Source organism: Centroberyx affinis, unplaced genomic scaffold (genome assembly GCF_046629955.1).
Source record: "Centroberyx affinis isolate AG114_WGS23_722 - 3 ecotype Tasmania unplaced genomic scaffold, CSIRO-AGI_Caff_v1 ptg002859l_1, whole genome shotgun sequence".
In the NCBI taxonomy this organism is placed as follows: domain Eukaryota; kingdom Metazoa; phylum Chordata; class Actinopteri; order Beryciformes; family Berycidae; genus Centroberyx; species Centroberyx affinis.
In genome coordinates this window covers 1-67,458 of record NW_027280994.1, presented here as the reverse complement: position 1 = coordinate 67,458, position 67,458 = coordinate 1, and the positions used below count along the sequence as shown (strand labels likewise).

The following is a 67,458-nucleotide window of genomic DNA, read 5'->3' as shown; positions in this document are numbered from 1 at the left end:
ACCAAAATTCAATAGGTTAAGCCAGTGGTTCCTAAAGTGAGGTCAGGGGACCAATAGAGGTCCTTGAGATGATTCCAGGGGTCCCTAGCAAAATGAGGAATAGTTACATTTCACAATCATTCTCTTCATGGACAAACACAGTGAGATTATGTATCAGGGTGGCTGTTTTATTCATAGGTTTCTCGCTTCCCACTGTTACCACCCCACCTACACTATATGGCAGTTATGTAATTCTGTGCCAAAGCTTATCTAACAGCAAACAAAAGATCAGATGGGGTTCCTTAGGGGGGTAAATCTCATCAAACGTGGGGACCGTGTGGTCTCGTACCTGATCGTATCTGCTGTATATACTGTATATGTGGGGGGAAAAGGTTTGGGATTCACCCCTGGGGCAAGGCTACCCAGCGCGCGGGCACGTCAGTTGCGCGCGCGCCCGGTGACGAGTGCAGATTCCCTTCTTCTCACAGCAGCAGGCAGGCAGGCGGGCGGGCGGCAGCGGATCGAGGATACGGAATGACTCCCGTGCCACCGCCACCACAGCGGTGTCGCACCCGAGTGTAGTTTCTTTTAACCTCGACAAAAAAAAATCTACCTCAACAAAAAAAAAAACACATAACGAAACAGAGCCTCTGTCTGCCTGAGCGGTTTTTTTTTTGTGTGGAGTGCGATGCTGGAAAGAAAATGTTTCCTCGTCGAGAAGCTCAGCGCTGTGCAGCATAGAGAGAGCAGCGGAGTGGAGAAGCGCGGTGTTGCACAGTTACAGGTAGGCTGTTGTGAAGGGAATTGTCCATAACTATCACGTACTGTACAGACCATAATACCTCGACTAGTATTTTAGGTGCTTTCAACGTCCTTAATGTAGACTCTTGACGCTTGCATTTGAAAGTTTGATAAGCAAATGAACACTGAAGTTGAAACAAAGGACAATACGTGTGTGTGTGTGTGTGTGTGTGTGTGTGTATCTGCTGCAAGAAGCTGACTGGTTGATCTGTCAGGCCTGCAGGGCACAGTACACCAGTGGCCTGCTAGGTACAAACTTTTCCAGGTGGCTACAGGACTGGCAATGTGTATTGAATTGCACCCCAGGATAATGATTATGAAATGAATCTGTGTTTACCTGTCAAGATGATTTCTGTCATTCTCCCTGAAAAGAAAAATCATTGTAATATCCACATATGGGACTCACAGTGTGTCCATGGCACCCAATATTGACTTAATAGTGAGGCAATAGTACTGTGGTATTTTTTTTATCTCCTTTAAAGTCACTATAATGTTCCTTTATACACAGGGACTTAATGCTTTGCTGTGGTATTTGTATAGTATCTTTCTACAATCTATTATAGGATTAGTGTAGTTTTGTAAGGGTTTCCCCCATCCACATTAGGTTACCATGACTTCTTTTGATCTTGATTTCATTACAATTTGAATTTGCAGCATTCACTGAAAGACCCTATAGTGACCCTCTATTGGTACTGGAGCCTACTGCTACTGTCTATTGCAGAGGAGGTAAATTTGACAGGGATTGTGCTCTAAGCAGAATGGGATATAATTCACAGTAAGGCTTTGGCTATCATCCTAGGAATCTCCCTTTTTGACAGACGAGCCGCTTGTTGATTAAATGTTTGGGTCTCTGTTGTGTACAACTTCATCGGCCTGCTGTTCAGCCTGCTCTCTGCCCCTCATCTGTTCTGTGATGAGTCCGACTCCGAAGGTTGCAGGACAAAGATTGAGCTATGACACTGATTCAGTGTGAGATGAAATAAAGTTAATCTCACTCTGGTAGATTTCAAGCAGATTATAGGATCATATGATCACCTCCCCCACACACACACACACACATACACACCCTCCCCAAGAAGTGAAGCAGTGACAAAGCTCCAGTAAAGATGGTTGTTATCTAAGTTCTCAGTCTGGTATCTGCAGTGTGGCTCGCTCAGACAACAGCACACCAAATCCTGCATGGTGGAGAGGCGATGCCGTCGCCCGAGGCAGATTGGACGATGAGTCAAAGCTGCTGGTCAAAGGTTCCTCCAAGGTTTTCATTTCCTCCTCTTGCTGCCTCATCCTCAGTCTGGAGGAGCATCAAGTCACGATGGACGGGAGAGGTTGTCATAGCAACCGCAGGCCTTTCTCCACTGCGTCTCTGGCTGGTATTGACTGCATTCCAGCGCTCAGAATGAGAGCATGAAACCAACTTTCCCTCATTGCCACTTGGGTCTGTCTCTTTCTCTGGGGAGGACTGTGTGTCCTGTTCTTTATTTGTGCTATTCTTTATCTGCATTAAATTCATGGCACGTTAAAGGTGCAGTTAGTAAGATTTTTACTGTTCCATAGCACAAAATGACCAGAATTTATTGGCAGGAGTTTGATAGGGTTCTGATCAATACCAATAACTCAACAATTATTTTGTCAGGTGCTGAGATTTGTGGCTTTCGAAACTCCTTCTTTCTAGCCCGTAGTCTGTTTATGAACAAACACACACACACACACACACACACACACACATACACCTACGGCCATTTGCTCAAAGATGGAGGACGGTGCTGCAAGCGAGTGACCGGCATCCCAAGACATTTTGTTCTCAAGCCAGTAAAGACAATGACAAAGCGGCATCATTATTATGGTATTTTTCACTGTGATATATTACCTCTTCACTAGACGTTCCTGTTGGATCTCTGCTCTAATTGGCTATCTTACCCATCTCTATTGTGAAAATGTGGCTTTGTTATTTAATTACAGGACGGCATAAGATGTGCCAGAAGCCTGTGGATGTTGTTGCAATTCCTTGGTCAGCTGTAGAGGTCGATAAGAGTCATAGATTACTTAATGTAGGGCTGGGCGATAATTCAATATTATCGTTTATCGTCTTTCAGTGGAATCATATCGTGATGATATGAAGATATTTTAATATCGTGACACATTTCTGCTGTCTAAATTGATGATGACAAGCAAATTTTACTTAAAAACTCTCATAAAATGAGGTATGGTAGGAATATTATTTGAATATTTCTGTTTTGTTCATACCTACCTACCTAACATTACCTAACATTACCATTCGGTTCAATGAGATGAACATTAATTTGGTTATTTAATGTAATGTAACGTAATTATGCATACATGAACCATATCGTGATATATATTGATATCGAGAAAAATCCTTATGATTATCATGATATTGATTTCAACCATATCACCCAGCCCTAACTTAATGCCCCTTTAACGGCAACATTAGTATTGCTGTCTGTCTTTAAGCCTGTGTGGGTGAGTCTGTATTGTCGTATCCCAGGCACAGCACCAATACAGACAAAGGTGGCATCAGCCAAATGGCAGTTTTTATGTTCCCTCTCCTTCTCCTTGCCAAACTTCCCTTGGCCTCTTATATGTGATAAAGTAGCTGAGTCTCTAGCCTACTTACTATATCTATGGGGTCTATCCATCTACGTCTTATAATGAAGCAAACTTGCCTTAGACCAATGTGTTGTGTGTAGGCAGCAGCTCCTCACGTCATCATATACTTGCTAATACAGGTTTCATAAACACCATGCACGATTGCGTAGGCTGCCCTATTTTTCTTGAAAATGCCATGTAGGCCATCAGACATCAGGGCTAGATCTATGCTACTCCAGTCTCTTGACATCAGAACCACATCTCTCCTGTTAAGTGTTACAGTTAGATGTCTCTTCTCTTTTGTACGTGCATCAAAAATAGATTTATTCTAAATGCCTCAGACATGACTGACGGAGAAGTAGTGGAAAGATTATTCCTGCCTGATTTACAGTACCTGTGTGCAATAGTGATTCCAAGATTTCTAACAAAAGACCGGTTACTGCTGTGAAAATTGTGGTTGTCTGTTTTTTTTTTCATCATTCTGTTTTCCCGGCCTAATATGCTCCCCAAATTTTCAGTATATGCTACCCATCTTTCTCTACCATGGACAGTAACCCATTCAGAGTAAGATCACTTCATAAAATATTGACTTATTTACTACAGTAGCAGCTTCTCCTCAACACCTTGTCTTTTGATAGCTCAAAATAGACTAGGCTATTGAGGCCATTACCAAAATAGTCTACTTTTCAGGTATTGTAGTTTTCATAATACCAAAGGGGTGCTGTAAGGACATTCACTTGTTCGCATGTTGCTTTCAACTCTTCTCCCCCAAGGTCTTAGAGATGGAAACAAAAGCCCATGACTTCTTGACTGGGCAGGCAGCTGTGAGTGCACACAGTTAAAACTCCTCTGCAATGTGAAGTACAACATGTTCCTACATTTGAAAAGACTCATTCCCCATTCGGTACAGTCAGCAAGGTCAGGTATTGTACTGTGTGTGTGTGTGTGTGTGTGTGTAGGCTACTATATAACATTTTATCATGGAGTGAACGCAGCAGCTAGGAATCTGTCGGCTCCATTTGCACAGCATAGTCAAAACATTGGAATGGAGGTTTTAGATTCTTTTACTTCTCTGTTTCTGATAATGGAGGGACTACACTTTAATAATAATTACCTTATCTTGATTATGCGGTACAACCTTGGTATTGTCTTGTTCTGTGTACTTCAGATATACTGGGAGGCACTAATTACAGTATTCAATTTGTAATTTGTACTACTAATACTTCTACAGTAATTACAAGTACTCCATTATTTGCTGACACACTTGTGCTCATTCAGTGACGTCTTTCCCAAGTGACACCTAGAAAATTGAATTTGATGCGACCCTTCTCAACAGTACATTAATTTTCCCTCTATGTAATGTACTGGGTATCCTCTGGCAAGGTTATGGTGCCTATGAGAGAGAGGAGACATAAGATGTGGATAGAGTAGAGTCTGATTTGGCCGGTGCGTCTGCCCGGTCACATTCTGCTGAGTCAGGAGGCTTTGTGGAAGTCAGTCAGCAGCAGCACTCTGTGTGGCGACGGGCCAATGGGCCTGGTGGGGAAATGCTACTACAGCAATGGTCGGCCTGATGAATCAACTCTTTACCCCAAACATTTCTATGTTGATTAGGGGATCTGCTGAAGGAGGAGGTAAAACTGCCTCGCTAATTGACTGCAGGGATTTTTAGCACTGAGTTTGGAGCTCGGAAGTGTGAGAAGAATCCTGTTTTTGTTTTGTTTTTTTTGTTTTTTGCCCCCACATGGCCCAAATTCATTGTTATCACAAAGCATCTACATATCTCTGGAGCCTAGTTATGGGAAGATTGCAGAGGAACATTTCAAGGAGTCTAATTTCACTTTATCAGGGCATTCCTTCTGCTTGTTTACAGTACATAAAGACAGCAGTAGTAGTAATGCACTCAGGTCCCCCTTACATAGCGTATGGGTAGAGTGTCCTGATAGGGGCTGTCAAAACAACACTAACGTTCCCATGGATGGGATCGGCTCTAACTTCCATATACACGTCATGTGGAAAAAACAATCACTCAAAATCAGAATTTCTATATATTATCTAGGGCTGGGTAATAATTCAGTATTATCATTTATTGTCTTTCATTGGAAACATAATGTGATTTTGATATATTGTGACATGCAATTCTGCTGTCTAAACTGATGATAACATGCAGGTTTTATTTAAAAACTGACAAAATGGGGTATGAAAAATTTTAAGGAATATTATTTGGAAATTCCAGTTTTGTTTGACATCACACCTAACATTACCATTCAGTTCAATAGGATGAATATTAATGATTACATGATATTGATTTCAACCATGTCACCCAGCCATAATGTTATCCCTGTCATCTTGAAGAGTTTGGTCAAGGTTTGCACACAAGTTTTTTCCCAAAGCTAGAAACAAGTGGGGCAAGACTCCAATTTATCTTGTTGATCAGCGTCACTTTCCGGAGCTGCTCCACTGCTGCTCCACCTTACTGTAATATTTCCCCCAGGGGGTTATGGGTACAATTTTGGTTAAAAACTGTCAGTGCTACATTAAAATGAAGCTCATTTGCTGGTGAAAGCTGAAACATGTTAGGAATTTACAATATCAGCCTCGCATGCATTATCAGTGGAACACCTCCCCAGTGTTGTAGCATGATGTCATCGAAGATTACAGTCTGGGCTCTGTGGATTTTAGCCTTGAGAGAGACGCTTGCTGCTGCAGCCTCAAGTGGGTTAATGTCTGGCGGCTTCATTGCATTGGACTCTTTCTCCCATCCGCCTCCTCTCCACTCCACCCACCCACCTTCCCTCGCTCTCTCCTTCCCTCCCACTCTCTTTCTCTACAGTGGGCTGTTGCGGTAAGGCAGCATCATGGAGGCTGGATGTGTGGTTACCGCGGTGATTGAGAATGCTGCCTCAGGACCCGAGGGAGAACCAGGAAGTGGTGACGTCCTTGAGGGGTGAGTTGCTCCCGCTGCGCTCGTGTCAGCTGATCAGAATTCTGCACAGACCGTATAGATGTGTACCAAGAGGAGTGTATGTGTGTGTGTGTGTATGTGTGTGTGGGTGGGTGTTCGTATATATATGCATTCACGCGTTCTCATGTACATATGTGTGCGTGTGCCTGCGTGTGTGCGTTTGTGTGCGAAAGAGAACATGCATGTATTTAAGTAGGCACAGTGCAATGGTGAGAGTAAGGCTAAAGCGTGGCCCTGTTCTGTGTGTGTGTGTGTGTGTGTGTGTGTGTGTGAGAGAGAGAGAAAGAAAGAGAGAGAGACTGGGGTTGTCAGTGGAAGAATAAAAAGGTACTGTCATCGTAAAGATCTAGATCAGGTCAGAAGCTTACTGGAGTCCTTATAGATTCACATTATGTCTCTCTAATTAGATCTTCTGTAAATGTGGATCACACACAGCTTGTTGTGTGTCAGTGTTCTCCGCCTCATGTCCTGATCTCGTTGGTCTGAATCACCGCATCACGGCATGGAGTGAGTGACAAATCTGAGGCTGTCTCCCTTGTCTTTGTTGCTCATAAAAGTTGAGCTGAATGGACCTCACCCTCCACTCCCCAATACATTGACTCACATTTCAGCTGAAGGTTTTGTGAAGCACTCCCTTGTGAGTGGATTGCCTTTATGGCTCTCTGAATAGAAAAGCTTTGCTATCCAGAACACACACACAAAAGCCACCAAGGCATTGCTTTGACCCTACCAAGTGTGAGATGCTACCATTTTTCAGACTAATTATCTTGAGGATGAGTTTACTGTGTTTAGTCCCACAGATATCTGGTTGGAACTAGATGATGATTTGTTTGGGTTTGTTTTATTTTTAGCATCACCACCTGAATATTAAGGATCCAAACGCCACAACCCGAGTACAATATGTTTTCTGGGCCATGCTGGTGCAATGTCATGATTTGAGCCCCAGCAACGTATGGTGAATTAATATCTCTCACTTGCTCCCTCTGGTGTATTTGAAAACAATTACAAGTCTCATTTGAAAAGCTCAGACTACATGGACACTTAAACTCCATGACAGTTTTCTCTTATGTCCTTTATTTCTCCCTGACTGTCTGTCTCTCTCTCTGCAGAGCCGGGTTACTATCTACTGACCTGGACAAAGACGATGCCTTACCTGAAGCTATCAGCTATAATCCTTCATCAGAGAAACAGCCACAGGAGACATCTACTGCCATGGTACACACACACACACACACACACACAGTGTTGACTCTCTTATTCATATATCAGACCCCTAAGTTTGTATCATAAGTGTCCATTGCTGCACAACAGCTGTTTTATGGTGATTGATCTCTAAGTACTGTTGACTGTTAATAGCTGCTGTGAGAGTGTTATCATTCGGCAGGTTAGTGACTGACTGACACTTATTGATTTGTTTGGCAGATGAGGAGTGATGAGGTCACTGAGCACCCGCCTGAGCCCCTCCTGCGCTCCTGCGTCAGCACGGCGAGCATGAAGGTCAAGAACATGAAGAAGTAGGTGCTCCCCATGACAGTGTTGCTACTATTATAGGCTGTAAACCAGGGCTCTTATCCAGGGCAGTAAAATGAGGACCTGTAAAAAGATGGGCGTGGCAAAGACAGACGAGTCAGCCTGCTGCATCTCTAATCCTGTTCTCTCACATGTAGGCCTAATATCTTTCTCTCTCTCTCTCTCTCTCTCTTCCTCTCTCACTGTCTCAATCTCCCTCTCTTCTCTCTCTTTCCCTTTGCTTTCTCTCTCTCTCTCTCTCCCTCTCTCGCTGTCTCAATCTCCCTCTCTTCTCTCTCTTCCCCTTTGCTTTTCTCTCCATCAAAGTGTGAGCCTGTGGAATACTGATGAGGTGCTGTTGTACTGTATTTTCAGGCTGACGTTCCCCAGAGGTCACTTTCCCAGGTTGGCAGAGTGTGCCCATTTCCACTATGAGAATGTTGACTTTGGCACTGTTCAGGTGAGCGCTGAAATACTTACACTGCATGACTACGAGTCATTTCTGTAGCAGGGAGCTATGTTTAGTAATTGTGTCTTTGGCTCAAGTTCAGTGGCCATTTTGGGGAATTGCAAATGCATTATTCTGGAAATGCAGTCGCATTACTGTCCTTGTTTGTCTTTCCTGGACTAACAAGGACAGAAAAGTCAGATTTGAGCCAATTCTGTCCATGTGTCATGTGTCAAACATCAGTTTTTACAATATTATTGTATCCTCCAGTGCATAGATCATTGTGTCAGCACCATTATGAATTACAATTGTCTCATTCATTTTGAATGAGTCATCATCTAATCAGTATGCTAATCTACTGACTTATATTGATGCCACACTCATCTGTTCACTGTAAACCTGTGATCCTGTCTATTAGTTAAATTTATGCAGATGATGTCAACCAGTGAGTAAATGGGAGAGAGTAGTTTCCTTGGTAGCTGACTGTCTTCACTGGCAAGTGAAGTTTGATTTTGCCATTTGCAGCGTCCTCATTTGACCTTCTTTCCTTGCTTCTAGCAGGCTCTGACTGAGGCAGTTCACTGTCCCAGAGGGCGGAGGAGAAATAGTTTAAGAGTTTCATTCTAAAATGAGATTGAAAAATGTAAAACCTCCTCTGACAAAATAATTGCGGTGATGAGAATAAAACTCACTATTATCTCTATATTATTATCTCTTGCAAACTTTGCTTACAAAATGTTAATATTTTAGAGGATAGAATTGCTATTTTCAAAATATTGTGAATGAATGAACTTCAGCTAAATTTGTGTTTAAAAAAAAAAGATATATAGCATTTTGGAATTAAAAATCTTCATATACACTTGTCAACATAGAGAAGAGGTACAAAATCTGCAAAGATCTAATTTGAAGCTCCAGTGGTCACCTGTGGGACTTGAAGGAGGACGCCGATGGAGCCAAATCTCTGGCCACAGTTGTTATGGATTCATTGATCCTTCCCAGCCAACAGGGGATTTGAAGGTGTAGCAGTTTGAGTATAAGTAAGAGTTTGTTTGCTGCAGTGATAATGAGAAGCAATGAAGCAGAGGCGGTTACTCAGTCATTTGTGGAAGTGGCCGTTAGCCGCCTGGTTACCCTCGCTGCAGTTCAGTTTGCCTGCCAGCAGAGTGCAGCAGTCTCTTCCTCCATGCTCAGAAGCTGCAAATGGAGCTTGACACAAAAGAGTACATGTGCACTATATGCATGCTGAGGGGCTGCGTCCCTACAATATAGTGTTAATGGACTACATTGTAGCAGACTTGAATCCCAGGATGCACTCTGCTCTTCCATGGCTGCCAAGGCTTTGATGGCTCCATCAGTGGAGTGGTGGGGAGTGAAGCAGCACAGCAGTCTCAGTGACCTTGACAGGCTCCACAGGGAGAAGATGAGCTGAGCGGAGCTAGGAAAGAGATATCCTGTCTGGGGAGACCAGGACCATGCTTCCCCCTGACACTCAATGCTATACATACACACTCGTCTACACACATACACACACACAAACACACAGTGAGCAGTTGCGATTGTCATATTATATAGATTTTTTTACCACTATTGGATGTTGTTGTTTATTCTTACTACTGTATGTTATTGTTTATTTTGTTGACTTAATCCTGAGAGGAAGCTGGCTGACAGATGAGACTCTTTGTTCCTGTGGTAGCTCCCATGATGCATTTCCCTGTCTCCGTATTCGCAGAATGTGGCGTCAGAGAAGGAGAGTATAGATCAGGTCTCATGTATCCTCGTCGCAAAATAGCACAAGGACAGCAGACTGCCTCTCCCTCTCACAGACACACACACACACACACACACACACACACACACACAAACACACACACACGACTGATTCCACTCTGGATTAGCTCCATTCTCGCCTTGAGAATGGGATGAATGAGGATTGTTTTGAAATGAAGAAGGGTCGTCTATCTCCTGCAGCTTTGCCTGTGTATGATGGATGAGCGCGTGCGTCTGTGTGCACCGGTTGAGCCCATTTACTGCCAAGCCCCTTTGTCACCAGAGAAGGGTAAAGAGAGGGAGGGCAAGATGGAGAGTGGGAGGGAGAGATGGAGGCAGAGTGCAAGAGAAGAGGGAGGAGGGGGGAAGAGGCTGAGAGAGAGAGGGAGGCAGCAAGGGGTGTAAGAAACAGTGGGAAGCATCCTCTTTTCATATTTTCTGCTCTGAATGGAGCAGTGCGCACATGATCCAATACACTGCGAACAAGCGTTTTACGTAAGGCGGCTGGGGACGGGCGAACAGGCGAGCAAGCAGCGTCATTTTATTTTAACTCTTCTGAAGCCAGCGGCGAATCTCACGCTGCCCTTGGTCTTAACTTGGCTTGTTGGAAACGCTTATTGAGATCCAGGACTGCAGTCGCACACCATGAGAGAGACGCTTCCTGCTGCTGGCCCTCTGTGGGTGGATATCTTAGATGCTTTAGCGGCAGGTAACTTGAATGTGTGGATGCTTATGTATTCATTTGAGCTTTTGGTGCCAGATGTTCTTGAATAAATAATGTCTGCAGGTATGTTTCTGTCCGAGGATTGGGTCTGAACTGTGGGAGTTTGTTTCCGTTTGGGTGGACTGTCACAGGTATGAGCATCATGAAGTTAGAGATGCTCATGCCTTACACGGGAACTTTGATTGGATTTACCCAGCATGCTTAACTTTTTCTGAGCCAGTCTAGTGTTTCGTTGCATCCAGAGAAACTCTTTGCGTATCTATAATTCTTCACCATGTCATTATTGCATGATCCAGGTTCCCATCAACCCCCTTGGCTGCATGACTCCATCAGTATTACTTGATTCAGTTGTTGGATTGCGGTTACTATTTCAAACGAATCCTAGTAGTAATAAATCGGCATCCACATGTAAGAGTTCTTCCATCATGACTTATTCACGGACAATTTCTGGAGGCATTTTTTGTTAGGCTGGTTTGCTGTTGAGCAGTGATGCTTAACTAGGTCGCTGTGTGTTGTGTAACAGTGTATCTAGATGAGCTGCTAACAGTTATAAATAACCAAAACTTCCCTTGGCTTCCAGGCCTTTGAAGTCTCTCCTATGCCTATCAATGTATTCCCAAACTCCTATGAGGCTTTGATCTTCTCCGTAATGGGGCATATAGAATATTGGGAAGGACGACAGGAAGGAAGAAGAAATTTGTGCTAAATCTACACCGCCTCCAGGGGCTGACATGTTAGCAGCTTATGTATTATACATTTTATATTGCAGGATTTATGGTGAGAGGGTTTTAAGCTCACCAGTGCTGGGGGTCGAGGAAATCTACACGTTCCCCAATAGGCTCCATCATGAGGTCTTATTCTGCCAAATTCAAAGACAATTTGTCAGAATTGCTGAACAAGATTTATTTTTTAAGAAACATTCCTTTTATTGTATTTTAAAAAATGCGCACCACCATGTTATTTCAGAGATTATTTTCTTGGGTTCATTGTTCATCGTTGCTTGAGTCTGAAAGGTTGCTATACTCAACTTGCATACGCCACTGAGTGTGAAAGTGGTTTTACTATTTCATGGAAAAATGGGGTTTGTACATCATGTTCTTCTTGTATACTAGGTCACATACAGAGTGGTTGTTGTATTATACTCATCCATTATTTAGAATATGGTTCCTCTCAATTTTAAAGTGTCTCTCTGTCTCGCTCTCTCTCTCTGTTTTTCTCTCTAGTTGGCCTTTACAGAAGGACAAGGTGAGGGACAGAAGGCTGGTCTTGACTCCAAAGAGCTCGTCTTTCTGGTCCAGATCACTTGCCAGGTACCAGTACTTTAGACAAAGGACTTATTTATAACGACATGGAAACATACTGGAAATTTGTGGAAGAGGAACATTTAAACGAAGGACATCTAACAGACTAGATGCTATGCTATCACAAGTTGCTCAATGATGCGTCTCTTAAGGCTTACTCTAGTTTCTCCTGTTTTGTTCTGGATTAGACTCGAAGCTGGCTGGTGACGAGATCCTATGAAGACTTCCGGGTGCTGGACAAACACCTGCACTTGTGCATCTATGACCGACGCTTCTCCCAGCTCTATGAGCTGCCACGATACGACACATTAAAGGAAACTGTTGAGGTACCGTAGAATTACAGTTCCACTATCTGTCATCTGTCAGAGAAATTGCTTACAGTTTAAAAGTGATGCTATCATAAGCACTGGGGATTTATCTGGTAAACAGATGAGCCTGTTCTGCTGTATTCTGTATGGAAAGTGAGTTTTCAGATGTTACCAAATCTTGACAAAGTTTTTCTCACTTCAGTCAGTAACCAAGATGTTGGCAGCGTACCTGTCCCGCTTCTCGGCCATTGCTGACAACAAGATCAACTGTGGTCCAGTACTGACATGGATGGAGGTAGATTTCTTGATTCATGCTTACTGACAGTTCTACGCTCTCTTGGATCCCATTAAGTCAATTCAATATTTACTATTAATTCAATACTGAACTCATTAGATACGTAATTATTCTCTTTCCCAGATTGACAACAAGGGGAACCACCTGCTGGTGGTCTGAGGAAGCCTCAATCAATGTCCCTGCCATCGCTGCTGCCCACGTCACCAAGCGCTACACCGCCCAGGCCACAGATGAGCTGACCTTTGAGGTAACTACTGTGCTGTAAGAGATCTGAGAAACATAGTCTCAGTTTTGGGGTAATTTAATAATTTTAGGGTCAGTTGCCTGCTCTCTTCTTCTTTTTGAGCAGGAAATTGTTTCTCTGGATATTGTTTTTTCTAATTTAATCAAAATGCCTTTTTTATGTTTTTTTATGCTCACCCATGATCTATCTTTAAACACCCCACCATTATACATGTATACTTATCATACTCTCTGTGTTCCAGGTGGGGGACATTGTGTCAGTCATCGACATGCCTCCTAAAGAAGACACTGGCTGGTGGAGAGGCAAACATGGCTTTCAGGTAAAACAGCTCCTATGCTGCATTCACATTGTGGCAGTGTGCGGGTAGACGGCAAACCAGATGTGCATTGTTTTCAATAGGAAAACAATGGTGAACTCCACTGGCGGAAAGTGCCGCCGATTTGTCTCCTCTTCCAACGAAAATAAAAGAGTGATTAAGCAAAACTTTTCTTGCTCTAACAGACATTTTGGAGTCTGAAAAAATGAAAGATGTACTGCCAAAGTTGTGTGTGCCTGAGCCATTTGATTTCACTGCTTGGCTTCCTAATTGTTTATGTTGGGATTCATAGATAATTCATTATAATTCCTGAAAAGATATATCTGTTGGGCATTATAATAGATTATATGAACTTGAATATAATAGTGAAAGTGAGCAGTCACAATTTTATTGTATCAATGCTGATTGAATGGACGAATCTCATTTTTAAAAATCACCATGGCAACAAGAAGCCGGTTGACCGACAACCCACGATGCTGACCGTTATGGCTTTTTAAAATATATTTTTTCAGGTCACAATAAGAACGCAGCATAATCAGTTGTGGGACTTAAACAGCTCAGTGCCTTCATGCTTATTGACCTAATTCTGCACCTGACAACAGTTTAATGCACTGTATGCTTTATTAGTCTTTTGATTTTAACAACTTACAATGCATTACCATCCTTCTCTCCCCTTTACTTTGCTTCTGCTCATCACCCTCTCTCTGCTTGCAGGTTGGTTTCTTCCCCTGTGACTGTGTTGAGCTGATAAATGACAAGATTCCCCCCAGTGTTCAAAGCTCTGTGCCAAAGCCAGGTACTGTTCTCTTTTGTATGAGTACCGCTGTCCTGCTCTTTATGCTTTATTTAAGACTCGCTTGTGGGGATACAAAAGTAATTGATTTAAAGTGGCTGTTAAGTGTGAGTGTGTGTGTGTGTGTGTGTGTGTGTGTTTTTGTCCTTTCTCCATCAGTGTGTAAGAAGCATGGGAAGCTGGTTACGTTCCTGAGGTCGTTCATGAAGTCCCGGCCCCCTCCGCAGAAGCTGCGGCAGCGCGGCATACTCAAAGAGAGAGTGTTTGGCTGCGACCTGGGAGAATACCTCCACAACTCAGGACACGAAGGTAAGTGATGCTGCAGTGGCCTCTCCTATTTCTTACCTCTCAGATTTCCTATAGTATAATGCTTTACCTGCAAGGAGTTCATACTGAATTGTTTTGTTTTTTCAAATTGTATTACCCAGTGAATCCACTGCCTGTATAGTGGATTTGTAATACATCACTGTAACGTTTGATGTGGACTGAGTCAGTGGTGCGAGTTATCACTTTTATGCTTGCCTGCATGCTTCTACATCTAGATCTCTCTAGATTTACTAAGAGTCTGTTGGATTTTTATTAGGTCCTTGTAGGTGTAGGTGTCTGAAATGCCTTTGGCACAATAGTATCTTTGTAGGCCATCAGCTGGCCTACAAAGGTTACTATTGTACCTATTGTGCATTATTGTGCACTATTGTGCCAGGTTACTTTTAACTTTAATATGGTTGGACCTGTGGCAGTAATGTATCGCTTTGCTATTCAAAACAATCACAAACTTCCAACACTTGTTAGACTCTCATCAAATCTTCTCACATAATATTTACATAGGGCTGGGCGATGTGGACAAAATCAAATATCACAATATTTTTGACCAAATACCTCAATATCGATATTGCGACAACATTGTAGAGATGACTATTGGTGCTTTCACAAAATATTTACACAATGAGAATTTTGATAAATAATCATCAGTAATGTGGATATAATGACTAAGTTGGTAAAGGCAAATAATAGAACAGCTAGAACAGTCTGGTAAGTTCACAAAATTACATCACTTTACTGTAATGCAGCCTTTAAAACCAGGAAAAGACAACACTTATGCCATATCACGATAATACGATATCCAAAATCTAAGACGATATCTAATCTCATATCACGATATCGATATAATATCGATATATTGCCCAGCCCTATATTTACAGTTATTAAAGTACTTTATAATTAAGATTGACCCACACAACTACTCATGCACCTTGACTAGCATACATCCAAACACTGTTTATTAAATGAATCATTACATTTCAATGGCAGTATAATAAATGAAATTATCAATACATTTTATTGTTCTCTATGCACAGCCTACACTACAGTATCATCAGTCGTTTTCTGAGACTGTAAACAAATGACTTGTAACATCTTTCTGGTCCGAACTCTTTGTCCTCTTGACAGGTGGTGTTGCTAAAAGATTAGAGGTGTTATCTGTAGGACTGTCATAGAAACACTTGTTACATTATTATATTATTTGCCAAGACGCTGATAGCTGGCAAGCATGTAACTACCACTAAGCTAGTTTTCACTTGTTTTATAGAAACCTAATGATGCAGCCCCCTCTCATGTTTCATGTCTCATGTCTTCTAGTTCCCCAGGTTGTCAGGAGCTGTGCCGAATTCATAGAGAAGCATGGGGTTGTGGATGGAATCTACAGACTGTCTGGGATCTCCTCCAACATCCAGAAACTGAGGTTTGTGGCTCTTTTTCTTGAAAATGAGTTGGTAATGGTGACCAAAATAATGGTTTTGAGTCCCATCACATATGACACATTCTGAATGTGTCATATATGTCATGTCCTCACACAAAACTCCAATATCCCTGTATCTTCTTCTCTGTGTCTCTGTCTAGGCACGAGTTTGACTCTGAACAGGTCCCAGACCTCAGCAAAGATATGTTCAGACAGGATATCCACTCAGTGGGCTCCCTCTGCAAACTGTACTTCAGAGAGCTGCCCAACCCCCTGCTCACCTACCAGCTCTATGACAGATTCTCAGTAAGAACCAGAAGAATTGGGGCATGGACTTGGGATGGGGATAAGTAAGGGGATGGGAATGGGCATAGGGGTCAGGAAAAAAGCCACAGAGGGCACATTTCCAATTGATCAAAGGACTGAAGAAACAGTTTTGTGGTTTTCAGTTAATTTTGAAGTGCTACTGTTCTCAAAATGGGGTCAGTGCATTATGCTGAGCTTTCTAGGAAGAGGAGGGGATATGCATGCTAAAACAGAATTGGGGATTAAGCCAGCCAACACACTAGCAGTGCTCTGAAAATAAAAGGAAAAAGAGAGTGGGAATGTCAAGGAGAAGCAACTCCCTCTGCTCCGATTATCCGCCTCTCAGTGATGTGCGCTTTATCCTCTGTCTTCACAGGAGGCTGTGTCTGCAGCCACAGATGAGGAGAGGCTGGTCAAAATCCACAACGTCATCCAGCAGCTGCCTCCTCCACATTACAGGTCAAGTTGGAAGCTCACTGTTGCATCCTAGTGGCCAGAACTGGAATTGTTTGCCTTTAGAAAATGATGCACTGCATCAGAGCATCTCAAGCTGCCTTTCCACGCAGCATTTATACTAGGAAAAAGGTTCTTCTGATGCTGATTTGGTCTGATTATGCTTTCAAAAAAGCCTTTCCTGAGCTATGAAACTTTTAAATTAATCCCAATGTGTTGCCCGTAAAAATGTACTGATAACCATTGAGTGCAGCACAACAAGTGGCAATAAAAGATCATCATGGGGAACTGATCATGTTGAAACACCCCTGCTCTATATAGGCTTTATAACAGGGTTGATGAAAAGAGAGACTGATACTGTATGTTGTGTGTATTGAACTCACTAGTAGTCTGATTCCATCTGCTGGTAAAAGAGAGGATAACAGCGCTAGAAGAGCTATTGGATGAGATGGCAGATTCACTGGAGAAATCTGTCTAAATGGGAATATTTTGAAACTGACAGGTGAAAGTCATATTCCGCATTTGTACTGTCTTCACCCACAGGACTCTGGAGTTCCTCATGAGGCATCTCACCCGCCTGGCCACTTTCAGCCCCATCACTAACATGCACACTAAAAACCTGGCCATCGTCTGGGCACCCAACCTCCTCAGGTGACTCTTGAACTATCAACACTGCCATTAGCCATGTATGGCTGGACGCCAACTGTAAAATTAGCACATTACCAACAGTTCTGTTTCCTTTTAGTCCTTTTCTGACAGTGAACTGGGGCATCTCCCAGTGGTCCTGAGCAGTGAAATAGGTCATGCTGTACTGTGACTGTGTTTCAGGTCCAGACAGATTGAGTCGGCCTGTTTTAGTGGCACAGCGGCGTTCATGGAAGTGCGTATCCAGTCGGTGGTGGTGGAGTTCATCCTCAACAACACTGAGGCTCTCTTCAGCACGAAACTCAATGCCATCATACGGGAGAGCACAGGTAGGTCATCACTCTACCTCAGCAGAGGAAGGAACAGAAAAGGGTGACAAAGATGACATATGGAAGGACATGCAGTATCTCTTCTGAGATTATTTGTGTGTGCATGCCATAGGTAACTCATAGATAACTCTAACTCTACCTTTAGGTAACAACACCTTATCCAGACCCAAGTCACTGCTGGTCTGCTCCCCCTCCACAAAGCTACTGTCTTTGGAGGAGGCCCAGGCTCGTACTCAAGCCCAGCTGAACTCCCCAGTCACCACCCCCTGCCTCTCCCACAGCGAGTACATCGAGGTCGGTGAGGGACCAGGAGCTCTACTTGGCAAGTTCCATACAGTCATCGAGCTCCCACTGGAGAGGTAGTTTTATGGACCACCGGAGCAATGATCTGTGTTATTATTTGTGTAAAGAGAAAGCTGTTAACCCTTTTGCTTTACGAGCATTGCTAAACATGCCATTTGCCATTTGTTGGTGTTCAGCCATAATGCGTTGTGCTGTATCTCATCACTCACTTTGCTTTTTGTCATTTTCTTTTACTTCTGCCTGTGTACTTTGGTTGGACAAAATGACAAGTGATGGAGATGGTTTTGTTTCTGTGTTGTGGCAGCAAGCGGGCTCCTGCTAAGGCTAAGAAGTCTCCCGTGGGGAACTGGCTCTCCTTTTTCCACCTGGGCAAATCCCATTCTGTGTCCAAACGTAAGCTGAAACGTCACCCCAGCGAGCCCAACGAGATAAAGAGCATCGCACTGCCAGGTCAGCTCACTGGTGCCTTACAGTCAGTCAGAAGACTTGAAGCTCCAGTATCAAAATGGCTTTTAGCTCTACTTTGTAATGAACTTTGAAGGTGTCAATTTCTTCATCTCATCTTGACTGTTCAGTGTGTTAAAATGTGCTTTTAAAAAAAGGTGGTAAGGATTTCTTCTAAGAGATTTAATTGCTCTGAAACCATATGCAGGTGGGAGAGGAGATAGTGGTACATTGCGCTCCACCAAAAGCGAGGAATCTCTCACCTCTTTGCACAATGTGGAAGGTAATTATTTATTACCTTAGATAATAGGTAATTATTTATTATGTTACCAAGATAGTTAACACATAATAGATAATAGATAATTATTTTAGATTTTACATAAACCTGTGTTACAGTGCATAGGACTCCCGGTGGTTTATCTTTGTTTTTCTGAGAGTTGAAGGCTCAGGCTTTCTTTGCACGTTAACTCTGTTTTCTTCCATCCCAGGGGAACCCCAAAATTACTGCCACCCTAGACCTCGTTCCACTAGTGAGGCCATTTCTGCCATCTGTAGGGATGACCTACGCAACGCCAGAAGTAAAGATGACCACAATATGCACCTACTGAACGAGAGCCATAATGGTGCTGATCGTGTCTTTTCACCTCCACATCAGGAAGACGATCTTGACCTTTACCCCCCAGCTCCAGGCATGTCCACCTTGGACTTTGACCCCATGTCTTTTCAGTGCAGCCCACCCTCAGCGCTGCCAAGACTGCAACACAACAGGGAGAGCAGAAAATGGAGAAAGAACGCAGCGGGCTCCAGTGAATCAGAACCCATCTCCTCTCCGAACAAATTCATCTGCAGTTCTCAGTCTCGAGATATGAGCCCGGTTTGCGGTAGAGGTGGGAAGAAGTTTACCAAACCGCTCTCCCCTAAACTCAGGAAGAAGTCCTTTAAGACCCTCCCTATGGCTGAAGCAGATGTTCAGACCGCATCTGCCTTCGCACCACGCAGCTTTTTTGACCCACAGGGGGCAGCATCCGCCTCTCCTCCACCTGTCCCCTCCTCGTCTCCCCCGGTGGAGAAGTGTGAAGCTCCGGTGACAGATGGGAAGGAGCCCAGAGCTTCCTACCAACCCTGCAGCCCGCTCAGCACAGTAAGCCAGGCATCAGCACTTACGGACCTCAGTCAGTCTGCACAGAACCTGCCTGATCCAGGTCAGTAATATATCACTAACATAACAGTTCATGCACACTCAGCCTGAATATATTCTATATTTATTCACCTAACTACTACTACTACTACGACTACTATTAATGCTTATTCTAATAATAATAATAATAATAATAATAATAACAATAATAATAATCTATTCTGTAGTTTCTTATCAAAGCTTCTGTGTCTTGTCCCATCATGTCTTACCATAGCTTTGTTTGTCCTGTCATACTGTAGCGTTGTTTGTCTTATCCCCCCCCAGGAGCAGATAGACTTATGAGTTCAGTGTCTGTTCTCCCTCCTCACCCTCCCTTGACGAGTGCTGCGCGCAAGTTGGCTCTGGCCCTGGCTGAATCTGCCCAGAAGGCCAGCGACGGCTCCCAGAGGAGACACACCCACACCCATGTCCCCTCGTACCCTCTCCAGAGACAGGAACCTCCTCACGCCCAGGACAGACCCCCTCGGCCCTCTGTCCTCGAGCTCCAAGCGTACCCCCAGGAGTACTGTGGCCCTCATGTCTCCCCCGTTTCCCAGTGGCCACCCTCGGCTCGCACCCCTATCGAGAGCCATTGTTGCCCCCACCCTGTTCATTTCCTACCCGCGCACCTCAGCTCAGAGCCGCTGCAGGGCACCGGTGGACAAGAAACCATGAGTAACTTCACGCCTAATGTCAGCCCACTGGGGTCTGGAAGCTTAGACGAAGGTAGTGCGGAGGTGAAGGACCACAGAGAGGGAAAGGAGCAACCACTAAGAGATGTGAGGCCTGATGAAACAGAGGCAGAACCCACCTATCACAGTATCGGGGTCTCAACACCGACTCAGCCGGTCCGCTCTGTCCAGAGCCCGTCAACTTCTCCTATCTATGTTAACACTGACTCTATTAATGTCTTCAACTTCCGAACTGTTTTGGCTGAGACCTCCATGCCTGCCTCAATAGAGGAGGTCCTTCCACGCCCCTTGCAGCCACCCTCGACCCACCACTACAGCCCAGAGGAGGAGAGACCTCTGGGGATGGCGGAGGATGTCTACAGTAATCATCATCATAGGCCTAATCTAGCAGGACGGATGCCTGCACCTCACTGCCCTCGGCCCGATGCTCTGCCCCTTCACCTTTCGGGGCCAAAAAGCATGTACAAGCATTCCTCTGACAGTCGCTACAGCACTTTAGGCTTAAAGCACCCTTTGTCACCTCAATACAGACGTTGCCCCAGAGATGAGCACCTTATCAGTGACCGCCACAGGCAGCAAGGCCAATGGCAGAGGTCAGATGAGAGAATAGTTGGGCACCCAGCCATCCGGAGGGCTCGCTCCTTCCACGCCCCACAGATTAGTCACTATGAACTAGCAGAGACAGAGGTCCTACCTCCTGACACCATGTTTTATGTCCAGCAGCCACCCACCCAGGAGGCACCTTATCAGTGGCTGGTTCAGTCTGGCCTCCAGCCTGTTCGGCCATACTATGAGAACGGACGTGCTGAGTACCGTTACAGCCCCTACTCAGATATAAGCCCAGTAGACAGCTCTCACTATTATGTGGACCCCTACCGGCCGAGCGGTATCCGACACAGTCAGTCCTATACCATGCGTTCCACAAGGGATAGTGGGAAGTCTGATTACTACAACTACCCTCCGTACCATGTCCCCCCTGCCAACAGGGAGCTCTACATAGAGAGCAGGGACACCGTTGTTTACGAGGCTAGAGATGCAGAACTTTTTGAAAGAGTTGTCTATCAACCAGTCAAGCAAGAGAATAGATACAGGCATAAAGCTACCAGTCCAGCTGTGTCTCCCTATGAGAGTCCCATTTCACCGACGGACTCAAGAAGTAGAGAGATAATGCACACAAGGAGCAGGTCAGACCCAGGAAATGCCTGCCTTCTCTCCATCGACAGGGCGGACGGCCATCACGAGGTCGTAGCTACATCCCCGACCTCCCCAGGGCCCCAGCAGGCAGAGCCTGAGGTCACCAGGCGACTGGGTGGCCACCGGCCCAGTGAGGAACCAGTCCCACCCAGGAGAGAGAGCGTGTCCAGGAGGATTCAGATCAAAGAGAGCTCCTCCCAGGCGCACCAGGCGCACCAGGCGCAGCAGCAGCCACCGCTACGCAAAGTCCCCTCGCTTCCAGAGAGGGGCTGCCAGAATCTCAAGAGCGTTGAGCACAATGACCGAAGCCATACCCGAGGTCGCGACCAGGATAGGGTAGCTATGACCAACGCTGTTAACAGCTACTCTGGTATTTTGAAACCCAGCATCCTCAGGAGACCAGGGCGATCGCAGAGTATCAAAGAAAATCGTCACTACCACCATTACCACGCCAAATCCCCTCTGGATCCAGAACACCTGGGATCCTTTTCCACACAGCCCAACAGAAGGACTCAGAGCACTAAAGTCAGGCCCACACACTACGACCACATGGAGGGGTATTACGCAGCTCCCAAACCTAAACCCACAAGATCTGGTAAAGCTGTGGCTGGATATTTCCCTGGCCAGGGCTGCATGTCTCCCCACAGACACAGACTGCTTTCCAAAGCTCTGGGTCACGGGGCTTTTCATCATGCTGGACTGAGATCAGAGGCTGGGGTCTATGAGTGATTCCGACCGCTGGTTTTTATCTGATTCCACATCGGGGCCAAAGGAGAACAGCACTTTATCCTCTGCCAGACCAACTGACTATTGTGTTTAAAGCGTGTTTGTTTTAACCTTCAAGAGCTGCTGAAAGATGGTGTGAAGTGGGGCTGAGGCCGGGGATTCAATACTGTTGACGGCACTTGTACTATAATAATAATATATTGAGACGGGATTTGAGGGAGCTCAAAGGGAATGAATGAAGCCTATGCAGAAATTGTCATAAATTTAGGGATTGATCGGATTTGAGAGTTGCAGTAAGAAGCATGTTTGAGAAAATGGTGGCTGACATTATCTATTATTTTGTGTCTAAACATGAGATGAAAAGGTGCAGTAACAACTGGTTTTGTGATTATGATTTTAAAATACTAGGAATGTGTACAAAATAACAGTGTCATTTTAAATGTATCATATTTGTATAAATAATAAATAGCTAGCATATGTGGCCAATGTACTGTACATTATTTTTTTCTATTCTAGTCTGGGTTGTAATTAGCTTAATTCTGTTGAGCTAATTACAGCCCATGTATCAGTCTGCAGACTTCAACATGCACTTTTGAGGATAACTGTGTATGAAACACATTGTCTTACTTAACCTGGTGTACATGAAGCTCCTTGATATTTTTTTCTGTAAGGAACAGAATGCTTTGAATCTGTGGAAAAACTTTGGGTAAATTAGCACTTTTGGTGGTTAAAAAGGAAGATAATGATCTCATGATTTCTAACTTTTCACCTTTCACCTTATCACAAAGGGGACATTGAATAATACAATCATAAAATACCAAGGAGTACTATGAATTGTGTAAAGTCAAAACTACCAAGGTGAAATATGCTAGACATAAAAATTAAAATCAACTCATTCATTAGGAAAGTATATTTTGTATGGCATTGTGGTTTGTCACAAAATGATTTTCTCTTTTTCTCCTTTTAGGGATCTTTTAACAATGTGGTGTTTTACATATGGTGACGTTTTATTCATTAAAGATGCTATTTCAAATCCAATCCTGTAGATGATGATATTCTGTTAAGACATATTAAATGGTTTATTTTAATGAGAGTCTTAAAGAAAAATAAAGACATATATTATAACTGATCATAGTTTGTTGAACTCTTGTGTTATAGTGATATTCTCTTGAGGAGAGTTGTAATACATGTGTAGACGTTTTGTTAAATCCACCAGCAGATGGCACTGTAGCACCACAGACATCAAAGCTCCTGTTAGACTGAAGACTTTCATTTGCGTCTCAAAACATCTCACACCTTTTTAGAATCACTGCAAAGGATCATATTTTGTATGTTCATATTGCTTTGCATTTAGTATTTGTATTTAGTGAAGTCTATTAGCAGAACTACCTGTATTTACAATACATACATGTTCAAATAATTATTAATTCAGCATTATATCCTCCTCCAGTTTACTGAACTTATGACCTCCGCCATAGATAACAATAACATGCTCAGAATATGAGTGTGAGGCTATTCCTCCAGTAAAATAGCTGACTGTGTTACTATCACATGTCTGTTCTAACACGGCTTAAATTGAGTTGAGCGGTTGGAGGATAATCAAAAAGGATCAGTCAAGGTTGTCCAAAGTGCCTTGGGTATTGTTGCTTTGTTAGAAATTATTAAAGTAGCCCTCCCATCAAAACAGCCCCCCCCCCTCCCCCCCCTCCCTCCATTCACAGCTGACTGAAAGGCTTGGTCTGTGGCAAAAACCATTAAGAGAGCCTGTGGACTCAAAGCAATGTCTCCTGGCAGCTCTGCATTGCTCCTGGAGCAGTGAGCCATTGTTTATTCATCGCTACATTGGCATTCAAGGTGCATCCACACTGTTCTCTCTCATAACCAACAAGTTGCAATTTTTATGCATGTGAAGGGTGAAGGCAAATTATTTATGGGAGACTGGACCTGAGGAAAAAGAACGGCCTCAAGCAAAATGGTTTACGTTGAGAGCAATCCTTTTCTATAGGCTATTGAATTCGCTGGATCACAGCAAGATATGCATGTATTATTCAGCGTTTCTGAGGTGGAATTGTTGCCCTACTAGACAGCCATCTGCTTTTTGGACATTGTGATGCATTTGAGACAAGCTACCTTTCAGGATCAGGTTAAAGTCTTATTTTTCAGCGGGGGGCAAATGAAATGAGTGGAAAATGGCTCTCCAGTGTCCCTCCCTCTAGGTTTGCCTCCCGCTCTGCAGGGAAGGTTGAATGCAAGAAATGGTATATCTGAGCAGAAATTGCTTGTGCATGTCTTGAGGTGTCTAGATTGGAAGGAAAATGTTGAGCAAGTCGAGTTCAACTGTGAAGGGTAGGAACTTTCACCTGTATGTGAAATTATTCAGGAACATCTGGTGCCGTCCAGATGCAGAGATGGGATGCGCGAGGAGCCTGGTGCCAAACAGCAGCAGGTGTGAGGCGAAAGGACTGTCACCTCTCCAGGGGCAGGTGATCTGCAGGATAATAGTTGCCCTGTACGGTCTAAAAAGACGGCTCTTTAGAGGTTTATTTGTGAGCAAAATGGTACGCTACAGAACCTTTAAGTTTTAAAGAACCATTTGAATTTCTTAATGGTTCTCAACTGCAATTTACAGAACCATATAACACATGGCAGTAACAATGATTCTGTTGGTCTTGGCACTGTAATGGCCCCTTAAGGAACCATTTTTGGTTGTTCATTATAGTGTAATGTTCCATTTCAAAACATTATTGGTACTATATGCATCTACTACAGTTCTTCATCGCTTCTTTGATAGTTCTTAAATCAGAACCACAGACTACTTACATTTAAATAACTTGGTGGTGAAATGGTCTAAGACTCTACCTCTGAAAAAAAAAAAAACCTGTGACGACTTGGATATGAAACCTGCTTGATCTCACTTTGAGTCTCCATTAATAATCCTAAATAGTGGTTGTTTTTTTCTAGTGAATATGTCTAAAAAAAAAATCATTGTATTTTAAAATGTTTCTATATAATGCAGCGTGATTGTGGCTTCGTAGAGACCCTTAAAACAGAGGTTTTATAGAACAGCAAAAGTGGTTCCTTAATGATTACAAGCCAAAGAAAGACATTTTGGTACTTTTCCTTGTCTGAGTGTATGTGTGACTGTAGTCAGTATAAGTCTGATCAGCACTCTGCCACCCTGGCACAGCGCCACATTGTCCTTGGTGTTGATGGCTTGGAGATGGGTTTTAAAAGAGCTAATGAGTAGATGGAAGTTTCTACTTTTAGGCACGATCTTGTTACAGTATCTTTATCTGTATCTTTTAAACATCTCACTGATTATGCAGTTAGGGGAGCTGCAGGCTTCTTCACAGTAATCACTATTAAATTGAGTCGCTGAGCTTTTGGCAAACTAAGCAGATCCATCTTTAAATGTATTTCACTTTTGCATCCTTCCAATACTCGCTTGTCAAATGTATTCTTGCCATTGACAAGGCAGAGACAGTTCTTAGAGATCATCTATGGCTCACATAATTACTTAACATGACAATGGATTCTAATTTAATTACAACAGCCCAAAGAAGCTTGTTTGTACTTGAGATAGCCAATTAGGCTTTGGCTATGGGCAAAAATATATATTTTATTCAAGTGTATCCATGGTTTTTGAAATAGAAAATCAGCTGCTTTTTACAGGATACAAAGGGTGGTGGGGTGGAGGAGAGCAGGGGCACAATGCTTATTGATTGAATAAGTGATTAGACCTCAGGTTTAGACAAAGGCTACTCACTTGCAGTAATAGCTGCTTATTTAGGCTCGGTTTTCTAATTTGGCATTCACATGCATATCAGAGAAGACTACAATCTGCTGGCCCATACAATACAACTCTCAGCTTGTGTTGCAAATAATGCTCTTGACCTTTAGCTGATGAATAATAGCCTGAGAAACAGAATGCAGTTATCCATGGCACTACAGTTGGTTCAAAAGGTAATCACCAGTTGAATAAGACTTAGCCATGTGAATCCATTTGGGGCATTTACTTATAAATGATACACCTGTTACTTGGGCATGGTTCTATGCCGCTGAATACGGTTCTATGATTTTGAATTTAACTAAATTTAAAACCGTAGGGCATGACTAATGAGCAAATATGAGCAAAGCCAAAAAAAATCAACAGACAGGTTCTAGGCTTTGGAGAGAGTGGTTTTACCCACACATAAATGTTTGTTTTAAGCCCCCATCTGGATCACTTAACATTTATTCTGTCCATCAAATGAAAGGCCTGAGTAAACAAACTCAGAAGGATGCTCTATGTTGCCTGTTTTTGAAATTATGGAAGTACATCCTGTCCTAGCAGTAGCTGTGGCTGGACATGGTTGGTCAGTGACCATATTTTGGCCAGCCTGATTAAGTCAGATAGGTCAGATATCTGTCTATATAAACAGGATGTGTGATGAAGACATGGTTTGGAAATTGTGCATTTGAAGAGAAAGCTAAGGCTAAGCAGAAAAAGAATGATGTTCATGTAGTAGTTTTACAGACCAGTAATGGAAGACTCGCTTGCTTCAGGCTCCACTAATGTCACTTAGTGTAGCAATGCACCTCCCTACACACACACACACACACACACACACACACGCACACACACACATACTCCCCCAATGCAATCAAGCTACATGAGCCATTGTTGTTGCTAAAATAATTTCCACACATATTTAATTTATGCATTTATGAATTGCATATAATTCCTGTATTGAGGAACAAAGCACGCTTGATTACAATGTAGCTCTTTTGACACGCCCATTTTTAAATTGGACTAAATTAAATACGCTTTTGGAGAGAGGCGGAACATTTTTTGCAAACAACTTTAAAGTCTCAGCTACCACTAAACCACTTAGCAAGCACATGTAACAGGTAATGTGGTTAAATGTGAAATTGACTGTAATTGGCCTAAAATAATTACACCAACACCACCCACCCCCCCTCCATTGTTTCCTTATGTTCCAAGCTTTCTATTCAACCAACACTCGCCTTCATAATGAAGATGATAAAAATGTAATTTGTGGTTGCCTGGCAGACTCCAGATTATGTATTAATGCTCTATGAATGGAAGTTAGGCAACAGATTTTTCACCAAGCATCAACAGAAAACTAGTTTGATATCAACTGGACGCACTAAAATTCAGACATGGATAGATCTATCCCAGCCCTTTATATCGCTTTGATTTGCTGACACTGACATACAACGCAATAACCCACAAAACTGAGAGGATAATTTTTACTATTATGTATGCAAAACAAACTTCGACTGTACGTAGCAGTCACTGTTTGACAAATCTTTCCAGTGTCCTGACTAGAGGTAAAGGACATGATGATGAGTTTTGTTTACACTGTCATCACACTTGCATCAATATAATTAGGGAAGGTTGTTAGGTACTGAGTTTATTATAATTACTCAAGGATTAAAATGAGTTCCTTAAAATAACATAAATTGGACTGCTATTCAGCACAACAGTATAATCAACAGTTTTTTGGAAAGTGGTCTTCATGTCTTGTCTTTTGCTCTTTTCCATACGCTACATTTTCTCATGTATCATTACAGCTCCCATTTTCTTCTGTTCACATCACAGTCACATAGTAAGAGTGAGCTAACATTGAATACTTACTACATCTCAAGCTCAGTCTTTCATGCCTGAAGTGAATACCCAGTGATAGCAGATGAATTATGCTTTTGATGATGGCTTTTCTCATCCGGTCTTGGCTCTTGCAGTCTCCATGTGTGTGGGCTCTTGTGTGAACATAAACTCTCTGTTGACACACAGAAATGACCATGCACAAACACTGGATGAACATCTACCCAAATGATTTTGCATTGAGTTACTGAGCAAATAGAGCAGAACAAAAAAGGACATGAACATCCCCGCCTTTCTCCCCAAAAACCTTTCTATCGCTATTCTCTGTGTTACTCTGCAACTCACATCCAAACACACCAAAACTGTAGTGATTGGCACAGTTATGGAGCATGAATCAGTTTTTTTCAACTTAACTTATCCTTGCAAATAGAATTCAATTTATGTTCAAGCTCATTCAAGCTAGCTAATGAATTACATCCCATGATGCCTTTGTTTTCGGGTGGAGCCCCTGTGTTTGAATTCATGTCAATTTAATTAAAACATGTAACTTTTAATTACCTAACTAATTAATTAAACAAGTAAAAATAGAGTCAGACTGATAAATTATTGAGGAGGCAGTGTTCACGCAGCAAGTCTCTGGCTCACCAAAGCACACTTTGACTGGCTTCAAGGCTGTGTACAGAATTTTTTTTAGACTTTAAGGCTGTCCCGCAAAAATAGAATGCTTTCATACACTGACAGCTGGAATACACAGGCGATACATAAGTGAAAAACATCTATAAAGGCATCATGTGTATCAGAAAGTAGTTGGAACACTGAATAAATAAACTTGTAGTGCAACAATAGCATCTTTATGGCACTCAAGGTACCTCAAAATAAGATAATAGTGAACAGTTATCTAAGTGTTTCAAATTAAAAATCTAATTTAAATGAAAATTAATTATGCATCAACAATACTAAATATAATAGATTATGCACTGACATTACAGAAAAAAAGATAAGGGAGAATATTGGGAAATGACTCCCTTGCCTATTGTATCTTGGTGGCTATGAAGCAGAACATCAGTGTGAATTTGGTAAAGTGCAAAGAAAACTTATCCCTGCCTCCACAGAGAGAAGTCACCTTGAGTTTTTGGTTGAGGGAACTTCAGAGGATGCTGCTGGGAGCTTAGTCTCAGAAGATAATTACAGATTTCCTGTCTGAAACACTTAACTTTTTTGGGAGAGGGGTATGGAGAACCTATTTTTCTTTGCTTTTTCTAATTATCATGCCCAAAACTTCCACATCAACATCAACCACATTTCCTGCCTCTGGTAAGCATCAGTCTCTGATTAAGTATCAGGCAACGAGTATTAAACATCAAGCACTAACATCGCTGACATTAGAGCCTATAGTGCTGTTCACAGCATCTTTTAGGTTTAGAGTTAATCACCTCACAAACACAAGTCTCCTCTCTCTGACACTCTCATACAGGATTAACAGGCTGGCTATGTGCTTTAATTAATGCAGATTTCTCTGGGTCATAGCAGCCTGAGATAATTGTGTTGTGGTTATCGGAGGATTCAGGTGCTTGTCCTTCATCACTCAGCATTGTTTAAAACAACTGGCACGTCTATTTCATGGAAAATGATTTGGCTTTTCTCTCCCCCCCAACATTAGGCTAATACTTATTGACAGCAAAGACTTTGAAGATTTAAAAGCAGTCAATAGAGGGTGTATTCCAAAAACCTTTTTAGCTTGGCATGGCTTGGCCTGGTTGGACTGGGTTTACTCCTGATTCTCCTGTGGCCTGGATCTTGAATTCTCTTAAATAAAAGCCATTCCTCTTGTTAACTGTAATCATGCCTTTTTCTTTCAGGTAGATGTTATTTGTCCCACATATAAAATGGTTTAAATCTTGCAAAACAAATAAAAGAATAGTGGTGCAAAAAGCCATTGAGGAAGATGCTGTTGTCTCTATATGGAGTTTAAACAAGTTTGAAAAGCAGCATACTAGAGGGAATTGTCTTGTCATTTACATCTGAATCAACCAATAAATAAAAATTATGCAAGACCTTGAGCGTTTGTGCTACACAGGAGCGGCATGGAAGGAGCTAAGTGTGCAGACAGAGCCTGTCGCGTTTGCCTTTGCTCACCCACTATTTATTCCCACATCATTTAATTATACCTCAGCCAAGCCAAGTGCTACATGCCATCAATCTCAATCAATCAATTAACCAACTAAACAAGCCATGCTCAGACATTCGTTCACTCTCAATTTCCCCATTGTGCTAATTACACTTAAACATGGCATTCCAAATTAAAACTGAACATTTAAATAGATTTAATAAAATCTAACTGAAACATCACCCTTCTACATTCATGCATTCATAATGCACTGACAGCTGATACAGCATGAGGGTCCACAGAACAGCAAACAGCCTTGTACCTGTTGTTAATGCAGAGGGTTTCATTTCAAGAATTTAATCTTACGATTTGGCAAAAAATAAACAGAGTAAATCCTATGATCTGTCATGTCTCAAAAATCAATGGGCAGGTATTAAATGTTCCTCAAGGGAAGCATTATATTTCAATGATAGTGAGAATAAGGGAGAAAAGTGGCTGGTTTCTAAGGTTAAACTATTCCCATTAAAGTTTGAATAATGTTATTGACCTTTACCTGGGATGGATCACTTAAAGTAATGGGAAATGGCTGCACTGACAGAATTATGATGACAGAATAGCTTATGGTTATAAATTAGGTCTTGTTCTTCAAAATGCCTATCAATTTGTCAAATCACCAACATCCATGTGTTCTACCAGAAACCTTTACGGCGACCGTAGCTGTGGATGTCAGTCATCGTGTCATTTAAAGCGCTCGCCTCACTCAGTGCAGCGCCTCACTGTGTGTCAAGTCACTGGGAAAGGCTCAGATTGCTGCTACTCCCCACACAGCATCTGTACAACTGTACTGTAGTTTTGTTTGAACTCTCCCATTGAACCCATATACATTTCAAAAGCAGCAAATCCTTCGTTCTTGAGAGTTTGGCAATTATCAATGGCTTGGGATGAAGTGAACAGGTTGAAGTGAGCTGATGTATTCAGTAAGTTAAACAAGAATAAACAGAGTCATTCACAGCTGGAGTGAATTTTGACTACAAATATGAATTAATAAAGGCCGCTGGCTGCATCTCGAAGCAGGAGAGGACTACAAAGTTAAACAAAGGCAACAGGATTTGGCTATGATCAAATCAAAACAGCACAGCACTTTAAACATTGATATCTTTTTATTAAGACAAGTACTCTTCTCATTTTTTTTTTTTTTTGTAAAAATGTTTGTGAACCAATACAAAATATGTATGGTAATATGAGAAACATCTTCTTCACTACACAAAAAAATGTTGCCTGGGTACAGAGAAATTTAAGATTCAACAACAAAACAACTATTTGCTGTAATAAACAACCAAACCCCCCCAGGCATTAAACATGGGTTTCATCCAAATATCCAAGACATGTTACAGATCATTCATAAAACTTCATGTCACAGTAAATACACCATCTTTTCATCTATGAAAATGTATTTGAAAATGCATGTATTTAATGGATGCAAACTTGTAAAGAGCAAACCGATGCTTGATTTTGTTTTACTGTCACATTCTATAATTCATGAGAAACAACTGATACTGTAAACGTACGTGGGAAGTGTTACGATGGAAGAAGTTTTATGAACATCATTGTGATTTAGTTGACACTGACTGTACATAATTTGATATTGTCTGCTTAACAAATCTAGTTTTCTTTCTTTGTGAACTAGGTCTATACAAAATAATATTTAACGTTTACTGTAACAGTGCACCATATTAAGAACACATAAACATGTACAACTGAGAAAAACATGTACATCTTGTGATTTCTTCACTTCTGAATAGCTGTGGTACTACAGTATATACTTGGGGCCTTAAATTTGCATTCTACCTGAGATGCAAAACACAACTATTAACACTCATGAACCTGAGAGAGTGAAAACAAACGTACTAAATATCAAGTATTAAAAACAAAAATTGGATTAGAATGATGCTTCCGACAATCCTTAACGTTCCTCGATAAAAGCAGCAGTCACTTTATACCCAGTTAAGATAGATATCAAACTTCAAAACAAAATTAGTCATGCAGATAACTGCTGTGTGTTTCCATGACACCAAAATTCTTTATCCAGAAATGAATTTAATTTTGTTGCAGGTTATTATAGCTTTTAGTTATACTGTATACCCCTCTGATATTACTAGTGAGCCTTGTTCTAAGATATCCAAATAAATAACAAATGAAGTAACACTATAATTATGGCCATATTGAAATTTTGTGTAAAACGTGATCACTAATTAAGACAATAAATACTACATCTTGGCATACGACATTCTAGTCAATGGAAGCTGCCATACCACCCTGATAAACGTACAAATATATTTTCAGCTGTTTTTTTTTTTTTAATACATCGAAATCATTCCAGCTGATTGTTCCAGTTCATAATCGTGATGCAAGTCTATGGCGCATGAATACAGACAACCTCAATGGATATTGGCCCTGTAAGTTATAAAGTAAGTATAGAAATATACAAGATATACTGTAGAGTGTACATGAAGATATGATACTAACCATATGCCTCAAAATCAAAGAAGGCACTAAATTAAGTCCTTCAGTCTTTTGCTTTATAATGACACGTATCAAGAGGTGGGTTTAAGGCAGTGGTTATCCTTTTTGATAATACATTTATAGATGTTTCTTTTTCTATTCAGGCAATACGATGAAATCACTCACTAATTACCAAACAAGTCTATGTTTTACATTTTCCTCTTATAGCTGTAACAGAATCAGACAGCGGTCTTGTCATGGACATTAAGCATGCATGGTGCGTCTCTCTCTGTGAGTGTGGGATCTTGTGATTTGTGGGGGAAAAAAAAAAAGGAATTTGTTTCAGTAGACGGCTCTACGGTCTTCGATGAAGGTTTGAGGCTGTAGGATGACAGTAAGAAAATGACCTTTCCCGTTCCCCACACTAAAGCTCTAAGCAAATCTTTGATAACTTGCGAGGGTTCTCTGCCCATGTGACCCGCCAAGACGGCCCATAGGTAACATGTCTTCACAGACAGCAAGGGAGTTTAACTGGTTCATATCTGCAGCGTTTAAATGTATTCTTACATTTGTATGGGCAAGGGCAAGAATATTCTGTGCAGCAAGGTTTTCAAAGCCAGGAAATACGCAATGAAAGATTTTTTCACTTGCTGTAGGTATTCAGACTGACATACCTTGATACGTTATACATTTCAATTGAAATTGTAACATTCTGTCTTCCCTTTAACACAGTACAATCAAATAAAAGATACAACCTTAGATAATAAAATAGGAGGTCGAGGTCCTTCTAAAATTTCTAGATAACTGCTCAATATATTAAACTCAATATATAACTAAAATAAATTGTCCAAGAATGACACACAAAGATATAAAAAGAAAAAAGACAAAATAAATCTATTCTATTCAGAGAGGAGCAGTCTGCGAAGTAGAATTTCAACTTTTGCTGTACATAAGTAATATGCAGTGTATTTGCCCACATACACTCACATAACTACTGTATTTGGTCCACTGCTGACCAAGTGGGTGGTAAGAAAATATGAAGACTTTAATCTTAAAACCAAATGCAGATCCAACAGGCTGTACCAAGATCAAACAAATAATACAATTTAACAAGGCTTTATGATCAATCCAGCAAGACCAGCTGCTCTTTAAACTATGACAGGGTTTAGTCAAAGTAAACCCTGATGCTAACAACAGCATAAAGTCTGCCAACGCAAAGGGAATCTAATGGCTCTGTAATTACGGGGGCTGCATTTCCTGCCATGTTTTTGGCCCATCCATCCCTTAGATGTCAAAATAAATGCTGGAAAAAAATCATTACTAAACAACAGATTGGTAGGGGCCGTCTTGATCAGATGATGTGTTTTCTTCTCCTAATAGACGTGGTGTTTTCAAGGCCCAGATGTTCATCTAATGACAACAGAAAAGCATAATAAATAGATAACAATGTTATCTGGCATTGTTGATATACCATTGTCCTCTCAATCATCAGAAACACCAACTGTGTGTTTACAGATGATCCTGAAATGCTGCTTGACACCTTGCTTACGATTGCCAACAATGAAAAATGAAGAAATGGCACTGATTTTCTCTATGGAAATCTAAACTCTATGTCATGCCACATTTCAGCTGCCATGCCATAATCCCCTACACAAATACTGAATTGAGCTCGCATCTAGTGATAATCAGATGTTCTTATCTAACATCATTATCATGTCTTTCAAACCAATGAGAGACCGAAGTTGTACTTTGCTGTTTTGGGCATAATCATCCCACCTTCAGGGAAGAAATACATTCTATAATGAAGATGATTACGCAGAATTGTTACATTAGTTATCAGCAGAATGAACCTGACCTCAAAGGGATGGGTGAAATCTGTGTGCCAAAGTATGTCAAAACTAATCAAAGCCACTGGATCTGTATGTATGGGAGGACAAAATGTAATACAGCTAAAATCTTGAATGAACAGGGACCATTAGACTTTGACACTGGGGAGAAACGTGTTGACACTGTGTCCCAGTTTTTCTGGAAATTACTCAAAAGTGCGGGCGAGTTGGCTTCTAGTACACAGTGCCTCTGAGATCCAGGTACATGAGCTAATAGCTTGCTGCAGCACACATAGACAAACACCAGGCCATTTAATCTCCTCCAAAAGCCAAATACAACAAAAGGATCTAGTGGAGTACATGGGAAAAAATTAAACAAGCACGTGGGCGGCGGGCTGGGAAACAACAACAACAAAACGAAAAGAAAAAACAAAACAAAAACTAAAGAAAGAGAACAAGGCACAAAATTGTCTGTAAAATAATTGAACTGTACAGAATAGGCCCCAGCAGTCCAGGAAGGGTCGGATAGGAGAACCAACAGCACCAGCTCGTACCACTTGGCCATGCCTGTCCTCCTTTCCTCTTTTCTCTTTCTGTCGTCTCGTCACCCCAAATCCCCCCCCCTAAACCCCCCCTCTCCTCCCCCACCCACTCAGAGTTAGACATAGTGCTCCTACAGTATCGCCCCCCATCCCACCTCCCACCTCCCACCTCCCTCTCCCACCACCATCCCCCCCACCCCACCCCCTCTCTCCTCTCTGGCCTGTCCAAATTAGATGTAGTACTCCTTCTTCTCATCTGTGTTGTTGTGTCCCCCCTCCGCATTAATGATGGCCGTGTCCGCATCTGCCGCATCGTCTGCCCCCTTGGCTTCATGCGTGAAGTAGGTGCCTGCGCAGGAGTACAGACAAATTAGCAATGTCCCCCCTCATGCACTTGAATGCGATTGCACTCCACTTGTAACAAAAAACACTCCAACTCTTAAGATGTGTTCATGATCAAGTATGATTGTACTGCTGGTGCTCTACCTTTGTGTCTGGCGAAGTATCGACCAAGAACAATGAGTGCGCAGAGGATGGCAAACATCACCACGGCAACCACTCCTCCAATGACAGCATGGTCAATTTTCTGCGGTGCCCCCTCGCCGGCTCGGGAGTCTGAAAACAAGACAATAACAGTAAATAATTTCATGATCAGTAAAACGCTCTCAGCCACAAAGCTAATACCTTCACATAGACCTTGACCACCCTGGAATCTATGGCTATTACCAGATTAGACTGCCAAAACACACTAAATTGGTTTACTTTCGTTCAAAGCTTCTTAAAGAATGACCTAACCACGGAGACATAATATAATGAAAAAGCTATTCAGTAAAATGCCAGCTTCTGTTGTTTACCGATAAAAATGAGACGGTACAAAGACACATTAGATTGCAGTTGGTCTGTGGAGAATGGCGAATGTTTCACCATTTATTGGAACTGAAGGGCCCTTCTGAGGGCATTCAAACCATCTAGTGCTTATGTGCTTATGCATATACACTGTCACTTCACAGCCGCTTCAGACCACCAGTCATTCAGGTCGATAACAACCTGAATGAGGCTTCTTTTGCATATGATATGTGACATTAAGGATGCTCACGTTGTGTGAAAACATGCTAACGACATTTTCATTTATTTTTTTCCTTTCTAATTTCCCTGCCAATTAAGGTGCATACATAGTCCCTAACATACAGGGTTATCATCCTATGGCTTGTGAAACTCATTTGAATTCGAAACCCATTTTACATTTAATAAATCCATTCACATTTTCTATTTAACAAAAAAACCCCATAATGTTCAAATAACTGATTGAGTAGTAATCAAAAAAATACTGGAGGCCTATCTAATAAAGAAGCTTTTTACTAAGTTGCATACCGTGTATTTGTGTCATTATACGGTTGAATCCAGCTCATTATATGTGTTATGATGTCTTCAGTGCCATAACTGAAATGCCTGTCTGAGCCTCTTCAATGAACGGTGTTGAAAAAATGTTTTAAGACAGTTATATTGCAATGATACACTAGACATCTTCTGCAATTTAAGAGAGAGCTCACACACTGTAAAATACACTGTGATTTAAGGGGCCATTTCTGGAAGTTATAGAGCTCAATCATCAGAAATAGACACAAGTCTGGAGATAAATTGGCGCACAGCGTCCCCATGCAGAGAAATACATGGCAGCCTCAGGTGTCAGAGTGTAACTCTGTCTACCATTTAGCCAGATTTATCCGTGCACCACAAAAGAACAAGGCAAAATTTGAAGCCTTTAAATTTCCAGTCTCAGAATAGTTCAGAGGCATTTATCAATAGCCTATATCTGTGCACATTTGGACTGATGGAGGAGTGGCGGGTGAGGGAATGGCTGCACTGTTCTTTGCTGCATGAGGGAGCAGCTCAATTCTCCATCAATCTCGCTAGTCATGCTCTGAACTTGAATGATTCTGATAAAAGACGAAGCGGAGAGTGCAGAATTTCTTTACACTGTGAGGGTATAATAAGTCCACTTGAGGAGTCTAAGACAAGTGACACATTCACATCTTGTCCAATAACAAAGCCTTATATAAGTCACTTTCGGTTAACATGAAGATAGCGTGGAAGTGGAACTGCAATGAAACTGTAATTAATGAGAAAAGTTCTGTTTCGGCTGAGCGCTCTTGTAAAATGGACTCGTCTTCACCGAGCAAACGGTTGCTGTGCGTCTGTATCTGAGGAGCAGGGATGTGCAAGGCACAGTTTGTTTACTGTATCAGGATGTCAGATAGCATAGCTCATTCCCAGAAGAGAGGGAGCGGCCCATGCTCCATGCTAATGAACATACTCCCGCTAAATGGCCTGAGCAGAGCAGTGATGTCTCCTCGCCTCCCTCACCCCGCACCTCTCCTGCCCTCACCTTGCTCCCCGCTGTCTTCCACTTGACACATCCGCAAGGAAACATGCCGGGTCTCGGCCATCCCACACACACCGAGGGAACATTTTATTTCGCAGGAAGAAATGTGCCCGGTGAATGCACCGAACAAATCTAAAAAGGTATCACAAAAATGTCAGCGAGAAACTATAAATCTTGTGACACCTATGAACTGTAATGGTTGGTTGCATATCATGTCGCTTACATTATGTAATGAATGCTGGTTTTCTGTTTGGCAGTCATTTATTTATTACTTGGGCAGCAGGGTGGCGAAGTGAGAAGGGAGACCATCCTTCAACTGGAATGGGAGGGGGAGGACTTAAAGGTCCAGTGCAATGAGAATTGCATTTCTCAATTTCATGGTGTAATTTAACAGAGGACCTGATAATGTCAAATTATTCACATTATTATAACTGTCAACATTGTGGAAAAGCCCTTTGAAAAACTCTCCCTCTGGTTGTCAACAGAATCCAATTTATAATTCCATTCTACTTCCTGGTGTAAATGATGTCACCTGCACCCAGGTTTTTTAACGAATGCTCTGATTGGTCAACAGTATGCATAGTTCATGAAGTGGCCCATAGTCTGTCAGACAATAGCCGGCCAGCTGCTTGCCAAACTAGTCAAAATCTCTGTGCCTCCATTGTTGCTGTAAGTGCTGCGAGTTCCAACACTAGATATTTGTTCCCCAAAGATAGAAACTCACTCCTTCAAAATTTGTACCATCTGACCATAAAAAACTGAAAAAAAAAAAAGATTCTCATTGTGTTAGAAATGAACCTCAACCTTTTCTTGACTGAGATGAAATCATTGCATCCATACCAGCTGCCACTCTGTAGCTGACCCTGACCTCTGACCTCTATGTGGAAGGTGTAAGCGAAAAGAGAATTCCTCCATCAGGGATCAATAGTGTCACATTGTTATTATTATTAGTCCTCCCTCTTCCTGCGTAGTTCACTTGGTACTGCGTTGCCCTAACACTTCCAGCATCAATCGTGCGATTCCCACCGGGGCTGTCGATGTTATAAAATGTATGTATTCATAATACCGCTGGCTGCTTAGAATAAAAACCTTCTCCAAATGACAGACAATATTATTACAGCAGTCTTCGTGGCCTTACACTTGAAAATAAATAGAATTTGATTATGTGGGTAATGTGGATGGGCTGCGCACCGCCGGCACAGCTCTGCTCACTGCTCAGCGAGTGCTGACATGCCCACACCTCCGTCCTGACAGGATGTGCACAGCCATGGGGATTTATGGGGGAATAAAGAGGATTTGCAACTGATGCCCGTGTCTGCACAGCAGTGAAATCTGCTCCACTGAACTACAGGACCACATGCTTTACGGTCCCACCTTTCTGTCTCTGTACTGGAATGACTAATTGCCACTCTGGTCAGTAACAGAACATCCTATCAGACTCTCTGTCAGACTGGGGATCAGAGCTGTGTGTTTGTCACCTGGCTGATTACATGGAATATTGATTTTTTCTTTTACATTTTATTAGTCATAGTGTAACACACTACAGAATGCTGTATATAAGCAAGCGCACAAACACACACTCTAATAGAAATACCACCAGTACCATTATTATTTTTTACTACTACCACTAATAGTAATAATAATAATGATAATAATAATAATAATAATAATAATAATGATAATGATAATGATAATAACATACTTATTTGCACTTTACGAATAGCCATTTTCCTTTCTCTATCATTTACTTTTTGCAGTTTTCTGCTTCGGAGAAAGCCATATACAGGTAACACACACACACACACACACACACACTCACACACGCACACACACACACACACACACACACACACACACACATAGCAATTTATAGATGCAATTACGTGGATATAATTGAAACAATGATTCTCTTGCATTGATAGAGCATTGTGTCTTTGTACCGCCTTCACTTACACAGAATAGGTTCTCAGTGTAACTCTTTTCTGGGCAATAGCAGCAGAATGGGGCATTGCTACAGAATCTGCTCAAGGATTGTCAATAGCCATTTTGCAGCATTGAACTGCTAACATCAGTGTCTTTTGTATTTGCTGTTTGAAAAGGAAATGAACGTAATAAGTTGAGCATGTGTGGTCAATCTCCTCCAAATCATTCTTCTTATTGCTATTGTGCTGAAACATCAACAGAACACAATATTGTCCTCAGTACAATTCCAATGCCACGGCTCTCCAGCTAAATAGAGTCCAGAGTCTTTTGTAATAACCACAACAACGATGTGAAGACGCACGTAATTCAGCTGTGACATTTAACGGAGGTGCAGAAAATACAAGTGAAGGTCTGACTACGACTAATAAAATGACAAATGAATGGAAACTGTGACCGTGAACTTGAGACTCTTCGTTGGCTGTTTACTGTATCTTGCCAAGAAAATTTGACATTGGCAAAACTCTCCACACAAAAGCCAGTAATACCCATCTCCACTTCATGCTTCCCCTCTGCCGCTTTTCAACATGTTTTCCCCCAGCGGAGATCAAGGCGAGGGAAAAGGTCGACAAACTAATAGAAATCTCTGCCCTCTTCCCAAAGTAGCCCAAAGTAACATGCCACACAAGCGCACCTTATCTGCCGAGAACGAGGACAAGGAAAAAATTCAGCAGTCAATATGAGAGACACAATGACAGTCCATCTGTTTAAGTCAGATGGCACATAACATCGAGTCTGCATAACCTAATGTCCTAAGTACAGCTCTCATAATCATTTAAAACTATCCCAATATTACTGCAGTGGAACACTCTTTTAACTTCAGGGTGGGCTGGCATTAGAAACTTATTCCCTAGACACCAATTAAAATGGACCATTACAATATTTTCTTTCTTTAATAACTGTTAAAAGAAAAAAAACAAAAAAAAAACTGTGGGTCAAACATAAAAAACTAACACTATTTCAACAGGGAATCAGAATAAACAAATCTAAGAGAAAACAAATTAGCATTTCTAAATGATCCTTTAATTATTCCAGTGAAGAACTTCAAAGGGTGATGATACTTGTGAGAGTTAAAACAATTCCAGTAAATATTTAATGATTAATTATGTTGAATATCAAATGCACTCCTAACAGTCTTTGTTGGAGTCAAAAGTGTGCATGGAGTAAGGCTTGATTGCACCCTAAGCAGTGGAACGCTGCCAATAGCGAACATGTATCACTGCGGAGGGAAGAAACACCAAACAAAACAAAACATGTATGACTCTTATCCTTAAGGAAAACACGCCAGAAATTAAATCCTAAAGTACCATCTGGCATTAAGTCACACGATTTCTTTCTCAAAACAACAAACTGCAAACAACAATGGCATATCATACATGTCCCATAATGCCATGAACAGTATCTGCATGACAGCGCGGAAGCTTAAGGAACAAATACATGGGAATAACCATGAAGAACTGTATATACTGTGTTGATTTGCCATAATTATCTACAAATCTCCAGTGGCTTGACCAAGTGGGCAATAAAGATCATATTCTTATTTCTTATTCTTATTTTTACTCTACTACTTATTATTATCATTAATAATATTATTATATTGCTCATTATGATATTACTCATTATTATATTAATACTCATAGACTCATCTGTACATGTTTGCTTGCAAAACTATCTTCGGCAGGGCTTTACATTTTTTGCAGGACTTTGGTCGCACAATTATGCTATAATGTCATCTATACAAATTTCCACAATATGTCACAGTATGCTGTTCATCTCAAGAAAACCCCTTTAAATGTTATTTAATGATTGTTCTGGACTAAAATAAAGGCTAGTACCGGGTTTTATATCACTTTAGATTATTCAGTGGGGGTCCTAACATGCTAAACAGCAATTTACCCTTGATTGTGGATTTGAAGAAACATAGGGCCTTTACAATCAAGACTTGAACGTAATTCCTTGTTCCGTGTCTTTCCTCTCCCTGCTCTCGACACGCTGGGGGAGAGGGGGGTTACTAAAGGCTTACCCAGGATATGATGTCCCTGCCTCGGATCATCTCTGAGCGTCTGACGAGCTGGAGCATTATCTCCGCAGACTCCCTTTATTCCCTTAGAGCTGGGAAATCTGGGTAAATTCTACCTTCTGCCCAAAAGAAACATGACCGCTAGCACAGTGCTCATGGAATACCATCTTCATTTCTTTTCTCTGTGCTGTGCTGTAACCTTGAAAGCCATGTACTGTACATCTTGCAAAGTCATATTTTCTTTCACAATAGCTTGCAAGGTTGAGGTGCTTGTTCATTCGTGTTGTAATTACAACTCACAATTGAGTACAGCACGTTCCGGCGAGGGAAACGCTGGCACTTTACAACTTGTACATTCAGTTCATCATTCATTTGAGAAATAGCTACCTACAATCTATTCAGTGTGAAATCTCTGAAACTGAATGAAGTATTAGGATCACTGAGATTGAAGGTCACTGGTATCTACCTTAACTGTCTTTCGCGCGATACAAGATGTCAAGTAAAAGCTATTTCTAAATGCATTTTACAATGACCATCAATGTAAGTTTTAGAGTAAATGTTTTTTTTTGTGTGTTTTTTTTTTACAGAGCATAGAAACAAGGTTTGAAAACTTTCAAACACATGAAAGAAATGTTTTTATAAAACAGTGACTCATTTCTCCCAAGAGGTCTCCACAGGCTCTGGATCTTTTAAGACACTGAAAGACTTGACAATATGAACTCTTCTGAATTTTTTGAACATGCTCTTCATTCTGACACAGCAGATGAAACAGCATAGAAGACAAACAACTGTGAGATTCTGTGCTTTACCATGGCATTTGCTCCCCCTCAGCACAAAACCATATTTAGGCCTTGAACTGCTGCCTCTGTTGCTAGGCTACACCAAGAGGGGGAAAAACGCTTATCAGAGAGGAGAAAATCTAGCAGCGCGTGAAAGCATCACATTTTGGAAATTAAAAGCAATATTCTACATCAACTATGAGCCACAAGAAGAGGAGGCAGTGCATTAACAACTTACAGAAGCCCCATTACATGTTTCCTTTCACATTAAACAGGGGAAATAGTGTGACCACATGGAGGACCTGCTGCTTATGAGGATTAATGAATGATGGCAACTTGAAAAATGTGTTTATTCATTCAGTTGGATGATCCCCCTCGCATTTACACTGTGAAGTGCTCAGATCTGAGTGGAGCTGTCGAAACAGAGCGCGCATACTGTCCAAAATCAGGATCACATAGGTCTTGAAAACAGTGGCTTCTAATAACAATGCCAAACCTCTATTGAAGGTGCCAGTGCCAGAGCCAAGGCACGTACTGGTTATAATGAATGGATAAGAAATTGTGCTGTATACTTCCTTAGTGGCAAGAGGAAAATGCCATACTGTGCTGTTATGCTGATTAAGGTAGTGCAAAGCGATCTACCGCAAGCCAGCTTAACATTGCCCCTGTGACAGGGTATTTAGAAGAGTAGTGAACTGCAAGAAAGCTCAATTACATCCTCCCAGCATGTACTGCATAAATCATGGTAAATCCTCTTTCAAGCCTGTCTTTCGGAAATTACTGAAATGTTACAGTATGAAAACATGGAGGCGGCTGCATCGCTGAAAGTGAGAAGTGAAGACTTAAAGGAATACAACACGGAGCAATGCGTGAGGTTTTTTTTTTGCAAAACAACTTCCTGTTTGACTTTGCCACGCCCAAAGAGAGGCATGGGATTGAAATGATCGTGTGCTGTGTCCATGCTGTGAGTTCCTGCCATGCCGCTGACACTGAACCTGACAGGAAAAAACTGTCCTAAAGAGAAAATTTCACCCATAAACAATACTGTACAGTACTGCTTTCATTCTGAATGTAACCCACAGGACACAGTATTCCTGTCATTAATCTAAGATCTAAGAAGTGCTATGGAAAGGTGTATCATTATTATTATTTGCCCTGGGGGAACTCACAAATAGGACCGAGGGCACTGCCATTTCCAAGACTACTCACTCTATTTTTCATGAATAAATAAAAGTAAATGAATAAATGAATGGATGAAAATTAAGTGAAAGTTGTCATCATTACAATATTCTGATCAAATCTTACAGTATTGGACCTTTTGATGCAGTCTCACATTAAGAGTGTCAAAACTATAATTTGCATATTGACCCTACTCATTTCTAAGATTATGTCAATTGCCAAAAAAATAATGAAATAGCTGTATCTTTGTAGCAGCTATTGATAATCCGATCTATTCTATAAGGATAGTTTTTTTGTATTGAAAATGTCACATACTGGCATATCCAAATGTCAACTCCCAAGGTTGCCTCGTCATCTGTCTAGAGTTAGCGGTGCTTTTGAAATAATAGTGATTTTTTTATGGTTAATATTGAAATAAATTTTCGTAACGCGGCCGAATCAAGGCGTAAAATATTGCGTACGAATGACGGCGAAAGGTTGCTCCGCTATAAACGCCGTAAATGAACTGGCTTTCATTCATTTCATATGTCTTTGAGAAAATAGTTATTGATGTTTTCAGCCTCGCAAAGACGTGATGTGACTGGCATTTGTGGGGGAGATGTAAAGGGCATTATAATATGACGGATGGGCCGGTTGAGATATGGCTGCAGATGCTGATAAGATAGGGGAACAGCAAAGCAGAGTCTCTACATTTTCCCAGATCAAACATGTGACTGGAAAGGGCTATGACAGGTGTCTCTGACAGCCCCGTGCTGCCTGTCCTCAATGTCACCTATCAGCAGCACTATCTGATTAAAACTGGCCGTCTACAGTCTCTTATAACCTTATATTCGATCTCTCTCTCTCTCCCTTTCTCTCTCCCCAATCACCTGATCACGTGCACACACACACACACACACACACACACACAGACGCACGCACACACGGGCACACACACACACACACACACAAATGGTTGGTGAGAGGGACAGTAGTGGGGGCATACAGTACCTTGCGTGTAGTCTGGGTTGGTGGTGGGTGTGGGGATAGTAGTGGGAGCATCTAGATGGGAAAATAAAAAAAATAAAGAACATGTATAAGAAATAAAGGAAGACAAGAGTGAAGAAAGAGACAAAAGTCATTGAAGATGAAGAGCAAGCGCTACCTGCACTGTAAATTGATAAATAAGTGATTTCTTTTTAGAAATGTATTATTTGGACACTAATTTCTTCACTTCACTGTTTCTTGAGTACATTTTCTAAGTAATTGTGAATAATAATGTCTCACAATCATGGAAATGAATCGCCGTATTCCATGATATCTTACAGTAATTATGTCAAGCTGTAAATTGAACCGTTCAGCCGGTCCCCCGCTGCAGCGCAGCAGAGGCCTGAGCAGCATCTTCTGCCCCATAGTGTACTGATTAGGCCTGTCACGAACCCTCTAAACAAAATAATGAGAAAGACAAAATGGAGGCCAATCCAGGTATGCAACAGTACTAAGAGGGTTGAAAGCTTCCTCACCGGGGGAATATATGCCTGTCTCCGGTGCAGGGGAAAGATAGCATGACCCCTTGCTGGGGGAGAGTCACAGCAGGGGAAATTGGCTGGCTGTCTCCATGCCTTTACTGTCTGCACTCCATCAAAAGACAGCAGTGGGGGACCACACACTCCCAAACTAATGATAAAACATCAAGGACAGCATAATGTTGCCGCCGGGGATGGAGTGTATGGCGGAGGTGGCGGTGATGGTGGTAGGGGGGTATCAGGGTATCAGGAACAGATTCTCCTCTGACAGTATTTGAAGAGGGGGGTGGGGTAGATTTCCTTCCCTGTGACCGAAGGCAGTCTGATAGCTGAAATGTCAGTGTCTGGGAGAGGGAAATTGGCCATTCAGGGAAGAGGGTCTTCACAAAGGCCGGGATAGGATGTGGCACATATAATAGCCAGGCGAACAAGAATTCTCCATGGGCAATTTCCAGGCTGGATGACTCTGGGCTCAGCATTATGAGAGCTGAAATATGAGCGTATTTTGGACGGGGCCATATTTTCAAGGCGCATTTGTATCTGTGAGGAATTTGATATGAAGAAATTTAACCATAAAGTGAAACAATGTAGGAGAAATTGTTTATCTATGCCTGCTTAAACCTGACTGCCAACAGGGCAGCCGGGTGGGGATTTTGTTTTACTCTTGTCTGTTTGTTTTCTCTTGCTTAAAAGTTCTTTATCCTTGTAGTTTTATGTAGATTTTCCTCGAAAACACGGGGGGAAATACGGTGAAAAGAGGTTATTCCAATCCATCTAATGAATTCATATTGTGAATAATTCATTCACATGCTGATATGTCAGATGTTGTTCCTCAGTATGGTGCATGATTGATAAAACCAGTATGATTCACACTTTCACAAGAGCCTTTCATAAGAACAGTTGACCGAACCATATCTGGCCGTGTTATTCAAATCCCAGAAGAAGCTACAAATTCCTGATGAGTTGTGAGAATCTTTGACTTCATGACCGTAGGAGATTTCTCGGTCCAAAAGTCAACTGCAGAGTAAACCGCAGAGTTAAAGGCAGCATTGTTCTCCTGCCAACAGGCAGTATGTGTGAGTTATAGCACCAGGTCACCTCTGTCCAGACAGAGCTGTGAGAGAAAGGCCTCTACAACCAGCTTACTCCCACACCTGACACCAGCCAGGGGGCACAATTCACAGCCTGCTGCAAACACATCCACACAGAGAACAGCCTCGCTAGCCTCTCTCCCAGCCTTCGACCAGCCACATACAATATATGCACCACAATAGAATTTGATTTGACATGGATTTACATCGGCCTCACACCTATCTAGGTTGTCCCATAGTGAAAGGTCATTACTCTTCTTGAAATAGTAAGGGCTTGAAGGACTAGCACCGGTAGAGGGTGGCAGCAAGATGAAAGAAAATTGATGGACAATCCACTATGGCTCTATCAATACTGCGCATGAGAAAATATTTATCTAGGACAAAACAACTCATTAAAGCAAGCCTATTCTTTGCGTGCCACTGGTTAAACAAAGCACATGCAGAGCAAGCAATGTTTTGACAGACCTGTGATGGCTTCACGGGATGTCACAAGAGCTGCATAAATTGCCAAACAAAATACTAAAAATGTCCATGGCAGGTCATAACGAGAGAAGAAAATGATAATTCTGCCGAAAATTGTCTGAGAGACAGAGGGTTAGGTTAGCTGGGCGGATGGGGGTGGGTATGGGGGTGGGTGGTGGTGGATTGGGGCTGTGTGTGGTTTTTGAAAGGCTTAGAGATATACCTGCTGAGCTAAAATGCATGTGGTTATCATGCTAAGACCAGTCCATGTTCATAAACACACACTAATTAAGCTACTGTTGCAAGCATGATTAGTCTGGGAAAACAAACCCTCATATGGACCACAACATGATTTTGTCTGGCATTAAATCCTCCGGAAAAGAGGAGTGGGAATCTCAGACATAATTATACGCTGTTATTAGCACCTTTTACCAATCTCCTGTGTCTCATTATAGCAAACTAAAGTCATAGAGCTTCCAACAGTCATACACCAGAGATACAATGCTTAATGGGAAGTGGTAAAATATGTGGATTGGAAATTACTGATAGAAGAGGGTAAATTATGTCCAAACGCACACAGATTGGTTAACCATCAGCATATCTAGATACTGTATGTTATGGAGATCATTTGTTTCTGGACCAGAGAACATGTTTGCTTCCCATGTACTGTGAGCTACGTTCATCTGTGAAACTGCTGCTGTCTTATGGGTGCAGCTGAAGGGGCGATGAAGCAGAGCTATGATCACAAGAAACAAATGATACATAATCCAAACAGCAGCAGACACATATCTTTTATTACTGTTGAATGCCTACAGGCATTTCATTCAAAATGTCTGAGCTTTTAGAATATTATATTATTTTAAAGATCTTTGTTCAATGATAGAAAGCATGCCTTCCCAACTCATTCCTAAAATATCAGAGATGATTTACTGAAAGAGAGGGCAAATCTCAGTTCTTATGGATGCAAAGGAACTTAACACAATTAGGAATTCAGTGATGATAGCTTGAATAAGTCTGCCTTGAGTGAGCTATTTGCCGGCATATGCTGTCCTTTTGTTTGGGAGTGATCATTACGGGCCCATTGGGAACAAGCAGATGTCATCATCTGCCTGGCAGAGCACGATGATGAATAACCATGGGGTGGCAGAGTTATGAGAGTCACAGGAAACCTATGTCACAGTGACAAAGTCACACATGTCAGCTGGTGAAATAAACACATTACTTCTCTGAACATCAGAAGTGACCTACAGGACTACAGAACCTCAGACACCACAACTGACCAGGTAACCAAATGTGCATAAAAACAGCATATGATGATGTGAAAATCTATATTCCTATATTATAGATCTATATTATAGATTGATTATTGAACATACTTGAATCATGAAAAACTGGAATACCTATGCTGTTCTGAATGACCTCTGGTCAAGAGTTAGACTGGTGAAGTGCTACTGTAACTAAAACCCAGTTTAAAAAACATGCAATACCTCATCAGTAACAGCTTACCACATCCATGCAGGCTGATTCAACTCTTGTCAGCTATTTGTTGACAGCTTGTTGAAAAAACATATGCTATTTCTGTGGAAGTGTGAAAACACCAATCCACTAATCCATTAATTCAGTTTTGGGAGATGCTGCTTAGTTAAAGTAGTTACTACTACTACTAATAATAATACAATTTATAGCACATATCCAAAAGCAGAGTTTACAATGTGCTTTACAGGCACAGATAGGCATAAATGGTGATGTTATGAATAGGATAATATATATATGGATAAGATAATAATAGGAAACACATTCAAATGAAAATATATTTAGAATATAAATAAACAAATAATGCATCAAATATTTTTTTTTTGGCTAAATAAAAAAAAAATCCATCTCACTGTAAGAAGTTATTTAAAATATGCTACTGAATTACATAGACTAAGTTCCTCAGGCAGGTCATTCTTCAGTTTTGGAGTCCTGACGGCAAAAAGCACAATCAGCTTGTCAGAGTTTAGACTGAGGGACAATCAGGAGGGCCAGAGGACTTCAGGCTGCGCTCCGGCTCCTACGAGTTAAGAGGTCTGCAATGTAGCTGGGGGCCAAACCTAGCTGTGCTTCAAACATGATCAGTGATATGCTAAAATGGGGGATATATGGTGTCTTCATTGCACCAGTTAAAATCCTAGTTGCTGCATTTTGAACGAGACAAGAGAGTTGCAATAGTTTGAACAAGAAGATATAAAAGCATGTAGAACCTTCTCTAAATCTGTGGTTGATCAGAACAAATTGATTTTTGATTATCAATTACAAGAAGCAACACTGCACAACTTTCTACTTAAATTGACAAAACTTTGACAGAAGGACTGATAGCTAAAGATGCTAAAGACGAGTTGCATTTTGAGTTTGTTTCAGGCTGTAATGCTTGCAAAAACTGTATTTTGAGTTACAGTGTGTGAGAGCTTGGCTGTGATTTCTTAGTCCTGACCCCCCGCACCACCTCTGCTGGCCCTCACAGGTTTTTTTTACACATTGTCCCAAACCCACCCAGAAGCCCATACATCATTAAAATCCTATTCACTGCCTGCCATACAATTGACGAATTACTGCCTAATGTAAAACCATTACCAAGACATTTATTTTCACGAATTAATGTTTCCAACAATTATTAAAAACATTTGCTTATCAACTAGACAAAGAACCGGGCGTATTGCTGGTTTTGTGACACACAGTTCATGGCTGTCAGCCGAACCTAAACAACTAAACTGAGTAATAATCAAAAGGAATATCGCCAATTAGGCTGCAGTGTTTTGCTGTCTCACAAAATCCATTTTCAACAACTTTTCCATTAGCATAACACTCACCACCTTGCTGCTGCTCCTCCCATGGTTCATCTGATTTGGCTGCCTTAGGCTCATATTAGGTTTTCACATGTTTTTAGAGTCCAAATCTAACAGTCTATGTGCGATGCGTGTGATGTAATGACATGCTGTGTATGCATGGCAGGCCAGCCAAGGCTTGGATGTATTAGGCAGAGGAAGAGTGATTTGCTAGTGTGGCCATTTTTGAAAAAAAATACACAGATAATAAAGTCATATTCAAATCACATCAACTATTGTGATTCTTCTCTTAACATCCTAACATGACTGGTCACATCTGCCTGAAGCTATTACAAAAACACACTACATCGCCAAAGTCTGTCTTGGGACCTCTTCCGTGGGTTGTTAATATTGCCAGAAGCATGTACTAATCAACGTCTGTAAAAATGTCTGTGAGTAAAATTCATATGTCCAATTGAAATCTGGATTGGAGCTTCACTGTTGAGTGTTTTGAGCATTGGACCACATAATATTAATATCAGTACAAAATTACCATAAATCAGCTATTTTCTAGCCAAATCGATTTGGCAAAGACGTGTTGTGTAAATCCTCACAGATACACACAGAGAGGTGGGGATAGGCAGAAAAAACACAACCCTCTGATACACTCTCATAAATGTAAAACTGGGATGCACTGATCAATCATATCTTGAGTTCTGCCCATCAATTCATACTTCTTGGTTTATACAAAATATTGCTTAATATGAATATTTTACTCATCAAGTTTGAAAAAAGACAAGCAAACTTCAAGAAATATTTTATCTAAGAATTCACCCCTTTTTTATCTATCTGAATCACAAATTGGAGCTGCAGAGCGGGTCGTCCCATCCCTACTAATTGAGATCCCATAGATTTGCTCAAATTAAATTCTGGTGTGGGGTGTGTGGGTCACTGAACAGTAGAGAGTGAGCGCTCTGTGAAGAGAAAGCTGGATTCACCAAAAATGGTTGCACCTGCTGTGAAAATGTTTTTTTTTTTCCACCATCTCTACCAACAACCACTAGGAAGAAGAAATGTAAGTCTGAGGAGTACGCAGTTTACTGATGTCATGTTCCAAGGTTTCTAGGTAATGAAGTCCTTTAACAAATTCACGCCAAAACTTCACACAGTTATCTCCTGTCGCCACTTGTGGTCTCCAAGTGCGATGTAGCCTAGTGCGGCTTTAAACAGTGTTGTTGTCTGCAGAAATGCTGAAACATTTTGTCAGATCATGTGTGATTGCAGAAGCATGGAGTCAGTGGCAATAGCCTAATTCTCTCTAGGTTGTCTATAGCTTCATGTCATCTATTGCTTTGCCTCATTAAGCGTATTGTGTTAACAACAAAACAAAGGAGACACAAAACTGCTGGCAGTGTGCTATGACTGACAGTCATGCTAAGTTAAAAAGCCCTCCTTCCAGAATCTATCCTCCTTGGAAGCAGGTGCTGCAGTCAAGAGAAATTCAAACCAAGGGGCCAAAACTGGCCTTGGCATTTGCAGTAAAGTCCTGGGAGAGACGGACCCTCTATAGCCCCCTACTGGTTCACTGCAGAACAACTTGAAACTCTTTGGACAAAAATCCATCTTCTATGTAGAAATATCAAGTCAAATTTCTTCTACAAGACCTTATAGTCTCAACAGCTAATTTAATTTCTACCAATGTCTCCTCTTATGGTGATTTTTTAAAAATAACTGTGCCATTAGGAACATATTTGCATGAATTTCAGTGCATGTGAGGGGGCATGTCTGTATAATCCTGTTCTTGGCTTGCAGCGTCAGCCACAGCTCTGGGCTACATGCGGGTGTTGCTGTAGGACCGTAAAAGGCAAATATGGGCTGACTTTTCCTGCAGTTGTAGGCTCCACCTGTCTCCACACTTTTTACTTTCTTTTAACCTCTTGCCCCAAAAATATAAATGTATCACCACGCAGAAATCACACTCCCTGGGCTTTGAAACAGGTGACGCCACAGTCACTTCATCCATTATTTTCTACTCATCGTGCATTAATAGTACAGTGGCAGTGGAAATCTTTAACACAAATTCCAGGCTACAAGGATTTGTCAGCTGCAGCCAAGTTCTGTCATTTTTAAACTCGCAGTGCCTTTCAATTGTGGCTTATATCCATGTAAGTTTGCAATGCGACTCTGTTTGTTGCACAAATGCTGCGCTAAATCCTTATCATTCCAATACAATCCCCCGACTGCCACAGCTACTGCAGGCAGCCACATCTATAAAGCTTTCTATCTCAGCAATACAGACCGTGTCCTGGTGTACAAGAGGGATGGTGGCAGCTGAACATCCATTGCGATGATGCATAATACCTACCACATACATAGAGGATGTAGTCGTCGTAGGCCTCTCCCACAGCATTGGAAGCCACACAGCGGTAGGTGCCATTGTAAGACTTATTGAGGTTCTCGATGTAGAGATCAGAGCCGGTGACCACAGCGTGAGGCGGCACATCCTCTTCGACTCTCAGCCAGCTGATCTGATGGGGACTGGAGAGCACAAATACCACACACATCATTCAGACGCTGTCTATCCATAGCAGAAATCTGAAATAAAGGTCAAAACTGAGATCATCTGAGGAGGGCCATTGGCAGGCCCTGTCTAATGATGTATTTTATAAACAGCACGCAAACAACTGGTAACATTTAAATGCTACAATGAAATGGAAAGGTTAAGGGAGTGCTCAGACTGGCAGAAAAGGGATATAGAAAGTCGGAAACTGACATGTACTCAGCTATCTGGGTGCTTTGAAGTTATAATGTAAGCATGATTCAGGGTAAAACGCTGTATGTCCACCTATGTGAATACTCACTGTGGTTTTCCTTCTGCAATACATGTCAAATCTAGATTGTCACCCTCTCTAGTTAAACCTTCGGGATATGTCACCACGATCTTCACTTCTGGTTTATCTGAAAATAAAGGGATGGGTTTTTACAATACCCCAGTAGTACAAAGTTTAACAATACAGCCTTTTCTCTTGCATACCTATAGCCAAAGCAAAATCAAATTATTACTGCACTCTAAGTGAAGTGCTGAGTGAAATAGGCTTACAAATGAAGTGTAAAGTAACACAGCCAAGAGTAAAGCATACAGGAGAAGAAAATGATTATCCTATGTGCTCAGTAGACATCCAGTCAGTCTACCTACAGCAAAATGATTTCTTTCCTCTTATCAATGCTAGCCAAAGATTACCAAAATGTCAAGCGGTTCCAGTCAAGCTTTCCCTGTCTCTTTTTTCCTTGAAAGGTCAGACAAAACAGTTGTCTACCTGAAAAAATTAATATTCTACACAGACTACAAAAGGGTACCTTAACCTTTCTTTGATGTTTAACACAGTGTAAGGCAGCCTGTACTACCTCTTCAATCAATGCACCATTTAAGGAACACCAAATATCATTTGACACCTGAGCAAAAGTTACTTTTCCCTTGTGGTGACTGTATCCCAAGGGCCATGGTGCTGTCAGCCTGTAAGTTTAGAGTGCCAGGACTGCACGATCCATGGCTAACAATCTTAGGTAGTACAAAGCATCCTGTACATCTAGGAGCCAGTGATCAGAAATACACTGAGAGTCTACTTAGTCTAGTTCTAGGCAAGAAAAACGACACTTCCAGGTCACTCACATAGCACTTCCAAGTGTCTTTGTGCCTGGAGGTCCTTTACAGCTGGGTGGTCAATGATGCAGTCCACTGGCACTCCATCATCCTCTTTGGTGACAGCAAATCTTACCCGGCTGGTGACAGTGAACATCCTGTCATAGGTCTCCTCCGCTGTTGTCTCACCTAGAAAACAATCAGAAACACGAACAAAAGTCAACCGCTACACGACACAAAAACAAATCTCAAATCCCACAGTGGCAAAAATCTGCAGTGACCGCAACGTTCACAAAGTTGTTAAGAAAAGAACATAACTTGTCAAAGTGGACCTTCTTTTCCAATTTCATTTGCATTTAATTTATGATTCAATGATGTGATGCTGGAAGCAGATTTAAGAGGATTCAAACAAGCCTTAGGCCTTCAATTTGGACGAGAGTGGCAAGGAGCAGCTGGATTGTATATATAAGCTTGATAATGAATGCCTCTGCAGCTTGAGGGTTGAGCGTTGTTGGGGCTAACCCTGCAGTAATCTGCTGCCCACTAGGCCCCTGGCTGTCAGAGGGGCATTCATTTAGAGAGCATTACAATGCCACAGGGGCATCGCATTAGCCGCAGTGCTGAGTGTGATGGTTTACTCGAACTTAATGAAGTGAGGAAATAATTACAGCCCCTCTCTGACCTGCAGCGCACTTCCATTTCAGCCCTGTCACAGGGGAGCCGGGCCGGACTCAGGCAGGGCAAAACACTGTTGTTCCGCAGTCGATGATCACCACTACACACATGTGTGGCCTCTTGATGGTTATTAACCCCATGTAACACACACCCACCCACCCAAGACCCGCCTACATAAAACTCAAAGCACTGGGATGGGTAAGTGGTCACTGTGCTTGAGGGCATTAAATTTGACTGCTGTGCCAGCTGCTGTGAAAGAACAGGCTGTTTGAAAAGCATATTGATTCTTGAGAGATAATAAGTAAGTAACAATAATAACAGCAACAGTGGGTAATAGTAATAACAGTAATAGAAAATGTGACAAGAACATTATAAAAAAAAGTAAAAGAAGTAGCGTGCTCTCAACTAGAAACAGTAATTATTCTACCTTATCATTATGGAATCAATCAGACAATAAAATATTACGACATCAACAGGCAACAGTCCAAGGTAATCAATTTATTAAAGTTTCAAAACAGCAAGACCAAAAATGACCACTGGCATTATTTGTAAATTTCTGTTTGTAGCCTGTAAGGTGTTAACTGTAGTCTGCATCAGTGTTGTTTGATCCTATTTCACTCAAAAATGCATTGCAAGTATTACTGTAATATATACATTAATTAATCCCAAACATCTGTAGTTAAACTGGAGTGCTGTGTGCGATGGTAACGCTATTCAGATTAATGCCACTGCCCATACTTTCTGGGCATCCTCACTCAATAAAAAAAAATAAATTATACATTTTAATTAGATTTCTCTTATCAGTCGCTGCTTAGCTATTGGTAATGATTCATTTTATAAAATATGTTATATCTGAAAATATGGTGGTGGGAAAGTTAGTTCTGAATTATGCAATAAAAATCTGAGTCACATAGACCCACATTTATTGTACAGGTCAATGAATGCTTGTCAATTATCAGTTTCATCAAAACCTAAATGAGGAAAACAACTGCGGAGCAGGTCGTGGAAGGACGCAAATCTGAATGCAGAGGAGCCTTGAGTGTTGCAGCAGAGATGTCAAATCAAACGCTCTTGTGAGCATCAACCACTGATCAATCCGGGCGCAATCAAACGTAGCCTCTTCTCAGGGTGACTCTCTCTCCAGTCTAAGTCAGAAGACTGCCTGCTAGCATAATGCATAGCAGCTCCTGATCAAGCTGATATAACAGTGCTTCTAAATTACTATAGTATTGATATTACTATTAGGATAGCAGGCTACAATAAGATAACATTTCTGCCATCAAAGTTTAATACATTTCATCTCTTTTACACTCACCATGCTAATCTCACTCAACAGTACATTTGTAGGGGGTGAGATTTGTGCCACCAGATAGACTGAATGTGATTTATGTGTTCTGCATTTGTCAGTGAAATTGAATGCTGGCATTTGATTTTTTAAAAACTCAACTTTGAAAATCAGTTTTTCAATATTCAGATTTGATTTAACTGAAAACAGTTCATTACTATTACTAGTGCAGTGCCCGTTCAAAATAGGCGTAGGCTATCAGTCGCTTGCTTTGAGCCCCGCTGCTGCACAGAGCGCTGTTCGCTTGTTTATTCAAAGTTTATTAATATTGAACGTGTCGCGTGTCCACTCCGACACTGCACGTCCTCGGGTCCCCAGCAATACACCCGCCAAGTGTGAAGTAGATCGGACGAACGGTTCTCGAGATATGCGAAGGACACACATACAGACAGAGATTCCTTGCTTTATAGTATGATGATTACTATTTCTGTTAAAAAAAAAAAAAAGAAAATTACTGTTATATATAGTACAGATTTGCAAACACGACTCAACCTTTCAAAGCCACAATTTCAAATTCAGCTCTTGAAAAGGTTTCAGATTGTGGCAACATCTGGGCATTTAGGGGAAAGCAGTAGATTGCAGAAATCATAGAATCCCTGAGAGGCAAGAGAAAAAAAAAATGTAATTCTCTTGGTGGATCCAAATAAGTTCCTTCTAATGTTTTTCTCCTGTGTTTATCTAAATATATTGACTTACCAACAGGTGAAAAAAAAATATTCGTCAGGATCCTAGCAGAAGAGCTGGGCTCAACTACATTTAAATAATATTACAGTTGTCATTTATGCTAACAAGGACTGTAGCCACCTTGCGGGGAGTCTTTCCCAGTCCTGAACCCATCAGTCCTGTACCTGCCAGCATGATAAATGGTTGCACAACCAATTGTGACAATTTGAAAGTCTGTGTTTATATTAGCCCGCACTACTTCTTTGCTTCCACTATAGCTGGCTTGCCCACGCACAGACAGAAGATAAATACATGATCACAGTGATTCTATAAAACGGATGTGTGCCTTTTAATCTCAATATGCGCGAGAGCTAATAAATTGTTTAGCACATCTGTAATGAGAAGTGATTTGTGTTTCCTGGGGTACAGGAGGACATGACTCTCTGGCTCTCTTTATGTATCCACTGCCACTATGGATTAGCCCTGCTCAGCATGTCAGTGGCATTTCGCTGATCTAACCATCCTGTTGTCTCTCCCTCCCCTACACAAGACTCAACATCTCATAAACAGAAATTGACTTCGACTCCTGTAGGGAACACTGGAGGCACAGATGGCATTTAGCTTCAGATTCGCTCTTGTCTAAATATTTCATCTCTCAACATGCCAAATGAATCCTCTCCATTCTAATACATATATAATTTGACAACAAGCCCAGAGATATCCACACTGTGTAAATATGATATGACCAAAATGAATATCCTTCTTGCTGTACAATAAGTAGATAATGAATAATTGATGACCCCTAATCATAACTGAGAGGTAATAAGGATTTTTCACCACCCCAGATTATATACCCCCGTCTCCAGCACCTCACAGCAGGCCTAAGGCACTGAAATGGAGATGAGATGTGCAAATATGAGTTCATAACCATGTTTACCATGTATAGATGGCCAAAGGTAAATAAATTAGATTCAGGGTTGAGAGTAATTCTAGTCTTAAAACCATATAATTCCATCCCGAGTAGAGGTAAAATAAAACAAAATATTCACAGTAAATATTTAAGCAACTTAAATTCAAACAGGCATCTGTGAAATGAAAATTAATGTACGGCCACGCTTTTAAGACAAATATTTTACCAAGTCTTTTTTTTTTAAATTGTATTCCAACCCATGCAGTTGTGAGTGCATGGTATGATCATTAACAGGCTGAGCGAGCAGCCCGGCCTAATGGACAGGGGATTTTACGGAAAGAAAACACAGCTATCTTTCCGCTGTATATGCTGGACATGATTACCGTCCATGGTGTCTCCTATACATGTCAATCAACATAATAAGTACAACACACATTAATGTTTTAGGGAGAGAACTACATTTTTGCTCACAGAAGAAGCCCCTCTAGAGACCTGGACTTCGAGGGAAGTGGACAGGCCTGGAGCGTGTGAAGCAAACTGGGGGAGGCTGTTATTCTACTGACCTGTCAGTTCTTCCTCTCCTTTCATCCATCTGATGGAGGCAGCTGGCTTGCTGCCCATGGCTGTGCAGGTGAGCTCGGTCTCGTTCCCCTCGCTGACCACATCCTCACGGCTCTCGATGATTGGGCTGCCTGGCGGGACTGAGCCACAGCAACAGCAACAGTCAGGAAGACATGCATGTATACACTACCAGTCAAAAGTTTTGACACACCTGATTCAATATACTATATAATTTCATTCTCTTAAAGCCAGTTTGATCTAAAGGCTTATGCTTAAATGCTTGAAATTTGTTTCTTAGACAAATATAAATAGTGAAGTTGATGCCTATGTATGAATTTCTTTCCAAAGCATTCGCCTTTCCGTCAAGGCAATGGGCGGCTACTTTAAAGAATCTAAAATAAAAGATAGTTTGATTTGTTTAACACTTTTTTGGTCACTGCATAATTCCATTTATGTTATGTTATAGTTTTGATGTTTTTAACTACTATTCTAAAATGTGGAAAATAGTAAAAATTAAGAAAATGTGGTGTGTCCAAACTTTTTACTGGTAGTGTACAAAGAAACACAGACCAAAATATTCTGCTATGCTAAATTTATGTCAGGACCCCAACTGGAGTTCAAAAACCTACAGTTACATGGCCATTATATCTATGCAAAATAGGATTAGGCACAGTTGTCCCCTGCCCCTTGAATTAGTCACTGCATGCAACTTGCTGAACTTCAGACACTTGACAAAAAAAAAAAAAAAAAAAAAAGTCAGTGGGGTGTTTATTTCAAGGACTCTTCAATGCAACCCTTCGTTCAGAAATTCTTCAGCTAGGTTTCAATTGTACAACTAGAGTAATTACTTTAAAGTGTTCTTAATTCCTTTCAATCCCCCAGGATGTCTGCATGTATAATAAAGCTTAACTAGAGTAATTTCACTCCAAAGCATCAAAGTGTGGCACAGCTGACTCTCAATAGGGAATCGTTTGGAGCAGCCAAGTCAACATTCACCAGGATTCACAGAGTCAACACAGCTGCCAAAACCAACACGGTCTGAGCCATCAGTCTCAGCATCTGCTCCTTTTCGTTATGCTGTTGAGCACTGCGAGAGCCTAATTGGCTGACATTTTGTTTCAGTTGCTAAAGATAACAGGATCAAAGATTACTATTATTTCATATTCACTATCTATAATGGAGGGAAACACAATAAAAGTGTGAGTGTGTGTGTGTGCATGCTCACACATGCATGCTCACACATACCCAGGACAGTGATGTCTGCGTAGGCTTCCTGAGGAGGATCTGTGTAGAGCTGGCACACATAGCGTCCCTCATCGGAGAGTGACACGTTGGACAGAGACACCCGCAGTTCGTTGTCAGAGAAATTCACCAGCTGGAACCGGCTGTCCTTCAGAGCTGTGGGGATACATGCGAGACAGACACAGTGAGGATACCGAGTATAGAGACACAAACGTGAGACACAGGAGCGAGGAGAGGAAAAAGGGAAAAGGGAAAAGGGAAAAGGGAGGTGGGTGTGGAAGAGAACAGGGAGGGAGAGAGAGCGGGAGAATGAGAGAGAGGGAATGGAGGAAGAGAAAGGAGAGACAAGGAGAAAGTGAGAGAGAGAGAGCAACCGAGAGGGAGAGAGAGAAAGAGAGAGAGAAAGAGCACTGCCCTTTTGTGGGCTTTCTCCTTAATTGAGTAAAAGAAAAGTGAGTTTCAAAATGATTCATACAAGTTGATTTATAAAGTAGCTTTACAGTCCACAGAGCACTCGCAAAGACAGGAAAGTGTGAGGAGTGCTCATGAGGACTCCTAACAAGCTAGGAAGTCTTAAAATGGGCTGCTGCTGGTCATGGGTGGATGCATCAAACTCACATATTCCAGAAAAAGGAGAGGCATTCAAACATACATAATGAATTAAATCACAGTGAGGAGGTAGAGAGGGTTAGATGCCAGAGAGTCTAAATCAAAAGTAGCCAAGTATCTGTATACTTAAGCCTGTATAGATTGGCTGAATTTTCTTTTAATGTCGTCAAACTAGGTTAGCCATCTCTCAAACTTTTCACTCTGCTTTTCATTTGGGTCAGCCCTCATCCCTAAGCACTATTTTACATAAACACCCTCAGTTGATTTGATTGAGAGCCCTTTTGATGTTTTGACCTGCCTTCTTTATCAAGTCCTCTCTGCATCTGTCGAGCTAACGAACTCTATTCAGCCCGTATCTAAAGCATAGGGAGTTATTCCTGTCAGGCCTCACAGTCAGCATCTTGATCATTACCCAAGGTCTTGGGGCAGCGTCAACATGAAACCTCATCCCCAATACTGTCTTATAATTTGAGAGCTCTTTGGAAGTCTTTCCTCAAAGGGAAATGATGACACTGATGCACTTTGAGAGTCAAAGCGCCTGCTAGGGAGGAAAACCCTTCATTTCTAAGACACTGAATCTAGTTTATACGAGGCAGTTTAATAACTGGCAGGCTGCTTACATAAGACCGTGGAGGTTACAAAGACGAAACCTTTGCAACACAAAGTCAGACAAGTCCTGAGGAAATATACAGTGAATAAGTAATGGTGTGATATTACATCATCATACATGGAGTTCCACCTTGGCTGTCTGATAAAAGCTCATTCTACCCATTACAGACAACAACACTGCCAAATTGCTTGCCATCAAGCACATATCTAGTGGAATAAATGTTTCATCCCATCAAGAGCTGCTCAGCCTCTACTTGTAGCATAATTCATTTCTATTTTTTGCGGTAGAAACTTGCTTATTTGACCAGCCAGAACCTTCCCCGCTACTGCAAGTCTGTTTTAGTATATGTGTGCATATCTGTCTCTATGGCTGCCGCTGTTCTTGTAGTTCCTTGTGTATGTCGCTGTTGTTTACCTCCTCATATACAAAGACCTGCCACTGTGTAGAGAGGCCCTGTTGACAGGTAACAATGCCACTGGCAGAGGGGGGTCCCCGCAGAACCGGCAGTCCTTTAGGAACAGAGCCTAGAATAGCGCTGCCATGGGGTTCACAAGGCCCCATTACCTGAGCGCTGCTCCGCTAACAGCGGCAGCAGTCCAATAAGTCTTTAGCTGCCTGTCATAAATCTAAGACAAATTCAGGTCTATTTAGAGATAAACAGGAGCTTTGACGATGTTATCGCATTGAATGAGGTGGAGAAATGACAAAATGATGTTTGTGAGGGCACATGGAGTGACTAAATCAAGAAAGAAGAGGGAAAAGTTGTTTTAACCTTGTGGAAAGACTGTATAACCGGTCTTGTAAAGGGTTGGTTTGAACTAAAAACAGTACTGAGCCAATAGTGATTGTAACCTGGATGGATGTAAGACCTAGCTACTCACTTTGTGTTCACTTAGGTAAATTGAAATGACCCTCACTCTCCATCTCATCCTTATCCATACAGTATATAACACAACATGAGTCAGAGTAAATACTTCTAAGATATACTATAACATAACATTGCCTATATGTTCATCCATTCTTCTATGCCATGTTTTCTGGCAGCTCTGGGTATTTTGTACAAATATGACAAAGATGTGTACTGAAACTCCCCTGATGCTGTTTGCGAGCCAGAAAATGGAGCACGCGTCCTGCTACCTGGACTTGTGAAATAACAGCTGGGATGCAATATAGACTGAAACGAAGGGTGTTTCTTCCTCACCTTGAATCCTGGCTCAGATCCCAGATACAAACAAGTAAAAAGCAGAGACAAACTTCAGTTCAAAGTAGAAGTAGCCCATATGCTCATGCATAATCATAATGTTCAATATCCTAATCTAAGAGATTATCGTAAAATCGAATAGTGACAAGGACACAAAAGTATTCCCATTATGGCCGCACTGTGTATTATCGCATATTAATCTTGAACCAATCTAAGCTTAATGACTTATGTAAAAAGGCCAGAATGTCAAGGACAGACAGTATGCCTTTTACACACACACTCTAACCCAAAGCCATCACTGAAGGCTATAACTGATCCCTTATTATACAGTATCTGATCCTTTAACAGTAATGTCAAAACCAGGGAGATTTCTTTAGCACAGGAGGTCCTGAAACATGACATGGGGGACAAGACGGTGGTTGTAATACACAGAGAAAGAAAGGTATGGACGGTGTGACCGAGGTATAGCGGCACTTACGTCTAACGTCTTTGAAGTAGATGGTCTGTCTGTTGGGGTTGAGCAGCTGGATGACGGAGTCGTCGTTGTTCTTCACTCTGCAGCTGATGGTGGCCGTTTCTCCCTCGATCACCGACACGTTATCGGCCGCCAGGTTCTGACCCTCGACTTCGCAGCACAGACAAACAGAGAAGAGAGAATAAAATTCAAATGAGATGCATGCATATCTATCTGGGTATTTATAGCCCATCAAATATTTACATTTCATACAACAGGGGGGCTGTGTGTCAGCACGTACGCTGTGCAAAGATTCGCGAATAGACCCTATAGATATAAACTAGATTGTCCATTTGCAGCCATGTCTAATCCTTTTAATATAAGAGGCATGTGCAATGTTTGTCACTATTGATCTCCCCCAGCTCAGAGTGGGCCCTGTGAGTCAGTGCCAGATGGGCTGCAAGCTCCACTGCCCACGAAGGAAGGGAGAGAGAAGAAGAGGGTAGGAAGAAAAAGAGACAAAGAAAAAGAGTATAAGAGAAAGTGGAAGGTAGTAGATATGGGAGGGGCTGGGGGGGGGGGGAGAGGGGGAGTTAAACAGAGAGAAAGAGACAGAAGAGAGAGAGAGGAGAGAGAGAGAGATGAGTCGGTGCTGGATGCTGTTTATGGTTAAGCTTTATCAGAGCCCTCCATCTGAGGTTCCATGTGACCAATGTGTGCTCAGTGTGCTCAGCGGTTCTGTTCTGTATCTCTACGAATAAAAAGTGCTGTAAGCCACTGAGTCACACTCTGTGATTTGGCATTGTTGCCACAGACAGCACCCGGACCTCGATCGTCGTAACTTACACCGTACACACCTTACACCTAAACCCTCTGGTTTTCACAAAGGAGGCTGGCTTTGTTTCCCGTCTTCCAAGTGAAGGAGGAAGAGAATCAAAAGTCACCTTGTGCTATATTTATCTGGCAGGAGTCAAAAAAGCGTAAGGAGAAAGGAGGATGCTTTTAAATGCCTCAGATTCGCACCAGCAGAGGAACAAGACTCTCAGCCACAGCCCCAAGGAAACATCAAAAGCACATTTGCATGCCCGAGTTGTCAGACACCTCTATTGCATTCTGACATTTACAAAGTGGGGAAAAAAAACACCTGCATTTTCAGATAGTGATAATGGGAATAGACAGCCAAACTAACATGATTCAAAATGAACTCTGTGAATGCGGCAAGCAATAAGAAATTAACCTCCTGTGTAGGAAAGCTCCTCAGAACCTGTCTGATGCAATGAACTACCCATCTCATTCCACACTGCAGCCACACAGTTCATGTTCGTGACACACGGAGGGTAACAAGTGAAAATAGACACACAGATTATGTGCAAAAAGTACACACTGCAAGCCATTAATGTTTAATACGAGAAAGGTTTTTAATACAGTTTTTATCCACATGCAGGTGAATGCGCATGAACATAGTGTGAGAGATTAAATTCTGGAGAAAAACATAAATAAAGTGAGGTATAGCTGAATCATGAGCATCCAATCAAAATGATGATCATGCGGTGTGCTGAAATGTTATGTGTGTAATGAAAGTGAGTGTGTTGCAGCCCGACCAGCTCTGCTACACTTATACTAGTATGACAGAAGATGAGGCAAAAGCGCTGTGAAGTGTTTTGATGTCTGTTTTATTTCTGCACTGTAAAAGTAATATATTTGGCAGTCAAAACAGCAACATAGAGCAGCCTCAAAGCAAGGTTATTCTGCTCCCAATCTGTTGGACTGAGAGAAAGGGAATGCAATAGATAAATTCTCCATAAGGTTTAGCAGCCCTAAGCAAGGTTGGTCCCCCTCCAATATCCCAGCCTAGGCTCATCTCCAATTCAAAACACACATAAATAACGTCGCTGTGATTAGCAATCCCATCAAAGTGAAAACAGGCCACTTTGTGGAACATGGAGGGTTTTCGCAATTGGAGTAAACATTTTCAATTGCCTCGGCATCCTGGTCATGATTGGGTGCAAATGAGGAGAGGCAGTCATTAATTCTGGGTGGTGGGTGGGGATGGGGGAGTGGGATGGGGGAGTGGGGGGGAGTGGGCAGAGGCATGGCACAGATGACTGGCTGATAAATTCACACTCATTCCAGCAGCTGTCTGGGAGAGTAAAGTGCCTGTATCTCTACACATGGCTGCCCTCCTGTTCCTGCATCACAACATACTGAATGAAACAGTCAGAGGGAAATACAGACCTTCAAAAGTCTGTGCACTCTCTGAGGGGATGTACAATCTGGCACCAAGTGTCTGGCATGAAGGCTCATCAACCGTACTCAAAATGCAAAACAGCACCAAGCCCAGCCAATTTCAACAAAAGTTGACGAAATCAGGAAATATTATCAAACCAGCTCCTCCATCAGGAGTTAGGAAACGGGCACCTTTTGAATCAAGTTCCCTCTCTCTTTGAACTTTCCCCTCTTGTTTTCACATCAAAAGACATGAAAGGGGCAGTGAAAAAGCAGGACAGCCAGCCCCCAGTTCCTCTCCCCTGAGTCACTGCTGTCTGGAACAGCCTTGTCCTTTCAAGGAACAACCAGGACGATAGACAGTCATTAACAATGAAAGTTTCCCTCTCTGCTTCTCTTGATGCTCCCTTTTCACAGCTACGTCTCTATCTCCTGCTCAGTCATTAAACCCTGATCCTCATGATGAAATGCTGTTTTAAGGATGTTCACAAGGAAAAGGCCTCTGTCTTAGGGCGTAATTAGTGCTGTGCCATTTTCCATGGACACTTTGCATAGGGAGGTTTCAAAAAATTCTTGCCCACTAATTTGACCGTCTTTTCACAAAAGACGAGCGCTCTTAGAAGTTTTGGGTTCCCATTTGTTTAATGATGCTCCAACATGACTGCAAAAAAAAGGCTGTTCCACCAGTAAAAAAATGCTCTCTTCTTTTCTTCTGTCGAAATATTATGAGGTTTGTGTCATTTTCTGACACGGTATGACCCGTACATAATATAATTATCAGGTGTTTTTCTTTTTTTTCAAGAAGAAGAGTTCAAGAAGAGTAATACCAGTTAAAAAATTGAGAATTACTTGCGAGAGCTCACAATACCATTTCATGCAGCACAACATGCAGCGGCAAGAAGAAAACACCAACCATGAACATTCATGTGAAAAATGCAGAGACAAACTGACAGGGATGGACAGTCAATCAGCAGGAACAGACAGAAACAAACAGTGCCAAATGAACAGCAGATAGCAAAAGAAAGTGTACCTGTCATGGTTTCAGCAGCTCCTGTTGCAGCGCAGGCGAGGGTGAGAGGAGAGAAGAAGAAAACAGACAGGTTGTAAGCAGGAAGAAAGCAAGCAGAGAGCCATGTTCCACTGGTATCACACAGTTATTTATAATTTCTAAATGGGATGTTGAAATTCTTTCAATTCAACCTCCCTAGGGTTCCAATCGATGCTATTTGTGTAATTTTCCACTAATTAATATAATTCCCTCATACGGTATGTATCAGCTGAAAGAAAAACACAAAAGCTATCATAAAGACACATTTTTTACAGTCCAACCATTTTATTTTTCCAAAAGACACGACATAAAAGGAGCATTTTTCCGACTTTTCTCTCTCCGCCTATTTCTTCTCGGTGTCATATTAATATGGAGGAGCACGGGGGGGATATTTGGACTTTGTTTTCCCTCCATCTCTCTGATTGAGATTCCAGCCAGCCCTGTGCCGGAGCAGCCACTGCCTGGAGACGCTCCCCTGGGACCCTCGGTGTATACTGGAGAAGAGAGCACCCATTCGGAACGGTGCCCACCCAGACTGGCATCTCACAGGGCATGGGAGACTGGCATGTTCCCAAGTCCCCGCAGCGGCGCTCGGGGCCTGTACCCTTGGGAGGGTTTCCATCATTCATTGTCTGCAATTCATAAACACCCACCCCTCCCCTACACACACACACACACCTACACACACACACACACACACACACACACACACACACACACACACACACACACACACACACACACACACACACACACATACACACACACACACACACACACCTCCCCCCGGCCTACACTGCACATCCACATCTACATTTTTATTCCCGTGCACCATCTTTTATTATGTTAGCACAGACTTAGGGTTCTTTACTGTTCTCTGGCTGTGTGCAGTGTGAGCTTCAGTGCCTGGTGTACTGTATGGTGAAGTGACTGGTTGTCTCAGTTGTCACTGCCAGCGTAATAAGTATGTGAGGTATGACACATGTCCTTGTTATGCTCCTTTGTGCATTTCCAATGTGTCAGCAATTCCCGCAGGACAAAAAGAACAAGTGACAAATCACACATGACGGAAAACAAATTTTTAACATTGTCCAGGAGTCTGCTATCACAGCATATCCCGTCTTAAGTCACTGCGTTAAAACTCAGAAATCAAAATATTATCTTGTATTATGAGATTACTCAGTATAACGAGGCTTTTTCATTATTATTTGTGAGGCAATTCTGCTTCAAGTGACAGTGATTTGAACAAGAGGCGACCACATGCTATACAGGTTGATAGCCAGATTAAAACTTGAGCTTGAGTGAGCACACCGTATGTGTCCCAGTCCAACCAGCCCCCAGGACACCCCATAATGAGGCTTTTGAGCTGCTTTAATTGCCAGGTAATTATAATGTTGTAGCAACATTATGTAAATTACTCATTATCATCTTGTACGTGTATATGTACCATATCTGCTCTCATTTTATATTATTTTGTTAGGAAAAACACAGTGTAACGCAGAGAAACGCAGTGCTGTGATACTGGGGCTTCTTGGTGTGTATTCTTGACAGCGAAGACCTATATGCTAACAGAGAGAGTTGTGATATAGTGTAGTGACACCTTCCCTAACCCTTCAGTATGATCCACTTCCTGCTGGTGGCCTCAGAAAGCGCTATAAATAGCTTTGTGGTGGCGTCTGCTGTGCTCCCCTTCTCTCCTCTGTACCTGCAGCACATTAGGTAGGAGTTATGAGGTGCCAGCTCGCCTGTGATTAGATGTCATGGCTGTCGCTCTGCTTAGACAGCACTGATAGACAGATTTCTGGGGAAATGCGTGTGATGCCATTCGTGCGAGTGCGGCCATTGCACCAATCTGTCAATCACGTAGGATGAGACCAGGCAGGCCAACCGTCCTCCAAATAATGTCTGTCCTTGTCTCCTCACCTCCTCTCCTTTTCCAAATCTCATCCTCATGTTCCACAGAATGAGCGGTATTATGCTCAGTAAGATAAAAGTGGAACATTTCCACTTTCCACCCACAGTAATGCTGCATTTCCTGGCAGAAATGTGCTCATTGTGAACATTTGAAATGGCAGATTCTTGTACTGCATTATGTACTCTATAAGAAGTGAGGCACTAACTGTTCTGGTATTCAGACATACCCATCTGCGTTCAGTCCATTGTCACCCCAATGAATCCATAATAATCCAGGGTATTTTTTACTCACTGAGGCAAACTGAGATCTCAGGAGACTGATGTCTGTGTAGTAAGAATGGCACACAGCCTCTCTCTCTCTCTCTCTCTCTCTCTCTCTCGTTCTCGCTACTGCTCAGTAAAAGCAGTGGGGTAACACTAATGAGGCAACATTTCTTCTCAGTACTAGTGTGATGTCTTTGAATTAATGTTCTTCCTTTCAGGTAAAACATTCCCTTGCTTATTTATGCTCATGATCTGCAGCTTGTTGCATGTCAACCAAGTGTGTGATCGCACTGCATAAGAGGACATAGCAAAGTTGGATGCTGTAGCTCCCCATTGAGATCCACATTGGCTATCATTGTGTGTGTGTGTGTGTGTGTGTGTGTGTGTCTGTCTGAGCATGCATGAGTATGTGTGAGCATGGGTGTGTGTGCAGGGTGGCTGCCTGCCTGTGTGTGTAACCCACTGAGTTTTCATTTAATTAAAAGGATCAGAGGAGGGCTTCAGAGTTTTCTCTTCAAGGAAATCTGATGGAGAAGCCAGCTCCTGCAGAGTGGACCCAACAAAAACAGATCGACTTTTGTGTTCATCATTTTCAGAGAAGCAAGCAATCAAAGGGTTTAAACTCTCCGCACAAAGAACACTGTCCGGCACCTTGAAGAAAGCCTTTGATGTCAGGCATGCTCGTTTGTAATCCACATTAAATAATTCAAATAATCTCTATATAAAGATAGTTTACTTTTGCATATGACTACTATGCTTAGTTGCTTTGATTGTAATAGACCCAGCCATTTATACAGCCACTTATATCTCCTCTCGTTATTACTGTAATAATTACATTATTTAATAATAGCAGAAATTAGTTACATTTAATTTATATAGTTGACCTGCTTCTTTTATTCGCAGCTCTAAAATACAGCTTAATCCTGGCCATCCTGTCAGTGAGATATCAGACAACACTCACCTGTTTACTACTGGGAATATTCAGATTAAATCCCCCCCAGAGCCGGCTGAAACATATTAATCAGGTAAGCTTACAGGAGATGCCAAGCATGTTCCCACTCGATAAACTGCAGTAAGAGGAGATTTTGTATATATCCCCACAGACGTGGTTAATTGCTCACTATTGATGGGATATTCTATGTAAATGGCTGATCTATGACCTGAATGTCAATGCTGTGCTTTCATGGAACCCAGGAGAACACATGTAACCGAAAACAGCTTGTACTTATGGAGATTAATGCGAT

The 67,458-nt window shown here is 41.8% G+C and overlaps 2 protein-coding genes across 2 annotated transcripts; one reads left to right on the top strand and one right to left on the bottom strand.

Annotated features, from left to right (window-relative positions):
- The first annotated feature begins 615 nt into the window (after positions 1–615).
- Positions 616–23,152, top strand: LOC139658256 (rho GTPase-activating protein 32-like). The gene is given in 23 exon segments (XM_071536340.1): positions 616–763; positions 6,221–6,334; positions 7,462–7,567; positions 7,775–7,866; positions 8,237–8,321; positions 12,024–12,110; positions 12,290–12,427; positions 12,612–12,704; positions 12,828–12,857; positions 12,859–12,951; positions 13,190–13,267; positions 13,979–14,060; positions 14,217–14,366; positions 15,696–15,798; positions 15,957–16,101; positions 16,478–16,560; positions 17,098–17,205; positions 17,383–17,528; positions 17,674–17,887; positions 18,136–18,281; positions 18,484–18,558; positions 18,764–19,477; positions 19,738–23,152. Coding segments are annotated over 22 exon segments (5,187 nt in total). The 5' UTR covers positions 616–763; positions 6,221–6,245; the 3' UTR covers positions 22,068–23,152.
- An 11,712-nt stretch (positions 23,153–34,864) lies between these two features.
- On the bottom strand, positions 34,865–64,665 carry cadm1b (cell adhesion molecule 1b). Its single transcript, XM_071536339.1, is given in 12 exon segments — positions 34,865–34,998; positions 35,136–35,264; positions 43,981–44,031; positions 51,218–51,390; positions 51,714–51,810; positions 52,523–52,681; positions 56,649–56,786; positions 57,892–58,044; positions 60,787–60,933; positions 64,019–64,061; positions 64,064–64,128; positions 64,584–64,665. Coding segments are annotated over 12 exon segments (1,356 nt in total). The 3' UTR covers positions 34,865–34,879.
- Positions 64,666–67,458: the final 2,793 nt, after the last annotated feature.